Here is a 72,089-nt window from a genome sequence, read left to right as displayed (position 1 = left end):
GGAGGTGGGGGGGGAGGTGCTGGATCTGGGAGGAATGCTCTTGAAGGGTCAGTGTGGACTCGAGGGAATTCTATGACTCTGCAAAGAATGATTTTCGAGTTAAGAAGCTTTGGTTGCTTATATAGCCTTAAAGATCTGCCATATATTCGTCTTTGAGACTGGGGGATGATTAGCTATAGGTACAGAATTTTGATTAAATTTGATGGATTGAATAAATATTGATTAATTCTATAGGTACAACTACTCACTTCTTCTTCGGAAATAGGGTCATGGGATCTCTAATAACCACCTGAGAAGGGAAACAGGACACTGGTTCAAAATCTCATCTCAACCTTAGCTGCTCTGATAGTGCAGCTGCTCCAAAGTGGACATACGTTCATGCTTTGAGAATGATCGTACCGATGGCATAGGAGATTACACCTGCATGTAGCTGCTTGTGAAATCCCACACGTGTAACACTCCCATAAAGTGTTCCCATGCAAAAGTCCCATGCTCAGAAGTGGGGAAAGTCTTTTACATAGGCATGGAAGCAATTGTGTAGTTTCAATCTTTAAAGGTTTCCCAGCCTTTCAGTTCGACAAAACAACTTCTTTCTGCTGTATTCTCACTGTGTTGACCCACATGAGTGCCACGCTGTTTGGGAAGCCTGTGTTCTGTTTGATAAAACAGGTGAGTTAACAGCAGAATTAATTTTCACTTTGTGTGCATGTGTGTTATGGAGTCAACATCCCTTTGAGGAATTCACACATACCTCTGAACGGGCTCCGATAACAGACAAAGGTGAACAGGATCATTTTGAGTTTCTGGCCCACTGGCCTCTTCTGGGCACTTAGCCCACCCCCACCACCCCACCACCCCAACACACACACAGACATACATGTCACCTTAATAGATAAAGGTTTGCCTCTTATTTAGGATGCGGAGGTGCCAGTGTTGGACAAAATTAAATATCACACACCAGGTTATAGTCTAACAGGTTTATTTGGAAGCACTAGCTTTCAAAGCGCTGAGGTAGCTCTGACAGGTAGCTAGTGAGTTAGGATCATAGGATACAGAATTTATAGGAGAAGATCATAGTGTCATACAACTGATGCGAAGTATTGAACAAAGCTAGATTGCTGTTAAGTCTTTCATCATTTAGAATGGGTTGCAGGTTTCGATTCATTAATATATAAATCCCAGAACTTATTTCAAGTTACATTCCAGAGAGAACTTAAGGTTTTATAAAATAAAAGTGATATCTCAGCTCAGACAATGCATTATAGGTGTGAGATTAGAGTCTGTCTGTATCCCAATCTTGAGTCAGACTGGTTCTATTTCCAAAGTAGGAATTCATAAACGTCACATGGATTGACTGCCTACAGATTGTGTGTGTTCTTTTTTTAACAAAATAGAATGTATCTGCAAATACAAATTCTGCAAATTCACCCCGTAGACTTGTATGTGTGTGAGCTTGCGTGTGAGGGAGAGTGTAAGTGTGTGTGCACGTGCTTGACAGATTTAGATTTTATTGTCATGTGTACTCAAGTACAGAAATAGACAAGTACAGCGAAAAGTGTATACTGTTGTCACACACGGTGTAGGTACAAAAAAATGTAGGTACAAAGTAGTAAGAGAAACAGAGTGAAAAAGTTCAAAACTACCTTTATAGAATAATTAGAAAAAGAAAGAAAGAAGGTAAACTTTCATCGGAACAGCAATAGTGTGGTATCTGTAAAGTTATTTCTGATGCAGTGATGGTGCAGTGCATCTCAGAGACCTAATGACAGCATTAAAATTGCATTGTCACTTATCATCTAACTGTAGTCGACGTTGAATCATGACATCAATAAGTTAAATGTGCATTATACTAACTTTCAGCCCCATTTTCAACACAAGCTCATATCCTTGCTCTCCCACATCTGCACTGACAGACAGCACGTGGTAAGGGAAGACCCCAAGGAATCCTCAAAAGAAGGCAGTGCTGGAGGGTGGTTTGCCTCCTCCAAACCACAGGCACTCACCTCCTGTTGTGTTCAGCATCATAGACAGATAAGGCAGCACGTGGTGACATGGGCATCATGCGGATAGTCCTGATTGGAAGGTGGAGAACTCACCAAACTGTGCTCACACAGATCTAGCTACTGAGTCTTAGGGTTATATCCAAAACTGATGCTTGCAGAGCAGCAATAGGAAATGTGTGGGTATGCAGCAGTCAGGATTTCTAAACGCAGCATGCAACTGTATAATAAAATCAGGAAGTGATGGAAATACTCAGCAGGTCTGGCAGCAACAGAGACTCTGAAGAAGACACAGATTAAATTAACTGTTTTTTTCTCTTCACAGATGCTGTCGGACCTATTGTATTTCAGATTTCCAGCGTTTACACTATTTTGCTTTAATGGAACTGTATTAGTCTGGAAAGAGGGATAATGCTGAGGTTTGCATTAACAGAGGAGAAAGTGAGGACTGCAGATGCTGAAGATCAGAGCTGAAAATGTGTTGCTGGAAAAGCGCAGCAGGTCAGGCAGCATCCAAGGAACAGGAGAATCGACGTTTCGGGCATGAGCCCTTCTTCGGGCTCATGCCCGAAACGTCGATTCTCCTGCTCTTTGGATGCTGCCTGACCTGCTGCACTTTTCCAGCAACACATTTTCAGCTTTGCATTAACAGAGCCCAATATCATGACATGGACTTGGGTGAGGCAACAGTTTTGGATCTCAAAGGAGTAAGACCTACCATTGAGACCAACAGTTCTTGAATCAGCAAGATTTAATAGAAAAATCCAGCTTCTGGCAAATCCATACACAATTTTGATAATACCCTAGACAAATTAGTGAGGAAATGTGACCATAGAGTTCTAAAGTAAGAATTCATAAGACAAGTGATGTTCAATTTTCTTTTGCGTCTTGGTTGGATTTATTAGAGTAAAAATATTTTAATGTGAAGAGATCAAACAGATCATAGATGATCCCCAGAATCCATCGCATTTTTGAGTTGCAAAACCCAAAAGATGCACGTCAGAAAGCAATACAGAAAAAAAGTCCGACATTGGCTACTGTCAGTGCTGTGAAACCTCAAAGCACAAGCAGTGTCCTGTAATAGTGATAGAATGCTTTATATGAAACAATGGGTAACTTCCAGTATGCAGAGTAGGACACTGTCAGAGAGTATCAAAAGACAAAATAGCTATTCAGACAAAGAGGTTAATGTGGTGAATGAGTTAAACAGCCTACAGTAGAAGAAAACTTTGAAGTATTCCTGAGGAAATAACTGATCCAGACTCAGCTTTTTGGCAAGAGGATATTTATCTCAATCGACTTATAGGGAATGGAATCGCAATGTTATCAGATAGCATACCATGATTGAAGCAACACTGTTTTCGCAGCATGCATCTGCATGGTCTGGTAAGCATAGCAGTTAAGAGAAAATATATGCTACAATGGACACTGCAACACTGTGGATGTCAGAGTGTGTGTGTGTGTGTGTGTGTGTGTGTGTGTGTGTGTGTGTGTGTGTGTGTGTGTGTGTGTGTGTGTGTGTAAAAGTCGAGAATTCTTACCCTTGAATATGAAAATGTGTTCTGATCCGAATCTTCTTCAAATGACAGTCAAGTTGATTTAAGTCAGGAGACCACTGTTCAAAGCACAGCCAGTTATGTGATAACTGGTGAAGGTACAACCAGTCAGAGAACAACAGGTCAATGAAAATTTGGCAATATACTGTGCCTTGAACATTGTAAAAGCATCTAATTTCCATCTAAACCAGCACACTTGGCTTCCCACCTGACTGAGAAGAGATACCAGTGGATTTTCAAACTACTGCAGGGAATTCTGCAAAAGGCAAGGGTTATGTCCAGATCCCAACTGACGTCTACTTTTCCTGGACTTCCTCACACTGGGAAAACCCTGCCCATTAACCATTTGTTTCTCTGAAGATGCTGCCTGATTTTCTGAGTATTACTAGACTTCTCTGCTTTTGTAATTCATGTGTTAGAAGTGCTCAACATGTCCACCAGATGACGACAGAGACAAAGCAATACAACCCTTGAGGAAGAATTAGTGCAGAATCTAAAACCATAACCCCATGAAGCAACTCTCCGAATCATTGGTCATTATAAACAAAATATAGACACAGTTATATTTGGTGATGATGTATTTATGCCATTTATTATTGGTGACACAATTTGAGTTTCACAAGGAGGAATATTTGCAAGTGAAGAGTTGACTGATCTGTTAGGTACGCTACTTTTTATTTGAACAGATGTCATTTGCATTTTATAAGAGAATGTGATTAATTTTAACATTTTAAAATAGTTTTTGCCATATCTTTTGGGCCTAAATTGAATACATTTTTTCCAGTTTGCAACAATTAATCCTTATACAGATAATTTCCAGATTGCAAGATTTATGTGGAAGTTGGAACACAATGCAGGACAATATGAAATAACTGTTCATAAGTTCAGGAAATATTTGCGTGTTAGGCCTTTTAGAATTATCCCTGAATGGGATCACGTTCTCAAGGATGGAGCCTTCATAAGCCAGATGTTAGTCACCTGGGGACCCCCCTGTACATTGTGCAGCAATACGGTATGTACTTTTGAAACAGGTAAAGCACAAAGCGATTCCTCAATAACACTGTCCTATAAGACTCGTTCTGAGTCTGATTCAATTACGTGACTTAGAATGTTGCTATATGTGAGGAAGCACCTTCCTATTGCCAGTTTCCACTGCCAATTTGGCACTTTATGTTTACAAAATTAAGCTCTAAGTCACATTATCAGATTCCAATATTGAACTCTCATGGAGGTTCCCAAATTCTAACAAACCATTAGTTAAATAGTGCCATGCAAAACTGCATCAGGATCACAGGAGCAGCACTCAATTGCCGTTTTAACTATATACTCACACCACTCCCTTTGAGCAAGCAGAGTTAACCTCACGCCTATAATTTCATTTTTAATAAATATTCTGGAATTTCTACCCATTTTCTCATTCCAAATATATTCATCCAACCTTAACCTTTCTCCCTTTCAGCCTTATTGACCTCTATGTAAATTCTATCATTCTAAGGGGGTTCTGAAGGCTAAAGGAATCAGAGTATGGTAGAGAATGCAGGGCAGCGAACTGAGTTGATAGATCAGCTATGCCACTTGAAGGGCCAATTGGCCTACTCCTTTTGGCTGTTTTCTGTTTGCTATGATTTTCAATGTTTTTCCCTTTAAATTACTCATTAAACTGAACTCTTTGATAAGGCTTTTTTTTGTCACTTGTCCTGCTGTCCCCTATGTGCTAACCTCCGTTTGATAATGCTCCTTATTAGATTACTTACAGTGTGGAAACAGGCCCTTCGGCCCAACAAGTCCACACCGACCCGCCGAAGCGCAACCCACCCATACCCCTACATTTACCCCTTACCTAACATTACGGGCAATTTAGCATGGCCAATTCACCTGACCCGCACATCTTTGGACTGTGGGAAGAAACCGGAGCACCCAGAGGAAACCCACGCAGACACGGGGAGAACGTGCAAACTCCACACAGTCAGTCGCCTGAGTCGGGAATTGAACCCGGGTCTCAGGCGCTGTGAGGCAGCAGTGCTAACCACTGTGCCACCGTGCCGCCCACCACTGTGCCACCGTGCCGCCCATCTGTGAGGTGCCTGGGGATGCTTCAGTGTTCTAACTACAGATCGTTCTGCTATAACCCACTTTTATAGACACAGTTTTGTTGTAACGCAATTTGTGAATTGTGGACCTTTTTATTAAAAGCGAGCTCCCGTTCTCCGTTACACGATTCCCTACCTGGCTTTAGTTGAATGGCAAAACCCAGCCTCTGTCTGCAAAATGTAAATTCATCGTGTTCAGTTAAAACAGGAATGCAATCAGATCTGCAAGCCTTGAAATGTAGTTTGAAGCTGTCAATTGTAGTCTACATTTGGAAGGAACTTTGTTTCAAACTGGGGGAAAATCTTGAGGAGGATTGGAATTCTCTGCTGGCATCACATCGTCAGTCAGCTTGCACACTTTCTGATGAAGAGCTTTGTGAAAAAAGCTTTGTAGTCAGTGATTTTCATGTTAAATTTGCTGCATTATTATTTCATTAAAGTAAATGATTTAAAGATTTACAGTGCTATCATTTGTGTTAGTCTAACTATTATGTTTGTTCTTGATTTTTACTGATATTTTAGGTGGTTTGCTCCAACCCTGTTTTTCCCACAGGTCCCATTATTTATACTGCGTGATTTTCTACAACATGGTGTCGCACAGGAGTGCAACTACTGCGCTATAAGAGGACTAATTGCACACTCTATAAATGTTAGCGCTTGTTACAGAGCATGGCAGAAATCAGCTTCACACCCAAAGAATATTGCTGAAGCTCAAAGACCAATTTCAAGTTAGCCAAGGCCTCCATCTTGAAGGCCCTACATGTTATGTTTGAGGCTGCACAGACGAGTTATCAGGTTTTCCTGTGCTTTGAACTATGGTAGGATTTATTAGCTCAATGTTAAATAACAACACATTATGGATGGCTGATATCACTGCTGTTCATAAATTCAGCACAAGTCACAACATGGCAGCTGAAGCAGGCAGTGCAAACGCTATCATCTCCAAATAAAAAACATCACCAAACAACCACAAAATATGGCCGATAGTTGCTTGATTTAATTCACTGGACTCGGTCATACAGCTATCCTTGAAATATCTCCACAGAAGCCAGTATACCGTTACCCACAGCACCCTTTATTTACACATGAAATCTGACCAGCTATCTCAAAGCCAGTCTCTAGGGTAAAACTCCTGTTTATTTTATTTTATTTTAGAACCTCTGATACTCCTATTTATTAATTTTTCTTTTTTTTATACTTTTTTTGTTTTTTTTTCTTTTTCTTCCCCCACACTACCACCTAACTGCAGTAGTGCTCATTTTTCCCCCAGCACCCATGTTGTGTGTGCGCAGGTGTGAGACACAGTGAAAGACATAAGGTGCACAAATCTTTATTCAGTTTCTACCACCAGGAAGAAAAGAAACACCCAAGTGGCCAGTGACACTCCTGGTTTTATTATTTTTTTATTTTTTTATTTTTTTTATTTTTAACCTCTTGTTTATTTTTTTCTTTTTGTTTTCTTCCCCCACCACTCCACACTCCCGCCTAACTGCGGTAGTGCTTATTTATCCCCAGCACCCACGTTGTGTGTGTGCAGGTGTGAGACACAATGAAAGACACAAGGTGCACAAATCTTTATTCAAATTTCCACCACCAGGAAGAAAACAGATACCCGAGTGGTCAGTGACAAGCAGTGCCCTTCACATCAAAGGGCAATGCTGTGTGATCAAACATTGAAGGGGAGAGCAGGGACTAAATCAAAATAGAATTGGAGGGGGAAATAATACACTCCACTCCCTGCAACGCCCACCTCTCCCTGAACAACTCCAGGGTGTTGGTGGACACCACGTGCTCCTTTTCCAGAGACACTCGGGCTGTAACGTGACCGCGGAGAACTCCTGTTTGTTTTTATAGTACTTTACACTGGTCCAGCTTCCTCAGAGCCAGCTTTCAGAATGAACAGAACATCTGAAAATTCTATTTAGTTATTTTTTCTCTCTCTTTTTTTTTCTTTTAACCCCCCACACTACCACCTAACTGCGGTAGTGCTTATTTTTTCCCCAGCACCCATGTTGTGTGTGTGCAGGTGTGAGACACAGGGAGAGACACAAGGTGTACGAATCTTTATTCAATTTCCACCACCAGGAAGAAAGGAAACACCCAAATGGCCAGTGACAAGCAGTGCCCTTCACAAAAGGCAATACTGTGTGATCAAACAGTGAAGGGGAGGGCAGGGATTAAATCAAAATAGAGTTGAAGGGGGAAATAATACACTCCACTCCCTGCAATGCCCACCTCTCCCTGAACAACTCCAGGGTGTTGGTGGACACCGCGTGCCCCTTTTCTCGAGACACCCGGGCTGTAACGTGACCGCGGAGAACTCCTGTTTATATCTGTCAGCCAGGGCTCCCTGATTGGCCTATGTGAACAGCCCCAATCAGGACACTCATACTCCATGAGATCGATATGACCAACTTCATCCTAATCACTACAATCCCTAAGAATGAACATAATGGGTTTTCCCTGACGTCTCGTCCACAATTGAGAACTTGTTTCATTCACATAATTGATTGCCTTACACTTGCAAAGTTTGTTTTACTTCTTTCCCCAAAATTGGTTCGATTTGACAATTTTTGTACAGTAATTGACAGGAATCTGCCATTCGCACCATTGTTATTTGCTAATTTGCATTTTTGCACAAAATATTATCTACACTGCTTTGTCTCTTGTGGGTCCATTGTTTGCTTATTTGTGGTTTACAGGAAGAAATTAAAAGAAAACTTGGAGGAAATGTTTTTAAAAAATGAAAAAGATGAAATGAATATATTTTAAAATCCAGGGGTTGAGCCTTTTTTTTAGCTAAATGTGAGTTGCATTCAATTTTTTTGGAAGATTCACTCTGCAAGGCCACATCTCGTTAACGACCTGCCCCAAACCTATGTCACCCTTATGTCCAATTCGTTCCTCACCATACCACACACAGCTCCCAGATTGACCTTCCTCTCATCTGATACCTGCTATACTTGTGCCCATGCCATCTTTAAAAGATGGTGTACGCCAGACATGGCAATAAAGTGGCATGTCCACCACAAAGCAATGCTGCCCAGGGCACATAACCAAACGTGACCAATACTCCCTCGTAGATAAAGCCTCAATCTGTCACCTCACTTGCTAATTTGCATTCTTGCAAACCACCGGGCCAAAGAGGTTACCTGTCCTCAGAGAGAGCCTGCCGAAACACCCTCTCTAAGTTAACATCACTTTGTCCCCCAGTGGCCAGTGGACAACTGCATCTTGCCATTGCTCATTAGTGTGGCAGGTTTAGAGGGGACAGAACTCTTAAAATCATTCCAGGAAAGCTTTTTAAGTGAAGATGTAGAAGGCCTTACAAGGAGGGTCACTGGATCCGCAACATTAACTCTGCTTTCTACAACCACACATGTCACCAGACAGGCTGAGTTTCTCTAGCAACTTCTGCTTTTTGTTTCAAATCTTCAATACCTGCAGTTCTTTGTTTTATACTACAAGAGAGGAGGGTTGTCCAGGACTTAAGTTTATTTAATGAAGCCGAGCATTTGTTTAAATATCAGTGGGGACCAAGATTCAAGCTTCTTATGGAAATGGACAATGATGGGACTGAAACCAATGTTTAATAGACTGAAGGCTAATTTTAATAAGATCAGACATGATTTGGCGAGAGTGGACTGGGAGCAGAATGGACTATCAGCGCAGTGAGATACATTCAATAAGGAAATAGTGAGAGTGCAGGGCCAACATGTTCCAATAAAGACAAACAGTAGGACCAACAAATCCCCAACAAATGAAGCCTGTATATCAAGGGATAGGCATGGTCATGTTGGACTGAAGGGTATGTTTCCAGCTTGCACAATTCTATTTCTCGATGATTCTAAGTGAATGTATGACATCCGGATCACTCAAAGACCTTCTGGCAATTAGAGCTTTTATTTCTTTTATTCATTCGTGATAGGTGAGTCTTGCTGGGTCAACATTTATTAACCATCACTAAGGGCATTCGAGAAGGTGTGGTGAACATCTTTGTTGAAACGCTACACTCCTCAGTGTAGTTACACCAACAGTGCTGTTAGAAATAGAGTTGCAGGATATCGACAGTGAAAAAAACAGAAATACAGTTCCAAGTCAGGATGGTGTGTGGTTTGCTTGGGAATTTGTAGGTGGTGGTATTCAATCCTGCAGGTTGTTGTAGAGTAGGATTGGATAAAGAGAAAATGGGAGGCTCATGGCTGATGTTGAGCACTCAAAACAGCAGAAGCCCTAAAGGAGTGCAAAATATACAAGGGAAAACTCAAAAAGGAAATTAGGAGAGTACATAGAGGGCATGGCAGAATAATTTGTGGTAATTTGTGGATTGAACCAGAGGATGTTAGTAGGATTCTCAATGAATATTTTACATCAGTGTTCACACATTCAAGGGATGAATTGAGTACAGAGGAACCTAGATTATCTGAAGGACACAGGCGGGGAGATTTCGTTTGGTTAATCGAATTCTGGATAATCGAATGCCAGATAACATTGTTTAGCCAACCATCGGAACCTTGCAATCTTGTTGGATAATCCAATATTCGGACAATTGAATGCTGGAAAATCAAGGTTCTTCTGTATGGAGAAGGTATATGATATGTAAAGAAATTGGCATAGACAGAGAGGAAGTTCAGAGTGGTCTGACAGGCTCGAAAGTAGATAAATCTCTGCAACCTGACGAAATACATCCCAGGTTCTTGACTGAGGCAAGGGAGGAAATAGTATGGGCACTGGCGATCATGTTTAATTACTCTCAGACCACATAAGAGATGCCAGAGAACTGGAGAACAGACATTTGTAGCATTGGTTTTGAAAAAGGGAGCAAGAGATAAATTAGGAAGCTGCAGGCCAGATGGTCTAATATAATTGGTGAGGAAACTATTGAAAGCAATTCTGAGGGATCAAACTCAGTTGCTTTTGAAGAGGCAACCATTAATATAGAATACTCAGCATGGTTTTATTAAGGGGAAGTCATAATCGAAAAGTGTGGTGCTGGAAAAGCACAGCAGGTCAGATATCTCTTGCATTCAATTTCAGTTTACTGGGTACTAATCGTTTCAATGTTCTGAAGCAATTTGAACCTGGAATTTCCTGCTTTTAAATTTATTGTGTGTTTTTGCTGAGTTTAACGGGCATTCCCAATGAAGGGCTTATGCCCAAAATGTCAACTCTCCTGCTCCTTGGATGCAGCCTGACCTGCTGTGCTTTTCCAGTACTACACGTTTTGACTCTGACTCTCCTATTACCTGCAGTCCTCACTTTCTCCTCCGGAGAATTCCTGTCTAAGCAACTTGATTGACTTTTTCAAAGTGCTAACCAGATGTGTAGATAAGGGCAGTGAGTTCGAAGTGGTCTGCCTGGGATTATGTTAGGCTTTCAATAAGGTCCGCATTGCAGACTGATGGCAAAGGTAAGAGCCCATGGGATCCAAGGAAATTTGGTGATTTGAATCCAGAATAGTCTTTTTTATGTTTTTTTTTAAAGCTTGTGTTTAGATCTAGTATTAAGCAATAAAAATGGCAAATTAAATATCATTTTGCAAAACAACCTTTAGAGATGAATGGCTATCATATAATAGAATTTGGTTAAATTGCATCACCTCACACCTATCCACATTGAATTGTATTTGCCCCTGATCAGCCTGTCTATATCCATCTGTGTCAAGGCTCTTGATGATTGTGGTATAGAGAGACAATTTAAACTTGAATCTGGGGGATTTAACTGCAAGTTCATGGATAATACAAAAATTGACTGAGTATTAAACAATGAAGAGGATGGCCTTCTCTTACAGGTGGATATAGACAGGCTGATCAGTGGCAAATACAATTCAATGTGGGTAGGTGTGAGGTGATGCAATTTAACCAAATTCTATTATATGATAGTTATTCATCTCTAAAGGTTGTTTTGCAAAATGATATTTAATTTGACCTTTTTATTGCATTATACTAGATCTAAAATATCATATTCTGTGGTCAGAGTTTCGACAAACTGATCTAGAAAATCATCCCAAATATATTCCACCAATACAACTACCAAGTATTATTGTTTATTCCGTTTAGACGGTCTATGTGCAGGTATAAGTCGCTCATGATCACTGTATCATCCTCATTTCATGCTTCTCTATTCTCCTGATTCACGTCATACCCACACTTCCACTCATGTTGAGTGGCTTAGAAATAACTCAAACCAATGTCTACCACCTCTTGTGGTTTCTTAGCTCTGACACACCAATTCCACACATTGTTCTTTGGATGAGAGATCCTCTCTTACGAACATAGTGATCCCATCCCTCCTTATCAGTAAAACAGCAGCTCTTTTCCCTTCTTGTGTGTGCTTCCTATATCCTTTGATCATCGGTTCTCAGTTCTTGTAACCTTGCTACCAGGTTTCCGTGATAGCAACGAGACGATTACATTTTTTACTTCAATTTGTGCCTTCAAATGATCTAACTTCCTTTGAATGTTCCATGTGTTCAGGAAGTGTGTCATTAACATTGTCTTTTTGGCATTATTGCATATTCTAAGCTGAGTTTACCCCTTACACTGTAAATGTTTAACAATAAGAAACAAGAATGCATATAAATGAGACTTTTCATGAGCTATTCAGGCTTCAGTCCTGATGCTGTAAGGATATGTGCAAATGAACTGCTTGGTTATGATGCAGCCAAGTTACTGAAGACATGAATTCTGGGTAATCCAAGATGGAGGAAGGGAAAAACTTCTGGCTGTAACAGGCTGCTCCTTCATTGAAGTATTTTAGGTGTTGGGGGTGATTTCCTCGAATTCCAGGAGCAGCAATTACTGTTTCATATGTTGTTGCATTGCTTTGGAACTTTGGAAAAAAAAAGTCAAAATATCAGCAACTTTAAAAGGGAGAAGAACAGACAAGGGAAGCACATGGTGAGGTTAATGCAGGAGAGAGAGAGAAAGAAACTGACACAGCAGTGAACCTGCACAGCTACTGCCTTTGCTGTTTGAATTCATGTATCGCTGGACATCAGAGTGCATCTGGTAAAATTAACAAACAGTGAAATTCACAACCGATCTTGGTGGAACTGTTGGGTGAAGTTCATGGCACAGAAGCAGGTGAGTGTATTGTTTTTAAGTGGGACCTACAGAAAGTCTGCAGTAGTGAGTAGAGTGGGTTCTTTCTTGATTATATGTTTTTTGAGATACATCTCTTGATTAAACTTAAAATATAAGCCATAACTATTAGTGTAACCTGGGGCAGTGTTTTGTAGAGGAATAAGACAGTGTTATTTTCTGGGTCAGTAGATTGTGAACGAACAAAAATGGCCTTTAGTGGAGTGATATGCGCTTCTTTTCAGATGTGGGAGTTTAAAGAGAGTTACTGCAGATTATATCTGCAATAAATTCTGTAGGTTGTGAACCTGATCAGATCGAATGGCTTGGTTGGAGAGACAATTCAAAGCAATGAGGAATGTGCAATAGCAACAGTATGTGGTGGATGGCAGTTATACGAAGGGGGGCAAGTCTCAGATACAGTCACAGAGATGGGTTTGAAAGGTAAGAGAGGTAGGCAGCTAGTGCAGGAGCTTCTGTGGCTCTACTCCTTTCAAACAAGTATGCTGTTTTGGAAAATATAGGGGGTGATGGATTCTCAGGGGAATGTAGCATGAACAGCCAAGTTTCTGGTATTGACACTGGCTCTAATGCAATGAAGGGTACATTGGGTTCCAAGAGATCAATTGTGTTTAGGGATTCTCTAGTCCATGGTACAGACAGATATTTCTGTCGCCAGCAGCGAGAAATCAGAATGGTGTGTTGCTTCCCTGGTGCCAGGATCAAGGATGTCTCAGAGAGGGTGCAGAATGTTCTCAAGGGGGAGAGGGACCAGCAAGAGGTCATTGTCCATATTGGAACCAACAACATAGGAAGGGAAAAGGTTGAGATTCTGAAGGGAGATTACAGAGTGTTGGGCAGGAATTTAAAAAGGAGGTCTTCGAGAGGAGTAATATCGGGAATACTCCTGGTGCTACGAGCTCGTGAGGGCAGGAATAGGAGGACAGAGCAGATGAATGCATGGCTGAGGAGGTGGTGTATGGGTGAAGGATTCACATTTTTGGATCATTGGAATCTCTTTTGGGGTAGAAGTGACCTGTACAAGAAGGACAGATTGCACCTAAATTGGAAGGGGATTAATATACTGGCAGGGAGATTTGCTAGAGCTGCTTCGGAGGATTTAAACTAGTAAGGTGGGTGGGGGTGTGGGACCCAGGGAAATAGTGAGGAAAGAGATCAATCTGAGAGTGGTACAGTTGAGAACAGAAGTGAGTCAAACAGTCAGGGCAGACAGGGACAAGGTAGGACTAAAAAATTAAACTGCATTTATTTCAATGCAAGGGGCGTAACAGGGAAGGCAGATTAATTCAGGGCATGGTTAGGAACATGGGACTGGGATATCATAGCAATTACAGAAACATGGCTCAGGGATGGGCAGGACTGGCAGCTTAATGTTCCAGGATACAAGTGCTACAGGAAGGATAGAAAGGGAGGCAAGAGAGGAGGGGGAGTGGCATTTTTGATAAGGGATAGCATTACAGCTGTGCTGAGGGAGGATATTCCTGGAAATACATCCAGGGAAGTTATTTGAGTGGAACTGAGAAATAAGAAAGGGATGATCACCTTATTGGGATTGTATTATAGACCCCCTAATAGTCAGAGAGAAATTGAGAAGCAAACTCGTAAGGATATCTCAGCTATCTGTAAGAATAACAGGGTAGTTATGGTAGGGGATTTTAACTTTCCAAATATAGACTGGGACCGCCATAGGGTGAAGGGTTTAGATGGAGAGGAATTTGTTAAGTGTACAAGTAAAATTTCTGATTCAATATGTGGATGTCGCTATAAGAGAAGGTGCAAAACTTGACCTACTCTTAGTAAATAAGGCAGGGCAGGTGACTGAGGTTGGGTGACTGCCCAACTCAGCATGGATGAGTTGGACCGAAGGGTCTGTTTCCATGCTGTACATTTCTATGACTCTATTTGTGCACTTCAGAGCTTAAAGGACAATGTCTGCACAACCTGATACACGGCCCATTAACAGCGGGGTTTATGAACACACATTTGCCATTTTTGCCTAACAGGATTATGCGAACGACTGTAATTCCAGCAGTGGGAGAGCATTTTGGGGCCAGTGACCATAATTCTATTAGATTTAAAATAGTGATGGGAAAGGATAGATCAGATCTAAAAGTTGAAGTTCTAAATTGGAGAAAGGCCAACATTGATGGTATCAGGCAAGAACTTTCAAAAGCTGATTGGGGACAGATGTTCGCAGGTAAAGGGATGGTTGGAAAATGGGAAGCCTTCAGAAGTGAGATTACGAGAATCCAGAGAAAATATATTCCTGTCAGGGTGAAAGGAAAGGCTGGTAGGTATAGAGAATTCTGGATGACTAAATAAATTGAGGGTTTGGTTAAGAAATAGAAGGAAGCATATGCAAGGTATAAACAGGATAGATCGAGTGAATCCTTAGAAGAGTATAAAGGAAGTAGGAATATACTTAAGAGGGAAATTAGGAGGGCAAAATAGGACATGAGATAGCTTTGGCAAATAGGGTTAAGGAGAATCCAAAAGGTTTTTACAAATACGTTGAGGACAAAAGGGTAGCTAGGGACAGAATAGAGCCAACGAGTATTTTGCCTCAGTTTTACTGTGGAAAAGGAATGGAAGATGTAGAATGTAGTGAAATAGATGGTGACATCTTGCAAAATGTCCATATTACAGAGGAGGAAGTGCTGGAGGTCTTGAAATAAATCCCCAGGACCTGATCAGGTGTACCCTAGAACTCTGTGGGGAGCTAGAGAAGTGATTGCTGGGCCTCTTGCTGAGATATTTGTATCATCGATAGTCACAGGTGAGGTGCCAGACGACTGGACGTTGGCTCACGTGGTGCCACTCTTTAAGGAAGGTAGTGAGGACAAGCCAGGGAACTATAGACCGGTGAGCCTGACCTCGATGGTGGGCAAATTGTTGGAGGGAATCCTGAGAGACAGGATATACATGTATTTGGAAAGGCAAGGACTGATTAAGGGATAGTCAACATGGCTTTGTGCGTGGGAAATCACATTTTACAAAGTTGATTGAGCTTTTTGAAGAAGTAACAAAGAGGATTGATGAAGACAGAGCAGTAGATGTGATCTTCAGTGAAGTGTTCGACAAGGTTCCCCATGGAAGACTGGTGAGCAAGGTTAGATCTCACAGAATAAAGGGAGAACTAGCCATTTGGATACAGAACTGGCTCAAAGGTAGAAGACAGAGGGTGGTGGTGGATGCTTGATTTTTAGACAGGAGGCCTGTGACCAGTGGAGTGCCACAAGGATCAGTGTAAGGTCCTCTATTTTTAGTCATTTACATAAATGATTTGGACGTGAGCATAAGAGGTACAGTTAGTAAGTTTGCAGATGACAACAACATTGGAGGTGTAGTGGACAGCAAAGAGAGTTACCTCAGATTACAACAGGATCTGGACTAGGTGGGCCAATGGGCTGAGATGTGGCAGATGGAGTTTAATTCATATAAATGTGAAGTGCTGCATTTTGGGAAAGCAAATCTTAGCAGGACTTATACAGTTAATGGTAAGGTCCTTGAGAGTGTTGATGAACAAAGACACCTTGATATGCAGGTTCATAGCTCCTTGAAAGTGGAGTCGCAGGTAGATAGGATAGTGAAGAAGGCGTTTGGTATGCTTTCCTTTATTGGTCAGAATATTGAGTACAGGAGTTGGGAGGTCATGTTGCAGCTGTACAGGACATTGTTTAGGCCACTGTTGGAATATTGCATGCAATTCTAGTCTCCTTCCTATCAGAAGAATGTTGTGAAACTTGAAAGGGTTCAGAAAAGATTTACAAGAATGTTGCCAGGGTTGGAGGATTTGAGCTGTAGGGAGACGCTGAACAGGCTGGGGCTGTTTTCCCTGGAGCGTCAGAGGCTGAGGGGTGACCTTATAGAGGTTTACAAAATTATGAGGGGTATGGATAGGATAAATTGACAAAGTCTTTTTCCTGGGTGGAGGAGTCTAGAACTAGCGGGCATAGGTTTAGGGTGAGAGAGGAAAGATATAAAAGGGACCTAAGCGGCAACTTTTACATGCAGAGGGTGGTATGTGTATGGAATGAGCTGTCAGAGGAAGTGGTGGAGGCTGGTACAATTGCAACATTTAAGAGGCATTTGGATGAGTATATGAATAGGAAGAGTTTGGAGGGATAAGGGCCGGGTGCTGGCAGGTGGGACTAGATTGGGTTGGGATATCTGGTCAGCATGGGCGAGTTGGACCTGTTTCCATGCTGTACATTTCTATGACTCTATTTGTGCACTTCAGAGCTTAAAGGACAATGTCTGCACAACCTGATACACGGCCCATTAACAGCGGGGTTTATGAACACACATTTGCCATTTTTGCCTAACAGGATTGTGCGAACGACTGTAATTCCAGCAGGCTGGGGTGTTAATTAATATTCAGAGCATGTTCAAAAAGATTTCCAATCACCATGGTCAGGAAGGCTAACTGTCTCAGAACGTTCAAAGAACTTAACACCAAAACGTTTAATTTAAATGTCAGGAAGCTGAAATTTTGTCTCCGACTCACATAAGATCCCCCAATCTCCCAATCTAAACGTCTTTGGACAAGCCCAGGAGATTCCATCCAAAGTTACAAAGACAGACTATCTGTCATTATTTCTTTGCTGACCATGCATTTTCTCTGTCCAAATCTTGGCTGCCACATTTCCTATTGTGAAGAAATTGTTACCCTTCTGAATCTTTTAAATGCCTGCACATTCCTTTGAGATAATGGAAACATAAACGTTCCATCAACCTTCCACTGTTTTACCTTAGTTCATCCTTAACTGCAGAATGAAACCTTTTACCTTTGTGAATTGTTTTCAGTTTTAAATACTGGTCATCACATGGGCTCTAATTGTAATTTAAGAGCAACTAGTCTCACCTTATGGACCACTTTGATCTGTTGATCCTTTTCTAATGGGAACGGGATTGACAATTCTCAAAAACATTTGACTGAAAACATTCACACCCAACGGAGAAGACACTAAGTCTATTAATCTAGTTGGGTTTCAACTATAACTCTGAATTTGAGTTTTGCTGCGTATGGTGGATTAATGCTGAGTTATGCAATGATCTTCTGAGTAAATTGACTTCATCTGTTTGTTCCAACTGACCATGTTGAGAGTGACATTATCCAGATACCTCTTGCATTCAACTTCAGTTTACTGGGTACTAATTGTTTCAATGTTCTGAAGCAATTTGAGCCTGGAATTTCCTGCTTTTAAATTTATTGTGTGTTTTTGCTGAGGTTTACAGGCATGTGACAGAAGTGTGAATGTGCCTGCATTGACGAGCTGACTCAGTATCTGTAGTTTACAGGGGGTCAGACAATAAGTTAGTGAAGGACATAGGTGGGACATCATTTTGCCATGGAGAAGATCAGAGGTTAGTAGCAGCTAATGTTGAGAGAGATAAGACAGAAAAGGTTGAACAAAGTCTATTATTTCAATATAGGTGAGACATTGTACTTGCAGTAAGAGACAATCTAACCCCCAGATGGTGACATTTAATGAGGTTACCATCACTGGATCCTCTAATATCAACTTAATTGGGTTACCATTGCTCAGAAACCCAACACCACATAAACACAGTGGCTGCAAGAGCAGATCAGAGGTTAGGAATACTGCAGTAACTCGTGACTTCCCAGAGTATGTCCACCATCTACAAGGCACAAGTCATGAGTGTGATGGAATACTCCCCACTTGTCTGGATGGGTGCAGCTCCAACAAAACTCAAGAAACTTGACACCATCCAGGACAAAGCAGCTTGACCAGCACCACATCCACAAACATCCCCTCCCTCCATCACCAACGCTCAGTAGCAGCAGTGTATTCTATCCACAAGATGCACTACAGGAATTTGCCAAAGATCCTCAGATAGCACCTTCTAAACCCATGGCCACTTCCATCTAGAAGAACAAGGGTAGCAGCTACATGGGAAGACCACCACCTGCAAGTTCCCCTTTAATCCACTCACCATCTTGACTTGGAGATACATTGCTTTTCCTTCACTATCACAGGATCAAAATCCTGGAACTCCCTCCCGAGCACTTTGAGTCAGCCTACAACACACGTACTGCAGCAGTTCAAGAAGGCAACTCGTCATCACCTCACCAAGGGCAACCAGGGAGAGGCAGTAAATGCTGGCCAGCCAGTGATGGTCATGTCCCACCACTGAATAAAATAAAATGGTTGAAGACACTGGATACTGCAAAGGCATTGGCCCTGACAATATTTCAGCAGTAGTACTGGAAACTTAAGCTCCGGAGTTAGCTGTGTCACTAGCCAAGCTGTTCTGGTATAGCTACTACACCAGCATCTACCTGACAATGGGGACAATGTGGACAATTGCACACGTATATCATGTTGACAAAAAGCTGGACAAAACTAGCCCAATCAATTACCGCCCCATCAGTCTCCTCTCGGTCATCAGCTAGAAGGAATTGTTGTCAGTGCTATCACTCACTCAACAACAACCTGCAGGATTGAACACCACCACTTGCAAATTCCCAAGCATACCACACACACCATCCTGACTTGGAACTGTATTTCTGTTTTTTTTCACTGTCGATATCCTGCAACTCTATCCCTAACAGCACTATGGGTGTAACTGCAGTGTTTCAACAAGGATGTTCACCACACTTTCTCAAGTGCCCTAAGTGATGGTTAATAAATGTTGACCCAGCGAGACTCACATACCATGAATGAATAAAAGAAATAAAGACTCTAATTTCCAGAAGGTTCCCTGAGGTAAATGGTCTTTGCTAGAAGTCCTTTGAGTTATAGAGTCATAGATGGAGTCATAGAATGTACAGCATGGAAACAGGACCTTCGGTCCAACCTGTCCATGCCGACCAGATCTCCCAATCCAGTCTAGTCCCACCTGCCAGCACCCGGCATTATCCATCCAAACCCTTCCTATTCATATACACATCCAAATGCCTTTTAAATGTTGTAATTGTACCAGCCTCCTCCACTTCCTCTGGCAGCTCATTCCGTACACATACCACCCTCTGTGTGGAAACGTTGCCCATCAGGTCCCTTTTAAATCTTGCCTGGGTCATCTTAAACATTCACTTAGAATCATCGAGTCACAGAGTTGTGCAACCTGGAAACAAATCCTTAGTACTAACTCATCCATGCCAATCACACACGCTAAATTATTCTTGTTCAATTTGTGGGTATTTGGCCTATATCCCTCTCAACTTTTCCTATTCATATACCTATCCTGATGCCTTTTAAACATGTCTTAATTTTACCAGCCTCCACCACTTCCTCTGGCAGTTTGTTCCATGCACCCTATGCGTGAAAACGTTGCCCCTCAGGTCCCTTTTAAATCTTGCATGTCTCATCTTAAACATATGCCCTCCAGTTCTGGACTCCCCTACCCTTGGAAAAAGACCTTGTCTATTCACCCTATTCATGCCCCTCAAAATTTTACAAACCTATATTTGGTCACCCTTCAGCCTCTGACGCACCAGGGAAAACAGGCCCAGCCAATACAGCTCTTCCTATAGCTCAAACCCTCCAACCCTGGCAACGTCCTTGTTAGTCCTTTCTGAACCCTTTCAAATTTAATAACGCCTTTCCTATGGCAGAAAGACCAGAATTGAAAGCAGTATTCCAAAAGTGGCCTAACCAATCTCCTGTACAACCACAATATGATCATTCAATTCCAATACTCAAAGCACTGATCAAGAAAGGCAAGTGTACTAAATGCCTTCTTCAGTACCCTGTCTACCTGTGACCCCACCTTCAAGGAGCTATAAACCTGCACTTCACTGTCCCTTTTTTCTGCAACACTCCCTAGGACCTTACCATTAAGTCAATAAGTCCTGCCTTGTCCAGCACGTCAAAATCATCTGAATAGCGAAACTAGAATTTGATACTAACAAAATATCTCCCAAGCCTTCCAGCAGGCTATTCAAATTACTTAGGCCATGACCTGCTCCATCTATAGATTGTCCAACGAGTTGTAGTACAAGTTGAAATGAAAACAGTGTGTAAATCAAAAATGTATCGCTTGACCCCAATCACTTTTGGTAATGAGACCCAGACATGTTTCCAGTGGGCGTACGGCTCACAGAATAGAGAAAATCAGAAATGGTTGACTTCCAATGAATTGTTGGCAGCACCTTCTTTTCAATTTCTATTGTAGTACTATTCCATTGATTGCAGTTCTGGTTGCCACACTGTCTGAAGGATGTCAAAAAGTATGGTGCTGGAAAGGACAGCCAGTCAGGCTGATTCATTCCCCGCGAAGAGCTGATGCTTGAAACGTCAACTCTCCTGCTCCTCGGACGCTGCCTGACCAGCACCACACTTTTTGATTCTGATTTCCAGCATCTGTAGTCCTCACTTTCTCCTATCTGAAGGGTGTAGAGTCTTTCGAGAGGGTACAAAAGAGACTTACTCAGATGTTGCCTGGATTGGAGGATATTAGCGATAAGGTCAGGTTGGACAAACTTGATCGGTTTTTGCTAGAGCATCAGAAGCTGAGGGGTGACCTGATAGCTGCAAATAAAATGAAGAGAGGTATGGGGGATGCATCGTCAGCAGCTTTTTCCCACAGTGGAAAGGACAAATTCTGGGGTGGGGTGGGGAGGTGAAGGTGAGAGGGGGCAAGTGTAAACGAGATCTGCAAGGGAGGTTTTATACACAGAGGGTGCGTAGTGTCTGGGGAGGTGGTATGAGCAGATGTGACAGCAACATTAAAGAGGCATTTTGGCTGACACATGAACGGGCAGGATGTGGAGGGAGACAGACTTTGAACAAGCAAATAGGATTAGTTTAGAATGGTATAATGGTCAGTTTATGGCATAATGGTCAGTGCAGATATGATGGGCGGAAGGGCCTGTTCCTGTGCTATGTTCATTCATGCATTAGTGAGACTGCATCTGGAATACGTGTACAGTACTGATACTTACAGAAGGATGTTAATGTGTTGGAAGCAGTTCAGAGAAGATTTACTAGACTAATACCTAGCATCAGCCGATTGCCTTGTGAGGAAAGACTGGACCTCTATCCTCTGGAGCTTTGAAGACTCAGATATGACTTAATTCAAGCATATAAGATCCTGAGGGGATTTGATCAGACCAATGTGGAAAGAATGTTTCCTCTTATGGAGAACTTAGAGCAAGGTGCATGGTTTAAAAATAAGGGGCTACCTATTTAAGACAGAGGTGAGGAAACTTTGTTTTCTCTCAGAAGGTTGAGAGTCTTTGGAATTCCTTCCTCAAAAGCCTGTGGGTGCAGAACCATTAAATATTTTTAAGGCAGAGGTAGATAGATTCTTGATAACTGAGGGGATGAAAGATTATATGCAGGAATGTAGACTCAAAGTTAAAATCAGATCAACCATGATCACATTGATTAGCGGAGCTGGCTTGAATGGCCAAATGGCCTACTCTTGTTACTTGTTTGTACTCATAGGAACATGCAGAGTAGAAGTGAGGTCAGAAGTAGAGGAGGAGGAAAGCAGAAGAGAGAAAATAAAACAGAAAAGAGAGAGAAGCATGAAAGGCACAGTAAACAGGAGGGAGATGTAGCAAAACCAGGCAGCGGAGATTATAAATTTTGTCTTCCGTCAACTGAAGATAGCAGATCGAATGCCCAACAGTCAGTTGAATTTTTCTTTCTGTTGAAGGCATTAGAAAGGAGAACCGAATGGTATTTGTTCTACTACCAACAGTTTACTGATTGCCATTAAAATTTAAAATGTATCTCAAGGTTGCCCCAGTTTGTAGTTAGGAAAGTCATGCAAGATTTACTCATGACTTCCATCAACTCTGATCAGTTAGTTATACGTTAAAAATAAATGAAACTTTTTAGGCTACGGAAGGCACAGAAATCTAAGAATTGTTTTTCATAAACTTTTCTTTATTACCACCTATCGAGAACAATTGACATACAAGATTTTAACATACAAACAGTCAGCGTTTCCATCAATATCAGTATGTGGGTTTCAAGATGGCTGATTTATATATGATGTTGCAGTTTAAATACAAACCGTTCAAAAGTATTTTAAATACAAATACAATAAATCAGTTTCAATGCAATGCAAAATGAAACAGGATTAACAAATATATATTTTTCTGTTTAAGAATGTATATCAGTTTTCCAAATAGTTCACTTTGTTTTGGACCGGACTCAGCTTTGTTAGTTCATTTATGATTATTTTGGGATAACAGATACAGGGATAATTTTAACTTTGATGAGAATGTGAAAGGAGGTATCTGACTGGCTGTCAGGCCCATACCTTGCAAATGTTTTGTCAATTATAAAAAAGTTGCAATGACTCTGATGCACCCGTAATATTCAACACTGACATTATTTTCCTCCTTTAATAGTAAAGTTATCTTGTCTAGAATAGATAAAATGGGGGAAAGGAATTGTAGATAAATGTATTAAGGGCTCACATATCATACAATGTAATTGAAAAGCTAATTTAAGTTTTGTGTAGCTCAAAATGCTGACTATTTTGCATCTGTTTATACTTTTGCATTCAAAAAACTGAATTTTACTTTGATATATATTCCAACGAGATATCCATTTAAATGTGAAAACAAAGCAGCTTCAAATGAAGACCCAGGAACCAGAAATGATCCTGGGAATAAGGAACACAGATTAAAGGAGACCCAAGGGTACCTATGCAATCTGGATGAGTAAAACTACTTCTCACAATCCACACAAATACGGAATGAAAATGTTTAACAAGCCGACAGTATTGGTCCATTGCTGGCCGAGCTCCTGTGGTTATCAGGGCTGTCTCTGCTATCCAGTCTTGGGTTAATGTTACATCATGAGAACCCAATCTGCATTTTAACAAAATAAACTTTTAGCTTTAGGCAGTTACCCTTGGATCTATCGGGATGTGGGCAGGAGCCTTAAGGCTGCTGTTCCATTCTAACTGCCTCAGATAGTGGTCTGACTGAAAGCTTAAAGCCCCCGTTGCTGTAAATCCCATTATGGTATTTGCTATGTATAATGAATGAAACTGTAAACAATAATTGTTCAGTCTGCAACTTGCCAACGAAAATACCTCCAACCGCACCAACCAAAAGCAAAATCTGAGGTGTGAAGTAGCCACATCAAAGAGATGAAGGTTCTTTCAAGTAAACACATGCATTTCCTTCCACTGTCCCTAAATGGTTTTAATGTTTCACAAAATAATTTATTTTTTTATCATGCATAACCTTAAAATATAAAACTGGCAAAATAATTACACCACTCCCCCTTCGAGATCAGATTCCAAACAGTGTGGAAACAGACCCTTCGGCCCAACCAGTCCACACCAACCCTCCGAAGAGTAACCCACCCAGACCCATTTCCCTAACACTATGGACAATTTAGCATGGCCAATTCACCCAACCTGCACATCTTTGTGATTGTGGGAGGAAACCCACACAGACACGGGGAGAATGTGCAAACTCCACACAGAGGCTGGATTTGAACCTGGGACCCTGGTGCTGTGAGATAGCAATGCTAACCACTGAGCCACCATGTCACCCTAGTTATTCTACTTAATGATGCAAGGTATTAATTTGTACTTGCAAATGCTTAAAAAGTTAATTTCAATAGATTCCAATATGTCTCAATCTGTAACTGTGAAATGGCCCTACTTGAATGAATACTGGAAGCTATGGCTATTTTCTTCATTCTTCAGACAGAGAAATGCTTGATATCATGTCCATCAAAATCAAATGTTTGTCGTTGCATTTTGTTATTGAATGTTTCTGTTATAAATTCTCAGTGCAATGGTCACAACTGTATAATGTCTGTTTCATACTGATGTTCCTCATTCGGTGTTATCTTCACTTAGTCTCTACACCCTCTTTCACTGTATACATCAAAAGCAAATTATCGCTGCCAAATGAGCACTTGATTTATGACAATGAAAGAAAATGTAGAAAAATGTCATTTCTATTACCATTTGATTTTTGATTTTTCTCTTCATCAGTTTTATCTATTAGGATCACCTTGTCCCCTGAAAACATTAGTTTTCAATGGAGAACCATTCCATACGTTAATTGATATCTCCTTCTGGTACCAATTAATCACAAATGTAGTTCACTGGTTTTATTAATACATCTGAAAATGGGCTAATTAAATAGAACTAGTACTTTAATCAATGTCTGGTCTAAAACCTATATTGAGCTGATTTTACATAACTGAAGAAGTTTTTTTCACAAGAACCCAACAATGACAGAACCATTTGTTGGGTTATGCTGGCCCATAAGTGTTTCTTTATTAATGAGGGGGACAAAAAGCTTTTAAAATATGGAAGCTAAGGGGCAACATTTTCACACAGAGGGTGGTGTGTGCATGAAATGAGCTGCCGGAGGATGTGGTGGAGGCTGGTATGATTTAAAAGACATCTGGATGGGTACACGAATAGGAAGCGTTCGAAGGAGATGGGCCAAGTGCTGACAAATGGGACTAGATTGAGTTAGGATATCTGGCCAGCATTAATAAGTTGGACCAAAGGATTTGTTTCCATGCTGGACAGCTCAAAGACTCTATATGCCATTCTTAATAATGCATCTAAAATAAATTTGCTCCTTCTGGCTTTTTGAACATCCAGTAATGGTCACAGTTAATGGAAAGTGACAATGGTAATAAATTCAATCTGAAGGTGGTCTTGGTCAGTTTTGCAGTAAAGACTGGATACTGGCAGAATGTTTTGAAACCAACCCAAGTCTGCAGAAACTCAATTTCCACTGAGCATAATTTGCTTAAAGTTCCACAGTGGGTTGGATTTGCCGATTTGGAGTGAATTGCACTGAGGGAACACATGGAAACGAGCCAAAGCTCCCAGTGAATGCATCAAGCATCAAACATTTTTCTTATTTACTCATGGGATGTGGGTGCCACTGTCTGGGCATTTATTGTCCATCCATTGAGATGCCCTTGAGTTGGTGGTTGTGAACTGCAGACATGTATAATTATGTCATTAATCTGCTCAAGCAGTCATTGCCTATGATCAATTTAGCTTAATGTATCAATCATGACTGGGATTTTAAGACAAAAGTGCCTTGGGAAAAGTTAAAGATGCTAGACAAATACTTTCATTATTTCAAAGTGAACAGGCAGGAGGCTGGGGAACACAGCAAGCCAGGCTGCATCAGGAGGTGGAGAAGTCAGGCAGAACCCTTCTTCAGGACTGGGGGTGGGTGTGGGGAAAGCTGCAGATAAAGGGGGAGGTGGGGGCAAGGTGGTGAAGTGGGGATAGGTGAAGGCAAGTAGAGGGTACGACCTGATTGGTCAATGGAGGAATGAATCCTGTTGATGGCTGAGAGGAGTGGAAGGGAGAAGGAGGGGCTGGGAAGGGAGTCGGGGAATGGGGAGGGAGGTTATTTGAAATTGGAGAACTCAACACTATTATTTCAAAACCTGTTGTCGGGAAAAGGCATGAAGTCAAAATTGGGGAAGGATTATCAATGGAATAAGCAATTAAGATCCAGCTAAAATAATGACTTGGGAGCTCAAAGCAGAAAAGTAATCATCTTTGCAGTTGGATACAATGTCAGATGTCAATGAGAATAATCCTTTGTTGCAGAAATGTAATAGATTGTTTATTGGCACAAGAGGCCAGCTCATGTGCTACCTGAACCTACTGATGTGTTGATGTGTTTGAGCTGCCAAAAGCTACAGTTTATAAATTCCCATTGTTACAGGAAAATAGGTAAATGATCAAAATATTGATCAGAGTGATCTGAAGCACCTTCATCATTTTTTTCCATATTTTAAAACCTTAGATAAGTACTTTTAAGTAATGCCTGACACAGAACTGTGTGCCCTCTGAAATAGCAGGTTTTTTAAATAAACTTCTTAGCACCATGAGAAGTTTTACTAGCTAGACTGCCTCAGTTATTCAGGGCAGAGATGATGAAATTATTAATTGTTGTAAATACTGCTTTCTACAAGCACATTCTTTAGCTTATCTAACTGACCCTCAGGTTTTTAACAGTAACCACGGTGCAAACCTATACATACCCATTAGGATCATCCACAAACAGGTTTTCCAACTCAGGAACATTAAACCATATCCATGCACAAAACATGTAGCAAACTGCTTTCTAATCTCACCTGTAAATAAAGCAACATTTTGCAGTATCATGCTGTTTTTTTTTCTCCATAAATACAGTGCCTTGTGTTATTATAATAAATTTTGCATTTCTATAAGAGCTAACTTGGTGGAAGTTAAAAGCAGTACAATGATAATAATAAGTGTTTTGTAAAATGATACCATTAAGACAAAACTTTCAGTGATATTTATGGGTATATTAATTAAGATATGTTCTGCCAAGTTCCTTCAGCTGACTAGTAACTCTGAGGAGGAATCCTAATGTGGTGCTGCGAGCGTATTCTGTAAACCTAACCGATCATTTGAACCAGTACAGGTAGTTTGAGGTTACTCGTGGGAAACACTGATTGTTGCTACAGGCTCCTCCATAACTGGGCGGACAGGCAGAACATGGCACTCCGACTTTGTATGGCGCTTCCCCAATCCAATTTCCCCTAAAGAAAACATCAAAGCAAGTTATGAGGAGGTGAAGATACACTGGCAATGAAGATAAATAGATTTTCCCTGAGAAACTCAAGCAGAACTAGAGGACACAGGTTTAGGGTGAGAGGGCAAACAGACAGTTGCCCAAGGTGGGAATTGAACCGGGGTCTCTGGTGCTGTGAGGTAGCAGTGCTAACCACTGTGCCGCCCAATTCGCCATGCGATATGGGCCAGCTGCTGGCAGGTGGGACTAGGTTGGGTTGGGATATCTGGTCAGCATGGACGAATTGGACCAAAGGGTCTATTTCATGCTGTCTATCTCTATGACTCTATGACTCAATGATTGTTTACTTCTGGGTGAGGTTTTGTCAATTAGAAATATACTTCAGGAAACCACGAGCACCTCTTGGGAATCCCAGCTATAGCTTTTGGAGGCAGAGGAGTCTTTAATTGGACATTGGGGTGCCAAATAGATACTGTCATCTTCCCACCTCAGCACCAATTACATTTGGGATAGGAATCCACACTCCACTCTCGGTTAAGACCCCCCCATGGGCAGCTGATGTTTGCCTAAGGAGCTCAGCCTGCCAATGTGATGTTCAGCCAACACTGGGTGACAGGCGCGTCTCCCAGAGAGTCCTTCATTGTCAGGTACCCACTACCTGACTAAGGACCTGGCTTTGGGAAGGTGGGGTCTGGGACTGCTGAAAGTCATGGCCCTTTCCCCTGCTGCTGCCTCCATCCACCCACTGTACCCCAGTACACCTATGACCCTCGTCCCATCAATGCCCATCTGCCCTCACTCACTTGCAGCCTGGATCCCTCACTGATCCTGGGTCACTGGTGGGTTCACTGCTGGCTATCACAAATATTGGGTTTTCCTATACACTCTTAACACACAGCACAATTATAATATAGTGTCAAACCACCTTCCATAGTTGATCATCTGTCCCCCAGGGCTGTCTCCATTAACGTCAAAAATCACACAACACCAGGTTAGAGTCCAACGGGTTTATTTGGAAGGACAAGCTTTTGGAGCACTGCTCCTTTGTCAGGTAGCTCATTAATGTTGTAAGTAGCGAGCATGAAGACAAAGTGAGGTCAGAATTCAGATTGTTAACACTTTGTCCCCTCTTCCAACCCAAAACTGCCTGTCCTTGAGCTTAAAGTTCCCATTCCCTACAAGGGCTTTGTGCTTTTATATTTAGAAACCTTTCCTTGACAAGCCAAATGAAAGGAGATGCAGGTGTCTACAATGTCTCTGAAACTGGCGATAGACGGCTAAATGATGAATGCTAACATTTTGTATCATACCCTTCACAGTAACTGTACCACACCAGCATCATTTGACCCAGCAAACAAGCAAATTTTGATCAGGGCAAGAAGTGCTAATACAAAATGGTAATGGTCTTTCACTACATGGGGGTAATCTGACAGAGTTAACTTCCCTGCAGTTAAAAGCCTTGCCAGTTTTTATTCCAATGAAACACCCTCCAATGGAGTGGAAGTTGGGTAGCTTTATAGCTGGTATAATCCAAATCATAAAATCTATACAGTGTGGAAACAGACCATTCGGCCCATCGGGTCCACACTGACCCTCCAAACAGCATCCCACAGACCCAGGCCCCACCCTATCCCTGGAACCCGGCACTTCCCATGGATAGTCCACCTACCCTACACACCCCTGGACACTGGCCAATTTAGCAAGGCCAATCCACCTAACCTGCACATCTTTGGACTGTGGGAGGTAACTGGTGCATCCAGAGGAAATCCACACAGTCACGGGGAGAACATGCAAACTCTACACAGATGGTCGCCCTGAGGGTGGAATTGAACTTGGTCCCTGGCGCTGTGAGGCAGCAGTGCTAACCACTGAGCCACTGTGCCAACAAATGATAAAGACCTAAGTATCTACAGGTTTGCGTTACAGGTCAAGTGAGTAAATATTGCAATTATTAAAAACAAATCTGTGTACCTACTTTGGAGAATAGTTGCAAACGAGGTATATCGCACGTCGCCAGGTTGACCCCCAGACATGCATATTGTGACAGGTATGGATTGCACAGCCTATTCGATTGGACGTTGCCCAAACCATCTAAGGAATGACAAGCGTTTTGTTCAGTTCTTGCATAATATGGTTGAATGGAACTTTGTATTAAAAGTAAGTCAGTAGAAATATATTAAGCATTTGTACCTGTGTATAGTGTGTGCACACTGGTCCATAACATTTCAGGGGACACCTGGGATTGCAGTCACGAGGGTAAGGGAAACTATAGCCCTTCACTTCATCGTACCAAGGCTTTACCAGTTGGAGGATATTCCGATAGCTGTACCAAGTAAGAAGTGTGTTAGATACATGCTACAAAGCTAACAAAGCTGTCAACGAAATAAATATTTCCACTGATACAGCATCTTATTTCATCTGTTTGTGCATTTCATTCAGCATAAATTCCTGTGAAGCCCTCTACAACAAAGACGAATGAGCAGTTACATTTGTTTTGATAGCTTTGGTTAACAGATCGAAAAATCTAAAGTAACATCCAGCTCTTTTTCACGTGTTCTCCAGACATCATCATTCACCCAAACCACTGCAACAGAAAAGGCCCTTGTGTAACATTTCAACTTTAAATCTTGTATCTCTGATAATATAGCGTTCACTCAATGCTGCCGTGGGGTTTCAGCTTTCTGACTATCTGTAGTCCAGTCCCCAAAGAATTTCCAGATTTCCCCATATAGGAATTACTGTAATCTTTATTCATTGTATTTCTCATCACATTTTGTCCAGTTAGGATACCATAAATATAAATTTTCGGTGGCCAGTTGATTATTAGGCAATTGATTATTACAAGTCAAGCTGAGGTCTTGGCTTTTACAGTGTTTGCGTATTGAATATACTTGACCTTCAATGATCCAGCAAAGGACTGCTTCCAAGGCTACCAGATTAAAGAAGCATGAGCTGCAATTTCAGTAATGACTTTCTTTTGGCCAATCCAACCATAAGAGACAGATTACACATGAATACTGACAAGTGTTTCTTTTGGACATATTTGTAAGGTGCAACTTCAACAGTACACACAAATCTAATCCCAAATCCCATTTGTTTTGCTCCCTTTCTATAAATCAGAGATGAAGGTGGCCTGGTTTATTTTAGTTTTTGTTCTCCAGTCATGGGATGATGGCATCGCTGGCTGGGCCAGTATTTAATACCCAACTGGAGTCACATGACAGCCAGACCAGGTCAGGGTGGCGGTTTCCTTCCCTACAGGATATAAGTGAACCTGATGGGTTTTCCCGACAATTGGTAATGGAGGCATGGTCATCGTTAGAAGCTTAATTCCAGATTTTTTTTTATTGAATTCAAATTCCACCATCTGCTATGGTGGGATTCAAACCTGGGTCCCCAGAATATTATCTGGGTCTCAGGATTAACAGTCCAGCAACAATACCACTAGGTCGTCACCTGAGGGAGCATAACACTAGCATGCTACGGTACATGGTGGCATGGTAGCACAGTGGCTAGCACTGCTGTTTCACAGCGCCAGAGACCTGGGTTCAATTCCCACCTCAGGCGACTACCTGTGTGGAGTTTGCACATTCTCCCCGTGTCTGTGTGAGTTTCCTCTGGGTGCTCCGGTTTCCTCCCACAGTCCAAAAATGTGCATGTTAGGTGAATTGGCCAGGCTAAATTGCCCATAGTGTTAGGTGAAGGGGTAAATGTAGGGGAATGGGTCAGGGTGGCTTCAACGGGTCGGTGTGGACTTGTTGGGATAAAGGGCCTGTTTCCACACTGTAAGTAATCGAATCTAAAAAAATTTTGAGCCTTCTCCCGTTTTGGTAGATCACAAAGCAAGGCCATATGAGTAAGCAAGGATATGTATGACCTTTTCAGGGATGCTTTGAGGACATCTCTAAAACATTTCCTCTATGTTCCTGGGAATTTCTGCCTGCTACTAATTACCAGGTGAAGGGGTAAATGTAGGGGAATGGGTCTGGGTGGGTTGTGCTTTGACAGATCGGTGTGGACTTGTTGGGCCAAAGGGCCTGTTTCCACACTGTAAGTAATCTAATCTACATGTGATGGGAACCTTCTTGGAGGCAAGCATTAGATTAGATTACTTACAGTGTGGAAACAGGCCCTTCGGCCCAACAAGTCCACACCGACCCGCCGAAGCGCAACCCACCCATACCCCTACATATACCCCTTACCTAACACTACGGGCAATTTAGCATGGCCAATTCACCTGACCCGCACATCTTTGGACTGTGGGAGGAAACCGGAGCACCCGGAGGAAACCCACGCAGACACGGGGAGAACGTGCAAACTCCACACAGTCAGTCGCCTGAGGCGGGAATCGAACCCAGGTCCCTGGCGCTGTGAGGCAGCAGTGCTAACCACTGTGCCACCGTGCCACCCGTCTGTGCCACCGTGCCACCCGTACTGTGCCACCGTGCCACCCGTGGGGCTGGGGCTGTTTTCCTTGGAGGCTGAGAGGTGGCGTTGTAGAGGTTTATAAAATTGTGAGGGTCATGGATAGAGTAAATAGACAAGATCTTTTCCCTTGGGTGGGCATAGGTTTAGGGTGAGGGGGGAAAGTTATAAAAGAGACCTAAGGTGCAACTTTTTCACGCAGAGGGTGGTGCGTGTATGGAATGAGCTGCCAGAGGAAGTGGTGGAGGCTGGTACAATTACAACATTTAAAAGGCATCTGGATGGGTATATGAATAGGAAGGGTTGAGAGGGATTTGGGCCGGGTGCTGGCAGGTGGGACTAGATTGGGATGGGATATCTGGTCGGTATGGACGGGTTGAACGGAAGGGTCGGTTTCCTTACTGTACATCTCCATGACTGTGACTCTATAAATACATGAGCTATAATTTTTAACCTTGTTCCTATTCTGTTGGCACATGAAATGTTGGCATTTTTTCATGCTGGCATTCAGTTTCATGATCATCAACTACCTCCTAACCAATGCCAGCTGTCTGTCTGTCTGTCTGTCTGTCTCTCTCTCTCTCTCTCTCTCTCTGTGATATGACAGCAGCCTTATTGTCCGCTGGTACTCCAGCAACTATCACTTAATGTGAGGTCCAAGTCACTGAGTGTTAGAAAGCTGCTTTGTCATAATTAGCTGCAAGTTCCACTCTGAGCCACTCACCATACTGCCTTAGAAATATATCGCTGGTCCTTCACTGTCATTGGGCCAAAGTTCTGGAATTCCCTCCCTCAGGCTATTGTGGATTTCCCGAGGGAAAATGGACTGCAGCGGTTCAAGAAGGCAGCTCACCACCACCTTCTCAAGGGCAACTAGGGACGGGCCCAGCCTGTGACACCCACATCCCACAAATGAATAAAATAAAATGCACAGTCAAGTCTGAGCCAGTTACCACATGTTTATATATTAGATTATATTAGATTTCCTACAGTATGGGAACAGGCCATTAGGCCCAACAAGTCCACACCAACCCTCCAAAGAGTAACCCACCCAGACCCATTCCCTTACACTTATCCCTGACTAATGCACCCTGACTCTGGACAATTTATGCACTCCAACTCATGAGTGGCTGACATTGGGTAAAGATCAAGGGTAGACCTTTCCTTGAACACTCCATCAGGGTCAAGTAGGGGTCAATAATTCATTCTGTGTGGGATACAGCCACTCATCTTGGCTTTACCCTAAACTGGATAATGAATCGTTCGAGGCTGGGAGACAGTAAGGACTACAGATGCTGGAGGCCGGAGTCAGTAGGTGTGAAGCTGGAAGAGCAGAGCAGGTCAGACAGCATCCGAGGGGAAGGAATGTCAATGTCACAGGCCGAAACTATTCGCCAGGACTGAGGAGGGGGAGGAGAGCCCAGAGGTAAATGGAGGGAGGGAGGCGCTGGGGGAAGGGTAGGTGAAATGGTGATAGATGGATACAGGTAGGGGGTTATTGTGGATGGTCTCTGCATCCATCTATCACCATCCCAAATAACCTTTGCATTTTTTGCCCAGAAAGGTTGACTTTCCTGCATCTCAGATGCTGTCTGGCCCACTGTGCTCTTCCAGCTTCATATCTAATGAATCATCAGAGGACTGTCTCATGCTTTCCACCCCAAAACCCTTCCGTCACCTTAGCCTTGTACTTCTGCACTGATGCTTTCAAGCAACCCTGGGTTGCTGGCTGGCCACTGAGTCCAGCCTCAGGAGGGAAAGAGGGAATAACACTAAACCTGGGATGTGGAAGCACCATCACTTGATCTGACACAGGAGCTTAGGGGCTTGAAGCTGGAAGAGCAGTAGAAGTCCCTCAGCTTGGAAGCAGGAGTAGGACAAGAAGGTAAGTAAAGGATAGTCCATGATGGAGGTACCCTTTCTCCAAGTCCTTCACCACTTAAATAAAGCACTTAGTGACACCATGGAGAAGGAGCCCCTGTTCAGGGTGGGCTGTGACAGGCAGGACAGGATATGAAGAAATGGGAGGCGATCACCAGCAAGGATAAATCTAGCTTGTGGCCAGAAGGCTGCCTGAATGAAGCTGAACTCTCCACAAAAACAAAACCCCAATTAGCCTCCAAGAACAGGCCGTAGCTGGCCGGTAACCGTCTGAATTGGCACCTCATCGCTTCTGAGCAGGGAGCCCTGCTGCTACTCCATCCCATTTCTTGGAAAATGCCCTGGAAGTGGAACAGAGCCAGGGAACTGGCACACCAGTGTGAAATGCAGCGCCCCTCCTGCCTTCACTGGGGCCTTAAAAATTGAGTCCTGGAGCTTTATGGTCCAGGATGTTCCAACTCCACTCTCTGGTCCAAGAGGCCTAACCATGAGGCCTCTACCTCTGAGACTAAGATCAACCAATGCCCTACAAAAAGAGGACATTGTCCTGATCTACACAGCTCAGGCTAGCGCCGACAGTTAAACAAAGCTGCATACAAAAAAAATTCAGTTTACATTTCAACGGGAATAATTTTAAAACTAAATATTCACCGTCCAGAGCGAACTGATAGATTTTGCCCCAGAAATCTCAGTAAATATGATGGTCCATGGTCCCAGATACACGTCGCAGCCCACGATTCAGCATACTTTGCCAGATTGTCATCCCAAACCTGTGTGAACACAGAAGAAAATAATTCACTTCAGTTTACAAGCCTGTCAATGAGTGCTACGTTTTCTTCCACCACGATGACGTGCAACTCACTTCTACTGAAATGATGCTTCTGTTTAATATTTAATATTCCATTCTAATTTTCCATGAAGGATTGGGCTCATTATGTGTAAGAATAGCTTTCCTTATTCCAATGAACATCATTTACATTGTGATAAATTTCCACTGGCTACTGTGCTTCATGTAGGACGGTGATTGTGTAACAACGTGTTCAGGTTCGTTTTCAGACTTGGTGGATCAGCATGTGTAGGTCCAGTTTAAACAGGCAACAACACACCTCACTCTCCATCGTCATCGCAGTTATTTCAGCTTGCAGCCCAGGACATGAAAAGGACGGGAGACACAACTGTTTCCACAGACAGGCAGATGATAAAGCCAAGAAATACAAGGCTATGGGCCAAGTGGTGGAAATGAGACTGGAATAATTAGTTCTTGTTTTTGACCCACACAGACTAAATGGGCCAAAGGGCCTTTTCTATGCACTGTTGATATTCATGGCCTCAAGGCAAAACCTGAGAAGGAAATGGGAAAAGGTCGCAGTCAGGACAAATCCTGCAAACTAGCCTTGAACCTGTGTGCCACATCACAAGAAGTTCATGATCTGAGACAGATGGTTAAGATCAGTGAATATATCTCTGCTAGCAAGCTCTCATTCATCACAAACTCGCACCCGCAACTGCTGGTTATCTAATCTCGGGTCTAACATTCAGGTATCCCCAATCAGCTTTGCATATGTACTAAATCTAACAACCTTACATTTAGCTGTCATTGCCTTTATATACATTCAGTCATTCAGCTTCGGCAGACACTCACTGATGTTCTGTCCTTTCTCTCACAGGACAAGGTGGCATATCGCATGAAGAAGCCAAGCTAGAAGCAAAAAGGGGACAGGTGTACCTGCACCAACCAAGCCTGCACATCATGGGATCAGATGTGGAAGCTGGCTATGTTGCTGAGAACCATGACAATGCCAGTATATTCCTGCTTTATTCTCCATCTCGTTTTTGGTATGATATGAAAACTACAGATGGTGTGATTGTAGATGTTTGCTTTCCACCCCAAAACCCTTAGCCTTATACTTTGGCATTTATGCTTTCAAGTAGCCCAGAGTTGCCAGTTGGCCACTCAGTGCAGCTTCATAAACGAAAGAGGGAGTAACCCTAGATCTGGGATGTGGAAGCACCATCATTTGATCTGACATGGTTGTGAGATATTTGCTACATTGATGAACATGCCAAACAGGAGGGTAAGAACAATGACTGCAGATGCTGGAAACCAGATTCTGGATTAAAGTGGTGCTGGAAAAGCACAGCAGTTCAGGCAACATCCGATGAACAGGAAAATAGACGTTTTGGGCAAGAGCCCTTCATTAGGAATACAGGCAGATTGCCTGAGGGGTGGAGAGATAAATAAGAGGAGGGTGGGGGTGGGGAGAAAGTAGCATAGAGTACAATAGGTGAATGGGGGTGGGGATGGAGGTGATAGGTCAGGGAGGAGGGTGGGGGAAGGTAGAAAAGAGTACAATGGGTGAATGTGGTTGGGATGAAGGTGATAGGTTAGAGAGGAGGGGAAGTGGATAGGTGGAAAGGAAGATAGGCAGGTAGGACAAGTCATGGGGACAGTGCTGAGCTGGAAGTTTAGAACTGCGGTGAGGTGGGGGAAGGGGAAACGAGGAAACTGGTGAAGTCCACACTGATGCCCTGGGGTTGAAGTGTTCCAAGGCAGAAGATGAGGCGTTCTACCTCCAGGCATCGGGTGGTGAGGGAGCGGTGGTGAAGGAGGCCCAGGACCTCCATGTTCTCGGCAGAGTGGGAGGGGGAGTTGAAATGTTGGGCCACAGGGCAGTTGGTCGATTTGTGCGGGTGTCCCAGAGATGCTCCCTAAAGCCCTCTGTGAGGAGGCGTCCAGTCTCCCCAGTGTAGAGGAGACCGCATGGGAGCAACGGATGCAATACGCCAAACAATCTGTTACCACTGTTAAGGAACATGAAGGTGTCTGGATCCCACTTAGTGCCACATGTCCTTGATGCCCATCCTTATCAATTATTGGCCAATGCCACAACTACACTTATGGACCCAGCAGTGCAATACCTGGTGATCAAGGTTCAATCTCCTCTGCAGAAAAGACAGAAACCACTCAATATCCTCAGTAATGGAATGGAGACTGAGCTAAGGAGAGCTATGTTTGATGCTAACCAGACTACTGACTCTATGGCTACAGGCACCAGCATTGAAAGGGAGGGTCTTACTGCAATCTGTCTGACAGCAACTTACTAGGAATAATTTGCAACATCCCAGGGCTCCAAGGTGCGTATACCGACTTCTCTCAGGATTATAGCATATGTGTTCAAAATGTGTAATGCTGGAAATGCACAGCAGGTCAGGCAGCATCCGAGGAGCAGGAGAATTGACGTTTCAAGCATGCGCTCTTCATTCGGAATGAGGGGGCGGTTGGGGATAAGGGGGCTTAGAGATACATGGAGGGGAGTGGGGCTGGGGGGGTGGGGGGCAGGAGTTAGCTGGAAATGCTTCAGGGCAGAGAAGATGACCTGGGGGGTGCAGTGAGAGAGAGAGAGACTCACTGAAATCCTTGTAGACAGTCCAGTCGATTCTCCTGCTCCTCGGATGCTGCCTGACTGGCTGTGTTTTTTCCAACACCACACTCTTCGACTTTGACCTCCAGCATCTGCTGTCGTCACTTTCTCCCAGTTGAGTATAACATTACTGCAGAGCCTCTTCCAAGGATGTGTACTTTGAAGAAGTTCTCCTCCTCCCTCTTCAAGGATCTCTGTGAGTCTCTCTCTCACAGAGTATTCCCAGCTACCTATCCCCAGCCCCACACCCCTCCCAATTATCTCTCAGCCCCCTTGCCCCCACCCCACCTCATTCTTGATGAAGAGCTCATGCTCAAAATGTTGACTCTCCTGCTCCTCGGATGCTGCCTGACTGGCTGTGCTTTTCCAGCGCCACACTTTTCAACTCTGATCTCCAGCTGCTGCAGTCCTCACTTTCTCCGAATATTGTATGCAGATCTATCAGCACCACACCGGCAACAGCCTTGCTGCTGCCTGGCAACTAGACCATCCAAACTGCTACCACCAAGATCAGGTGGAGCAGTACAAAGTCAGTGCCCCTAGGCCCAGAAGCTATTCAAGCTTGTCCTGTAATGTCATCTGGACTCTTCCCCAGTGAAAACCACCAGCTTTTCCACCTGCCACCAGCAGCTAAAGAGGTTGCACTGTTTCAGAGCAAGGACCAAAGGAAGACAGAGTCTAAGAAAATGCAAAGAGTGAGCCAGTAAGTTTTGTGTTTCCTTCTGTAGATGTTGTTGGATGGAGTTCTTATTGAACAGTTCATTGCCGGTGATTTTTATTTCAGAATCTTGTCCAAATGGATGGTGTGATAACATGTCGCAAATGAGTTCAAAGTTCAGACATTGTGATGGACACGGGATGACAGAATGATATCTCAGGGGACCCAGGGACTTGGTGTCTACAGCCAAACAGAATATCCCTGGCCTCCTCTCTGCCTCCTCTTTTGTCTGAACACATCTCTCCCTCTCTATTGTCAGGACCCCATTTTCCAATCACATCAATCAACCTTCTCCAATTTATATAAACGTCTTGGCTGAAGGGATTGAAGGTACGGTAGAAAGGGAAGGTGTGAAGATAACAGAAGGGGACTACAAAAGGAATATGAATAAGGTTGAGGGAATGGACAATGATCTGGCAAAAGGAGTATATTATGGGAAAGTACGGAGTTGTCCATTATGGCAGGAAGAATGAAGGAAAGTGTATTATCCATATGAGGAGAGAATTCTGAGATGCAGAGCGATCTGAGTGTCCTAGTGTAGGAATTGCAGAAGATTAATGGGCCGTTGCAGCAAGTAATTAGGAAAGCTGATGGGATGTTACTATTTCTGGCTTGGGGAGTTGAATATAACAGTAGAGAGATAATGCTTTGTTTGTATGTGGAATTGGTGAGACCACATCTGAAATATTGTAGACAGTCTTCTTATTTAAGGAAGGAAGTGCATTGGAAGCAGTTCAGCCAGGGTTTATTACACTAATAGCTGAAATTGGCAGGTTATTTAATGAGGAAGGGGTGCACAGGGTAGGCTTGCCTCTGCCAACATGTAGAAGATTAAGAAGAAATACATACGATCCTGAGGGCCTTGGTCGGGTGGATGTGGAGAGAAAGTTTTTTCTTGTGAGAAATCCAGAACTAGGGGGTCACTGAAAAAAAATAATAGATTACACATTTAAGACAGGAACAAGGATTTTTTTTTGCTACAGAGTCACGAGTATTTGAAGTTCTCTTCCTCAAAAGGTAGTTGTACCAGAGGCTTTGAACATTTGAAAAGTTGAGGTAGAAACAGCCACGAGGAGGAAGGCAGTGGAAGATTATTGACAATAGGCAATATCTAGAATAGCTGTGGTCTTATTGAATCATAGACTGGCGGGGTCTAGTAGCCTATTCTTGTTCCCAAATTGTACATTTTCATGTATGTTTGTATGTGTGTAACTCAAGCTATAACCCAGAAGAGACTCCAACCATAACTCTTCCAAGTGAAATAGACAGTCTCCTGACAAGCTAAACCCAATTTGATTCCTCTGTTAGATCCAATACCACACCCTTGAAAATCCAAAACATTAGCAAAATTCCTGCAAAACAATATTAACACAGTACTGCCAACAACTTTACACCAGCAAACGGAAATTAAAAGCACCTCACAAGAAGTTGTTCTTTTTAAATAATGCTGAAGGGTGGATTGGGTCTGAACAGCAGGCAGTTTTTAAACAGGACATTAATTGTACCTGCATAATTCAAAGTGGGAAACCATCACCAAATCTTTGCTACTTGTCTTGTGTATCATTCCTATCATGCTAATTGGATACAGACTGAACAGCCAAAGCAGCTCTAAACTGGGCATCTGTGAGGTGCTGCAGGCTACCATCAGTAGCTGGATTACATTCAGCCACAATCTGTGTTCAATTACAAACATCATGGGCCGCCTGAAGCCCACTAAATTTATCATTTATCCTTTAAGTCAAAGATACACGCACTCTGCCACCAACATGCAGTCGCACCAGCGAGTAACATGTACAGAACACAATGCAGCAACTAATCCAGGTCCCTGAACTAGCACCTAGGCTATCCTAAACCTGTGACTTCTTCCAACTGGAAGGATAACAGCATGGACATAGTTTGCTAAATGTGCACAATTTATCATTTTGGAATTTGGACATTTTAATAATGATAAAGGCAAGTAAGTTTTGATTAGTCCTGTGAAGGTTTTGCAAAGTCATTTGTGACTGAAGTACATTACTTCTAGGAATTCATGCAACTTCAGTCAAATGTCTGGCAGAGCTCCTGTAGCATTAATGGGTAAAATGTTTAAACTGTTCAGCTTATATTAGAGAGTAAAAACATTAAGGCAATTAGTTTAGCTTTGACTTCAGAACAGAACGCCTAAATTCTGAGTTCAGAAGAACCCACAGTTAAGTCTCGATTTTGATGAAGGGTTACTGGTCTCATCAGCAGAAGTGCTTTTTAGTTTGTGAAATGTCTAACCCAGGGGAGTTTATATCGAGGTCTTCAAGTTGTAAGAACTGGACAGCAGAATTCTGAAAGGTTTACAGCTGGCATTGGAAAATTATTTCCACAGTTCAAAAAGAGAAACTGGATTAAGATGCAAGGCTTAATTTTAACTTTAAAAACATTTTTAAAAAGCCAAGATAGGGATTGGGTCTCTGTAGCCGATTGGAAAACAGATAGAAACTTTGTGTTCATGTCAGCGTTAAGGTCTTTCTATATATATATAGAGAGAGAGAGAGAGAAAGACCTATACCCATACCCATACCCCACTCCCACACCCCATTCCCACACCCCAATCCCACACTCCCATCCCACACCCACACCCACACTCCACTCCCACACTCCATACCCACACCCCACATCTCACTCCCACACCCCACACTCCAGACCCACACCCCACACCCACACCCCACACTCCAGACCCACACCCCACACCCATATCCCACACCCACACCCCATTCCCACACCCACACTCCCATCCCACACCCACACCCACACTCCACTCCCACACCCCATACCCACATCCCACACCTCACTCCCACACCCCACACTCCAGACCCACACCCCACACCCACACCCCACACTCCAGACCTACACCCCACACCCATATCCCACACCCACACCCCATTCCCACACCCACACTCCACTCCCACACCACACTCCCACATCCCCCACACCCGACACACACACCCCACTCCCACACCCACACTCCACACCCACACCCCATACCCCACTCACACACCCCACACCCCAAACCCCACACCCACACCCCATACCCACTCCCATACCCCACACCCACACCGCACATTCCATGCCCACACCCCACACCCCACTCACACACCTCACACCCCACACTCACATCCCACAGCCCATTCCCACACCCACACTCCACACCCCATACCCACACTCCACAGCCAAACCCGACTCTCAGGCCCCAATCCCATACCCCACAACTATACCTCACACTCCACACCCACAACCACACCTCGCACCCTCACTCCACACCCATACCCCACGCCGATACCCAACATCCACACCCCACATCTACACACCACACCCACACCCCACACTCAAACTCCACAACCTACTCCCTTACTCCACATCCACATCCTACTCTCAAATCCTACATCCACGCCCTACACCTACACCCCATTTTCTGTTGTGAAATGGGCTGCATTCAGCACAGCCTACCCATTCTCACCAGTTCGGGTCCCCATTGTCAACATTCCTTCCTCACTGGCTTACTATCAATCATCCCTTTGTCTGCCTGACTTTCTCCATCTCTCTGGGCTCCATTTCCATCTATCCGCTCACTCCTTTCCCCATCCCCAGCACCTGTCATCAGCATCAATAGCACCTTTTTCCAAGATATTATCAGTTGTGAAGAGGGGCCACTGGACACAAGAAGTTAGTTCTGCTTTCTCTCTACAGGTGCTGCTGGACGTGCTGAGCTTCTCCAGCAATTTCTGTCTTCGTTTCAGATTTTCTTAGCATCCACCGTTCTTTGTTTTCTTTTAGGTTTTTCTTTTCTTCCTGGTCCAGGCCTGAATCCTTTGAGTCTGAGCAAAGGGAACGAGCAAACACCGAGCACCATTCAATGGTAATGGAAAAGTCTGACATCCTGCTAAGCTTCAAATGGACAGTGCCAGAAGTGAGTAGCTAAAGAAAGATGATGGGTGGAATCCAAAAGAGGGTGTGTTCCATCTGTCTGCCAATGTTGATTTGGCCACGGGGTATTCCTATGAGTCAGAAGAAAACCCTGGAAAGTTCACAACCACACCAGTAATTGTACACTTGGCCTCAAAGGCTGTCTGTCAGGCCACGGATTAGGAACACATCAAATTCCTCAAGATCTATTCCTTGTCAGTTGGTCAGGAGAGGCAAGCATTTTCCCCTATAAAAGTCTTCAATTTGGAAAAACTGATACCTTCCCTTCCCACTGAAAATACACCCCATTTGTTGTCATAACCAAAGCAAATGTTTCTTCTGTTACCAACAGGAATACGTGTACCTGACCTTTAATTGCCATACCTCTTACTGGGATTGTGCATTATAAAGGTGCATTCACTATGCGGATTATTTAGCAATTACATTTTGAATTTTCAACACATCGATACTTAATGCTTGTTTAACATTTACCTACACATGACTTGAGGTTCTGGCCTAACTGGGATAGATGCCTACATCCTGACATTCCTTTTCTGGTAGTCGCCTTCCTTGGTCTACTGCATGTGTTATATACTGATATACAAAGACATATTCATAAAGGAAAGCAAGCTGAAGATATACAACTCCCTTTGAAAGCTTGACATCAGGATTCAGCCAAATGTGAGGACCTACAGTAATTTGTTCTCTGCAGTAGAAAACCTCATGAGCAACCTGAATTCACAAACTCTCCCAGGTACAAAAATTATTATGAAACATAACTTTGCTCCTGAAAACATTTAGTAATTGAACAGCGGAAAAGTAAAGAACTCCAGATGCTGGAAATCAGAAACAAAACCAGAAGTAGCTGGGAAAACTCAGCACTTCTGGCAGCATCTGTGGAGAGAAAACAGAGTTAACATTTCAGAACTCCTGCTCTGAAGAAGGGTCACTGGACCTGAAACGTTACCTCTGCTTTCTCTCCATAAAGGCTGCCAGACCTGCTGAGTTTTACCAGCAATTTCTGACTCAGTATTTGAAAATGCGCTTCCACCATCTGCCTGAACTTTGGTGCAAATTGCAGAGGCTGAAGAGGGTGATGGTCCAGTACTATAGCTTCCATTCCAATTTGTACAACTTGTCCACATAAGCAGCATTACAATTACCAGAGCGGAACAGAACCTGATTAAAGTGCTGTGAGTCCTATAGTGTGAAGGTGGGCAGTCCAGACTTTGAGTCCAGTGACTTGAACTCAAATGTCAATGAAGCCTCATTTTCTGACCATCAATATGGTAGGTTTGTAAAACAGCATCGAACTGTTTCTGCGGTATGGTAGTCATCACATTTCCCTAACGTACAAAAGGTTCCCTCTTCAACGGTGGACAGAAACATTAATGAAACTTACTCATCAAAGTAGGAAGAAAATTTGAAAACAGGTAAGGGTGATTTTCTGCACAGATTCTTCTGATTGTATTTTCAGCCTCAACAAAAGCGGAAACCTTTTTCCCACTTCTGGGATAATTTGATCCCTTTCAATCATAGAATGCCTACAGTGCCAAAGGAAGTCATTTTTGCATTAACCCTCTGAAGACTATCTCTCCCAGACACAGGACCTCCACCTTATCCCTGGAATCCCTCATTCCCCATGGCCAATCTATCTCGCCTGCACGTCCCTAGGTATGATGGGCCAATTTAGTACGGCCAATTCGCCTAACCGGTACATCTTTTTACTGTGGGAGGAAACTGGAGCATCCAACAGAAACTCAAACAGACACGGGGAGAGCATGCAAACTCCACAGAGAGTTGCCCAAGGCTCGAATTGAACCCAAGTCCCTAGTGCTATGAGGCAGCAGCGTTAACTACTGTGCCACCCACATTTGCTTCTGTTTCTATTGAAATTCCTGTTTTAGAATCTCTCTTTCTCCCTGTCACTGCTACCTTCAAGTGGTTATTTTACTACATTTCAACTTCCCAGCAAAAGACTTGTTCATTCAACAAGATATCTCTCTCTTTCTTCCTGTCCTTGAACAGGTTCAGTGTCTCTTCATCTCTCCAGTGTTCAGACCCTCATCCCTTTTTCGAGCGGTGAACGGAGCCAATCTTGGTATCTGTCACAGTGTCCAACTGGATTTCTTCTCTCTCTGAAATATATGCACCATTCTTTATCTTTAATTGGTGTAAAAAGGGACAAAAAAGGAATGTTTTCTGCCTCTTACACACAGAGTCTCTCTTGTCTCAACATGATCTCTCCGCCAACAGTCTCTCACATCCAATGAAAACCCAGCTCCTTCATAGAACCCCTATAGTGTGGAAAGAGGCGATGTGGCCCACTGAAGATACAGTGACCCTTTGAAGAGCATCCCACTCAGCCCTCTACCCTATCCCCATAAACCTTCATTCAGCACGAATAACGCACACTAACCTGCACATCACAGACAATGTCGCATGGTTAACCACCCTAACCTGCACATCACAGAAAATGTCGCATGGTTAACCACCCTAACCTGCACATCATAGACAACGTCACATGGCTAACCCACCCTAACCTGCACTTGAAACGTGGTGCCACTGTTTAAGAAGGGTGGTAAAGACAAGCCCAGGAACTATAGACTGGTGAGCCTGGCCTCGGTGGTGGGCAAGTTGTTGGAGGGAATCCTGAGGGACAGGATGTACCTATATTTGGAAAGGCAAGGACTGATTCGGGATAGTCAGCTTTGTGCATGGGAAATCATGTCTCACAAACTTAATTGTGTTTTTTGAAGAAGTAACAAAGAAGATTAATGAGGGCAGAGCAAAAGATGTGATCTACATGGACTTTAGTAAGGCGTTCGACAAGGTTCCCCGTGGGAGACTGATTAGCAAGGTTAGATCTCATGAAATACAGGGAGAATGGGCCATTTGTATACAGAACTGGCTCAAAGGTAGAAGACAGAGGGTAGTGGTGGAGGGTTGTTTTTCAGACTGGAGGCCTGTGACCAGTGGAGTGCCACAAGGATCGATGCTGGGCCCACTACTTTTTGTCATTTACATAAATGTTTTGGATGCGAGCATAAGACGTACAGTTAGCAAGTTTGCAGATGACACCAAAATAGGAGGTGTAGTGGACAGCGAAGAGGGTTACCTCAGATTACAACAGGATCTGGACCAGATGGGAAAATGGGCTGAGAAGTGGCAGATGGAGTTTAATTCAGATAAATGCGACGTGCTGCATTTTGGGAAAGCAAATCTTAGCAGGATTTATATACTTAATGGTAAGGTCCTAGGGAGTATTGCTGAACAAAGAGACCTTGGAGTGCAGGTTCATAGCTCCTTGAAAGTGGAGTCGCAGGTAGATAGGATAGTGAAGAAGGCGTTTGATATACTTTCCTTTATTGGTCGGAGTATTGAGTACAGGGGTTCGGAGATCATTTTGCAGCTATACAGGATATCGGTTAGGCCACTGTTAGAATATTGCGTGCAATTCTGGTCTCCTTCCTATCGGAAAGATGTTGTGAAACTTGAAAGGGTTCAGAAAAGATTTACAAGGATGTTGCCAGGGTTGGAGGATCTGAGCTACAGAGGGAGGCTGAACAGGATGGGGCTGTTTTCCCTGGAGTGTCGGAGGCTTGGGGGTGACCTTATAGAAGTTTACAAAATTATGAGGGGCATGGATAGGATAAATAGACAAAGTCTTTTCCCTGGGGTTGGGGAGTCCAGAACTAGAGGACGTAGGTTTAGGGTGAAAGTGGAAAGATATAAAAGAGACCTAAGGTGCAACTTTTTCACTCGGAGGGTGGTACGTGTATGGAATGAGCTGCCAGAGGATGTAAGTGAGACTGGTACAATTGCAACATTTACGAGGCAGTTGGATGGGTATATGAATAGGAAGGATTTGGAGGAATATGGGCCGGGTGCTGGCAGGTGGGACCAGATTGGGTTGGGATATCTAGTCGGCATAGACAGGTTGGACCGAAGGGTCTGTTTCCATGCTGTACATCTCTATGACTCTATGATAGACAATGTCACATGGCTAACTCACCCGAACCTGCACATGACAGTCAATGTAGCATGGCTAACCCACCCTAACCTGCATATGGCAGCTAATGTCACATGGCTAACCCACCCTAACCTGCACATCACAGACAATGTCACATAGCTAATGCACCCTATCCTGCACATCACAGACAATGTCACATGGCTAACCCACCCTATCCTGCACATGACAGCTAATGTCACTTGGCTAATGCAGCTTAACCTGCACATGACAGACAATGTAGCATGGCTAATGCACGCCAACCTGCACTTAACAGGCAATGTCACATGGCTAACCCACCCTAACCTGCATATGACAGACAATATCACATGGGTAACCCACTCTAACCTGCACATGACAGACAATGTCGTGTGGCTAATGCACCATAACCTGCACATCACAGACAACGTAGCATGTCTAACCCGCACTAAACTGCACATGACAGACAATGTCACATGGCTTACACACACTAAACTGCACATGACAGACAATGTCACATGGCTAACCCACCCTAAACTGCATATCACAGGCAATGTCGCATGGCTAACACACCCTAACCTGCACTTGACAGCTAATGTCACACAGTTAACCCACCATAACCAGCACCTCACAGATAATGTCACATGGCTAACCCACCCTAACCTGCATATCACAAAAAAAATTGCATGACCAACCCACACTAACCTGCACATCATGGACAATGTCACATGGCTAACCCACCCTAACCTGCACATCACAAACAACGTCACATGGCTAACCCACCCGAACCTACACACAACAGACAATGCCGCACGACTAACACACCCTAACCTGCACTTCACATACAATGTCACATGGCTAACCAACCCTGACCTGCACATGACAGACAATGTCGCATGGCTAACTCACCCTAGCCTGCACATCTTTTGACTGTGGGAGGAAAGAAAGATTTGGAGGAAACCCATGCAAACAGACGGAGAATGTGCAAACTCCACACAAACAGTCCGCTGAGGGTGGAATCAAACCTGGGTCCCTGGTGCTGGGTCCCTGCTACAGTGCTAATCACTGAGCCATCGTGTCACCAATAAGAGCAACTGTGCTGACCATTCTTGGTCATCAAAATATCCCTTTTCCTTATCTCAGCCTGCTTTTGTCTTCCCACACCACCTGACACCACCCTCCCCACTTCAAAAAGCCATCTTTCTTTCTATCAAAACAATCTATTCAGCTTTCACTCTCCATATTCCTTCACAGATGCTCTCTGCTTTAACATCTATTTCTCCTTAAATATAATCTGAAGTGCCATTCAGCCCTTACTAAACGTTCAACAACAAAAAAAAACACATGTTCCTTTAAGCTTGAAACTCATATTTTAACTATTAAGTAATTTAAGCCAAAAAGAATTATCGGAGCTCTTTCACCAAATTATTTTATAAAGCATCATTAAAATTTACATTCTGAATCCGGCAGGAAATGTTTGTAGTGGAACTGGTTTCTAAATACACCAATTTAGTTTTTGAAGGCTTCAATTATAATTGAGGGAATAATCCTGAAAATTGACTAAAGTGGAATATTACAATGTTTGTTTTTAAACAAAGCTTTCCTGGATTTCTTTTTTACACACTCTTGTGTTTTTTGATTGCATCAGATTTGGGTATCGGCCACACAGCTGTGCTGCAGACAACAGTTGTGGGGTTGGCACATGTGAGTAGGTCAAATTGGGTCACGCTGGGTTCAGAGGGGTAAATAATTTGAGGCTAGGAAGCAACCGAACACAGAATAATTCCAGTCGGGAAAGTGTTGAGACACAGGTCAGATATCGCCTGGGGCAGAACAGTACAGGATGACAAAAGTGGAAATACAACATACTGGGAGCTCTCTGTGTGGGCTGAGTATACAAGAACATAAAGGGTAGGAGCAGGAGTAGGTCATCTGGCCCCTCAGGCCTGCTCCACCATTCAATATCATCATGGCTAATCTTTTTGTGGCCTCACTCCACTTATCTGTGCTCTCACCAAAACCCTTAATTCTTTTACTGTTCAAAAAGAAATTGTGTCTTATCTTAAAAATATTCAATGAGGAAACCTCAACTACTTCACTGGGCAGGGAATTCTACAGATTCACAACCCTCTGGGTGAAGACATTTGTCCTCAATTCAGTTGTAAATCTGCTCGCCCTAATTCGGAGGCTGTGACCCCCCCTGCCCCCCAGCCCCAGCCTGAATTTCACCCACCAGTGAAAACATCCTCCCTGTTTCTATCTTATCTATTCCCTTCATAATTTTATTGGTTTCTATAAGATCCCCTGTCATTCTTCTAAATTCCAATGAATATAATCTCAGTCTACTCAATCTCTCCTCATATGCCAACCCTCTCAATTCCAGAATCAACCCAGTGAACCCCCCTCTGCACCCCCTCCAGGGCCAGTATATCCTTTCTCAAGTAAGGAGACTAAAACTGCACTTGGTACTCCAGGTGTGGCCTCACCAGCACCCACTACAGCCGGCAACATAACCTCCCTGCTTTTAATCTCAATCCTTTTAGCAACGAAGGACAAAATTTCATTTGCCTTCTTAATTACCTGTTGTACCTGCAGACCAACCTTCAGTGATTCATGCACAAGGTCACCCAGGTCCCTCTGCACAGCATCAGGCTGCATTTTTTTTACCATTTAAATAATAGTCCTTTGTACTGTTATTCCTACCAAAATGGATGACTTCACATTTACTGATATTCTACTCCATGTGCCAGACCTTTGCTCACTCACAAAACTATGTCCCTCTGCAAAGTTTCATAGTCCTCTGCACACTTTGCTCTACCACTCACCCTACTGTCATAGTCAGACTTTGACACATTACACTTGGTCGCCAAGTCCAAATCATATATGTAGATTGTAAATAATTGCAGCCCTAACACTGATCCCTGAGGCACACCACTAGTCACAGATCGCCAACCAGAAAAGCACTCATCTATCCTCACCCTTTGTTTCCTGTTGGTTAACTACTCCCCTATCCATGCTAAAACATTGCCCATAAATCCATGTATCTTCATCTTATGCAACAGCCTTTTGTTGAATGCCTTTTGGAAATCTAGATACATCATACTTACTAGGTCCCCGTTGTCCATGCTGCTTGTAATGGCTTCATAGAATGCCAGTAAATCAGCTAAATATGACCTTCCTTTCATGAATCCATACTATGGATGCCAATGGAACAATTTCTATCTAGATGTCTTGTTATTTCTTCCTTGATGATAGATTCAAGCATTTTCCCAACTCCAGAAGTTAAGCTAACCAGCCTATAAATTCCCCACCTTCTGTCTGGCTCCTTTTTTTAAACAGTGGTGTCACATTTGCTGTTTTCCAATTTGCTGGAACTGTCCCAGAGTTCAGGTAGATAGCTGTAAAATGAAGCTGAAGTTTGTGAATAGGTTGTTGCCAAAGGAGCAAGCCTCCGAACCCATTGGGAGGCCTGCAGATCGATCATTGAAATAATTCGATTTCTTCCTGCAATTTTTCACACCAAAGAAAAGTATAAGAGTGATGTCTCTGAGAGGGGAAAGGAACAGGTATTTCATGGACAATCTTCTAATTTCACATTTCTAATGAAAGTTTTGCTCCCCATTAATGAAACTGAAAACTAAGTGCCACAGAAATATATAACAGTGAAGGAAGCCAGTTGATGCATTGTATCATCTCTCCTTTCACCTGACTAAGCGATGCTCTTCCCCAATCCATTTTTGTTTTTTTTATTACCCTCCTTCATTGACTGTAACTGTGTTGATCCTCTTTTTTGGCTTTCTTATTTTTTTGAAGTCCTTCTCTCAATTTCTCATAGATTTATTTTTCTCTTCTTCTCGTACTTTTTAAATTTCATTCACAAGGTGAGGGACACTGGCAAGGCCAGCATTTATTGCTCATCCCTAAATACCCAGAGGTTAGTTTTGAGTCAACCACATTGGTCTGGAGTCAGGGGAAAATCCCACTGGTCTTTAGTTAAGGATGTCCTTCCTTTAAGGACATTAGCAAACCAGATGGGATTTTCCCCTGACAATTGACAATGGCTTTATCAATAGACTTTTAATCATCAATTATTATTGAATTTAAATTCTACCATCCTGCCCTGGCAGAATTCAAACCTGAATCCCCGAGAGATTACCTGGGTCTCTGGTTAACGGTCCAGTGATAATACCGCTAGGTTATCACCTCCCCTTATTCTACGACTTGATGTATTAACAACTTTCAAAAGCTCTATTTATTGGAATATTGTCAGATTTCATGTTTCGTTTCTCTTATACCTGAGTTCTGAAGAAGAGTCATATTGAACTTGAAATGTTAACAGCTTTTTTCCAGCTCTGTAGTTCTCTCCCTAGTATCTCTCTTATCCTCAACTCTCTCAGCTCCATCATATCAGGTGAAAACCTCCCTCATTGCTCCATTTACTACATCTGCCATTTCTGACAATGCATGCTGTTTCTGTTCAGATGCAGTCATGTAACTTCATATACGGCCCTCACTTTTCCACAATTGGTGCTATGCCCCAGGACAATGAGCACCTGACTCCTATAACAGCCTAGCAGCTTTGCACATGACCAAAAGCAAAATGCTGAGAATGCTGGAAATCTTAAGTTAACGGAGAGACCACTGCGGAAACTCAGCAGGTCTGGCAGCATCTGTGGAGAGAGAAACAGTAAACATTTCAAGTCTGATATGATTCTTCTTCAGAACATGAGTATGAGAGAAATGAGGCAGGACAATATCCGAATGATAGAATTCCCCACTGTGCCATTTTCTTACTTTTGCAGTCTGTATGCCTCACGCTCCTTTAGTTAGTCCATCACTAAAGTGTACTGCTCATAAATGCCATTTTCTGAATCAACCCTTTATTTGTCCAACATTATGGCTTGAATCTTCCAGGCAGCAATAATCGCTGATGGATTGCCATCCACTTTGATTTGTTTCAGCCATGTCTGAGCTCTGAATTCCTGGCAGGGACTTCTGAACTTGGCCTCTTTGGAACTGTAGAGCATAGTTTGTATCAGAGCTATTTTTTATACTACTGGACTGCTAGGGATATCACGCTGCTGCCACCTTGCACGCTACAGCTGCTGTTTTCTGATAAGTTCCTTCAGGAATCTGCTGCAGAGCTTTGGGAGATTTAGCCAGCTTTTCAAAGTGCCAATGAATGAAGCATGCTGGAGTGACAGGATGACACGGTAGGGTAGGGTAGAAAGGTGCTAGGTGGGCGTTATGGGTTGGAATGAAAGTGGGTAGCGTGGCAGGAATGGTAGATGACAGGGTATTAGGGTGGCGAGGTTGGGTCAGGTGGGAAACTGTAGGGGAGTCACATCACGAGATAGGGAGTCAGGGGTCAGGGTGAGTGATGGTGTCAGACTGCAATCAGAAAGGGTCTAGGGGGTGGTCAGAAGATTGAATTGAATTGGACAATCAGGAAGAGGGGTATCGGTAGGTCAGAATGTGAGCCAGAGGGGTGAGGAGAGGGTCAAGGAGGGAGTTCAGGTCATAACGGGGTAGGTCAGATTTTGGATCATTGGCTTGTACAGCTACCCAGGAATTAGATATGTCTTTCTGTCTAACATTTCCTGGGTCACTAGCTATGGAATTACAACAGAACTGTCCCAAAGGTTCTGACTTTAACACAGAGATGGAGACTTTTCCAGAGGATCACAATTGCCCATCAGAAGTTCAAATTTCTTGGGTAATTCCCACAAAGTCTGTACATCAGGAAATCCACGTCCTTCCAGCGCACATTTTTAGTCATACATTCACTGTCTGACAACACGGAGTCAGGACAATCTCAGCCTTTTAGTTAGATTGGGTAACTAGGGGGACCTCTGCACCAGTGACTTCTGTTTTTTTCCACCACCCCTGCAGATGCTTCCGTCCTTCTATGTTCCAATTTTATTTCTCTCTTGCTCTGTCTTATGGGTTGCCTTATGCATCTTAAATAGAGTGCAATAAAAAAAACCCTTTCTGACTGCAGTTGCCAATTGCTATTTAAGACATAAGCCCTCTGTGAAAGGGAAAACTGAAGAAGGGCTCATGCCCGAAACGTCGATTCTCCTGCTCTTTGGATGCTGCCTGACCTGCTGTGCTATTCCATCGACACATTTTCAGCTCTGTGAAAGGGAAGCAACTTTCCTGCACTCAATGCAAATGTACAGCCCCTGAATACAAAAAGCACTGTGCTGAATTTAGATCAACTGCATGGTGCAATATGATTGGTGGTAGGGTGATCGAAATTGGTCTCCCTTCCTTGTTGGCACAGTATTATTGAGCTCAGGGCACCAATCATGGCTCACACAGGCAGCTGAAAATGTGTTGCTGGTTAAAGCACAGCAGGTCAGGCAGCATCCAAGGAATAGGAAATTCGACGTTTCGGGCATAAGCCCTTCATCAGGAGGGCTTTTTTCACACAGGCAGCTGGCTTCCCACAGCTAGGTCATCCAGCTTGGAGATTAGACTCATAGAATCCCTACAGTGTGGAAGAAGGCCATTTGGCCCATCAGCTCCACACAGACCCACCGAACGGTATTCCACCCAGACCTGTCCACCTACCCTATCCCTGTAATCCTGTATTTCCCATGGCTAAGCCATCGGCACATTCCTAGATGTGGGGCAACTCAGCGTGGCCAATCCACCAAACCTGCACAGTCTTTGGATGGTGGGAGGAAACTGGAGCACCCGAGGCTGGAATCAAATCTGGGTTCTTGGTGCTGTGAGGCACCACTGAGCTATCATACTGCCCCAATTAGGAGAAGGAACAGGTATTGACACACAATGGCTAATAACTGGACAATGGAATGAGGAGTAACACGCTTCTACTTTGGGTTCCATAATAAAGAAAAGTTTTTTAAAAAACTTTTAACTTGCCTTTTGTGATATTCTCTTTGAAGACTTCTGTTTCAGCAGCCAAGCACCTGAACCTTAAGGGCCACTGGATGAGATTTTCTGATGCCAATAGCAATGAACATTGAAATGTTTGCCACTGTTTCACATCAGGGCTTTTCAGAGGTCTTGACCCAAGCTCATGCACGCTAATTGCCTGGAAATATTAAACTTCTGATGTGGAGATCTATATTGACCAGAGTTGCACACAATATTCCAAAAGTGGTCTAACCAATGTCCTGTACAGCCACAACATGACCGCCCAACTCCTGTACTCAATGCTCTGACCAATAAAGGAAAGCATACTAAACGCCTTCTTCACTATCCTATCGACCACAGACTCCACTCCCAAGGAGCTATGAACCTGCACTCCAAGGTCTCTTTGTTCAGCAACACTCCCGAGGACCTTACCATTAAGTGGGTGGCACGGTGGCACAGTGGTTAGCACTGCTGCCTCACAGCGCCTGAGACCCGAGTTCAATTCCCGACTCAGGCGACTAACTGTGTGGAGTTTGCACGTTCTCCCCGTGTCTGCGTGGGTTTCCTCCGGGTGCTCCGGTTTCCTCCCACAGTCCAAAGATGTGCGGGTCAGGTGAATTGGCCATGCTAAATTGCCCGTAGTGTTAGGTAAGGGGTAAATGTAGGGGTATGGGTGGGTTGCGCTTCGGCGGGTCGGTGTGGACTTGTTGGGCCGAAGGGCCTGTTTCCACACTGTAAGTAATCTAATCTAATGTATAAGTCCTGTGCTGCAGACGTTAGTCTGTAAATGGGAAATAGAAAGTTGGGAACATGAGAAATAATACTGCGGGAGCAGAAAAAAAGAAGCAATTGTAACTAATACTCTGGCTATGATCTATAGTTCTAAGAACTATCCAAGCGAGAGTAGTCCCAGCCAGCTGGTTAACACTAGACAGGCAGTGGCGAGGCTAGTGTCATCAAGCATGTCAAAGGTTGCAGACAGGTCAAGGAGGATGAGAAGGAATTGTTTACAATAGTCCTAGTCCCTTGGAGTGTAATTTGTGACATAGGAGAAACATAATTGGAGGGCTTCAAGCATCAGATTTTGGGAAGATAGGAACAGATTTTGGAGGTGACTATATGTTCAATTCAAGGATGTTCAATCAAGGATTGCTTTTTTTGACAAAAGTTTGACATGAGTTGAGATTTTTAAGAACATCAGTTCATGTGAGAACTGCGGATGAGGTGTTGAATAGGGATGGCTCTGATTTACGCATGGATTAACCACAATATTGAAATCAGTACATAAATGCCACCCACTGCAAATATGTGCAGTCCCATTGATTGCTAAGCTTGTGTTTGTATTTTTAAAATTTTGGCAAAGGATTCACATATACCAATTTTAATTGGCCAAATCATCCAAATTTCAGTTTCTGCATTAGTGTACAAACCTATGTTAACATTACACAACACTCAGAATGCAACCGATTTATACTGTAGTTATGACAGTAAGTAATCTCCTTTAAACAACAACCTTTATGTCGATGGGCAAACCATTTTGTAACTTGGGTTTCATAAAGACGGTTCAGTAATTATCAACCTGTGTGATGGAGGGGTCAATGTTTATTGATATTACAGAGTGAGCTGGTCAAATCTCTGTAATTCAACTTATTGCCTTCTGTGTAATGAATGTTTTGTCCTTTCAGTTTCTCTCCTGGTTTTTGTGACCTTTTCTACTCGGTGGCTTCTAAAGTCTGTTTTTGCTACCCTGTGTAAACATTCAAATCTCTGCTCGAAATGGTTACAAATGATGCTGATGAAAGGCTGACATCCTTTTTTTACCATCCGTTTGTTGGTGGTCTAATTTTCTAAAGCTGCAAACCAGCTGCTGTTCAATACTGGCAATGTCACAGGGCTTTTAGAAACCTCCAGCTATCCAATCAAAATCAAACAAATGCATTTCAGTTAATGCTCATTCGATGGAACATTTCCAATTGGCCCGCTTTCAACTGACATAAGGAGTTAAAGATTGTTACTCGCAGACTCTACTGATAAATATCATTGATGATATTCGTGTGTGACATTTTAACATGTACATGATTTTAATCTGTTTATTGTAAGTGAGCTAATATTTCATTTAACATAATAGGCCAAGAAATGGCAATAAATATGTATTCACCAGGAGCACCAACATTTTTCTAACTTTATAGCTACTATCTATGGGACAAATTGGTCTATTCTAATTTGTCATCTTTGAAAATCCGGTGCTATATGTAGTTTAATAAAAACAAAAATCAAAGTAGAATATGCATCCTCTTTAAGTATAAATCTGTTCTGGAAATAATTAAGTCGTGTTATTTTCTGAAACTCCAAACATGAAACCAGTAATACAAATATCGAGTTCTGGAAATCAGATTTGACCTGTTGACAACAGAAAATGAGATGCAAATTGTTTTGCTCCCCTTAACATACTTAGAAGTGCGTAAACTATTTTAAAATTAAACACCTACCTGGAATGAGAAATTAACCTGATTCCACGACAACCCCATTTATCCTGTTTTTTCTAAAGAAATATAAGTAAAAATCGACAGTACTAGAATGGAAAAGTAATGCATTGGACTAACTCCAAGGAGCTTGGCTGACCCAAAGATGCTCAAATCGCAATGCTTGTTCCAGAATCTTAAAGAGAAGGCGGGAAAAAGCAAGAAGAGACCGTTAAACAGAAACAAAGAGAGAGCCAAAGAGAGAGAGAGAGAGATCAACCCTGAACTCCCTCCCTATGCTCAACATTTATGCTTTTATTATGATTTTAAAAAAGGGTTGAGGTGCCTCACACCATTTAATGAGCTGTTAACCCACTCAAGTGAAGTTACCATAACCTTTTAGGTTTGGTAACTGTCACAATCTGCCCATACAAACCCCATGGAATTCATGTGCACAGGAGCACCATCCACCTGCTACTCCTCTGACTACTAATCTCTTACTTTTATGCTATTCCTACACTTTGTCACACTGCAACTATAGACTGTGCATTCCCAGCATGTGTTGGTGCGGTGCCCATCTCAATATTGCCGGGGAACTTTCTGCAAAAAGATGGCACAGACCATTGCAAACTCTGCCATACCCTCTTCTCCGAAAAAAAAACTTGAATTTCTTAAATGAAAATGGAAATGCTGAAGTATATTTAGAATCATGCGATTCTGACAGACACTGAGATAACTGTCTCAAGATGTGTTTGGAATGCTTCAAAACACAGCACTCTCTAATCTGACAGAAGACTGGAAGGACTTTTGGCAATATTCGTATTCATTTATGGGTTTCATTGGTTAGGCCAGAACTTATTGCCCATCTCTAATTGCTCTTAAAGCCCGTGATAGGCAGCTCCATAATCTGCTACAGCCCACATGATGCAGGTAAATTCACAATACAGTGAGGAAGTAAATTCCAGGAGTTGGACCACACGCAGTGAAGGAATGGCAAGATAATTCTAAGCCAAGATACTAAGCGGTACTTGCAGGTAGTAGGGGTGTTCCCACGTATCTGCTACCTTTGTCCTTCTAGATGGTAAAGGTGCTGCTGAAGGAAACTGTGTGTGAGTTACTGCTGGGTATCCTTGACTGATCCGGTGCTGTGTCTTCTCTCAACAGTTTGTGATGAGATACTATATTGGGCAATGAACCATTGTGATAAGTGCAGCAAAGGAGCAGCATGGGCTTGCAAGGGCTAACAGGCGAGAATCAGTGAGGGGAAAAGGACAGAGAGGGTTCAGAAAAGGGGTGACAAATAAGGGACCGCAAGCACCAGGTGCTGAGTGCCAACAAACACACAGAAGCAAAACCAGTTCTGGCACTAGCTGGTGGCCACATATCGATGACATCAACAGTGGGAGAAACCATGCCATGACTGACAGGCACTATAACAGCTGAATCCACTTGCATGACTGTTCCTGCACTTGGTCATCAGCAGTGGGAAATAACTGCATTGTTGGAATTTGTTAGTTACCTCAAGTCATTCCTGATGAAGGGCTTATGCCCGAAACGTCGAATTTCCTGTTGCTTGGATGCTGCCTGACCTGCTGCGCTTTTCCAGCAACACATTTTCAGCTCTGATCTCCAGCATCTGCAGACCTCACTTTTTCCTCAAGTCATTTAGTTCCAGTTGAAATGAAGAATTTGACAGGTTCCCAAAGTTTGCTTTCTGACTTTTGATGAGTCATTCAAACACATTGACAGACACACAGACACACATACACACGCGCACACACATACATACACACACACACTCCCCCATACACACACACACACCCCCCCAAACACACACACACACACAGAGGCATCTGTGGGCACACAGAGACATGTACACTCACACAGACACACACAAACATACACACACACAGGCATCTGTGGACACACAGAGACATGTATACCTACACATACACACACACACACACACACAGGCATCTGTGGACACACAGAGACATGTATACACACACACACACACACACACATACACAAAGGCACCTGTGGGCACGCAGAGACATGTCTACACACACACACACACACATAGGCATCTGTGGACACACAGAGACATGTACACACACACACGCACACACACACATACACAAAGACACCTGTGGATATACAGAGACACACAGGCACATGCACATACACACACACACACACAGAGGCATCTGTGGACACACAGAGACATGTATACACACACACACACACACACACACACACATAAAGGCACATGTGGACACACAAAGACACACAGAGACATATACATATACACACACACATACACAGGCTTCTGTGGACACACAAAGACACACAGGCACATGTACATACACATACAAAGACACCTGTAGACACACAGAGACACACAGGCACATGTGTACACGCACACAAAGGCATCTGTGGACACACAGAGACATGTACATACAGGCACACACACATACACAGGCTTCTATGGACACACAAAGACACACAGGCACATATACATACACACACAAAGACACCTGTGGACACAGAGACATGCACAAACAGACACACACACATACACAGGCTTCTATGGACACACAAAGACACAGGCACATGTGCATACACACACACAGGCATTTGTGGACGCACAGAGACATGTACATACACACACACACACAGACTTCTGTGGACACACAAAGACACACAGGCACATATACATACACACACACAAAGACACCTGTGGACACACAGAGACATGTACATACACACACACACACACACATACACAGACTTCTGTGGACACACAAAGGCACAGGCACATGTGCATACACACACACTGGCATTTGTGGACACACAGAGACATTACACAGGCTTCTATGGACACACAAAGACACAGGCACATATGCATACACACACACACAGGCATTTGTGGACACACAGAGACATGTACACACACACACACACACATACACAGACTTCTGTGGACACACTAAGACACACAGGCACATATACATACACACACACAAAGACACCTGTGGGCACACAGAGACACACAGGCACATGTACACATACACACACACAAAGACACCTGCAGACACACAGAGATACACAGGCACATGTGTACACACGCACACACAACTAGGCACCTGTGGATACACACACAAAGAGAACCTGTGAACATAGAAAGACACAGAGAGATATGTATACACACACATCCAAAGAGGATCTGTAGACAGAGAGACACACAGCCACACACAGACAGAGACAGAAAAGCACATACACTGACACTAAGTGAAACAAAATACTGCAGATGCTGGAACTCTGAAACTCGAATGCTGGAGAAACTCAGGAGGGCTGACAGCTCCTGGACAGAACAGTCTCTGTGTTTGTCATACAGGCAAACTTAATCAGCTCCTCCTGCATTGTGGAAGTATTGCATTTTCATTCAAACATCATTTTATTTGCATTCATGGAATTGCCTGCTATTGAATTCATTAAAAGGACATTCAGTCTTAGACCAATCTCTTTCAGCATTCACAGCAATTCATTTCCAGTGCACCAGTAAATCGTTCATATCCCCTTTTAGTTCTGACTTTTTTTTAACCCTGGGAACCCGAAACTAAAGAAGTGGATTTTGGTTTTTAAAATACCCCATTGTATTTGTCGTGCTTTGAAGAGGTTTCCCCGGCAGGGGGTGTGAAGCTACTGAGAACAAGGCAGTAAACTCACGGTGTTAGACGTGTGTCAGTTGTGAAGCCTTTACGATTTACTGATTGATGACAGAACACGCCAGTGGGGCGGGATGATGTTCAAATATGAGACAATGGAGTACTCACCATGTACTCCATATTCGCTGAAGGGGGGTTGACTTGACTTCGAACCTTGTTGTGGTAGTCGAGAATAACCGATTTGTCAGTGGGGGAGATGTACCGTCTCCGCCTGACTTTCGGGATGTCCCCCGGGGCCAGGTATTTCCTCCCGGACCACTCTTTCCCGTTGAAGTTTGAGGAATCCAGCGCGCTGGAGATATTCACTGAAGATACAAATGCACTTGTTCCACACAGGGCACAGAGTAACCTGATCAGACACAGCGTGGAACTCGACCTCATGATGGCCAGTCGAAGGTTGACAACAGTGCCCCTGAAAATCAGATGTTAGACTGAATAAAGAAATCAAAAAATGTGCAAGGTAGTTTAACAGGAAGACGCAGTTGGATGTAATGCAGTGGAAATGGGGTCACATCCTTCATCCATGACATTATTCCTCGAAAGCAAATTAGTGGAAACATTCAGCAACTAATTCAAAAAATAATAAATCCTATATGCCTTGCTGGCCAATGCAAATTTCTATAAAGACGATTTTCCCTCGGATTTCTTACTTTGATGTTATTTAGTGTAAGGATAAATTTAGCTCACCTCTTGCGTGCAGCCAGACACTGGCAAAATGTCCTTCCAAATTTCAAAGTCCGCCTGGAAGGAGTCTTGTGAGGTATTTTGCGATCGGGGTGAGGTAAGGCTGTGGGGATGGGGCGTGATAGGAACCTTGTGAGAGAGGGGGCTTTCTGCTGGAACGTCCCTGGGCTTTTATAATCGGCAGAACGTTTCAGGAAGGCAAACTCCCGCTCTCTGATGATGGTGTCTCTTTAACCCTTCGTGGTCCCCGAATCACCCAGTGCGTTCATCGTCGCCCCTCTCACTCGCCAGAATCCTCATCACTGAGCTTCAGTTTTGCAAACCGCATTGTGTGTGTGTGTGTAATTTGGAAACCCGGTTGGAGAGCAGGGTGAAGTGTGAACCGTGTGTCACTCTGTGCACCGTCATTTTTGTTTTGTTCCTGCAGAGATTGCAGGCAATGTTTTAAATGCAGGCAATTTGAAAACGGTGCAAGCTGTTATTCGCAGTTTTGAACGAGGGAGGTATTGGGTAGAACCGATTGCTTAGAAACAAGGTTACCTAAACCACGTTCGAATGGAAATTTCTAGAAATAAGCAAAGCTTGAGAGTGGTCCTCTGAGGAAGGCTGTGAAATCTGATTTCAAAAGTTTAAAACACTCATCAGTTATAGAAAACAGCTCCATCTGGTTCAGCACCTGCGTTGGGAGGTTTACAAACGTTGGAGGCTGATAGACTGAAGTCGTATATTTTTAACGGTGGGCTGTGCAAGGTTCCTATGCTAAGTCCGAAGCGCGCTACAAATTGGGACAAAGTTAGAATGACAGTTTAAACCATGGGGGAATATTGCATTCGGCATTCACACATGCAAACACCTCCATATGCCTCACCTGCTGTAGGCAGTTTAATACCGGTTTCAGCAACAATACAAGGGATTTTGGGGAATGGGGAAGGGGATGGAAATTTGTTTTTTTTTCGCAAGTGTATGTGTTTACATTTGATTGAAGATTCGGCGGGGGATGAGCAGCCCCTTTGCCCCCAAATGGAACCCAATATTTGACAATGTTTCCCATCCCAGAGAGGGTGTGTTGTCAGCACAATACAGCACCCGGGAAACTGGCAAAGCAGAGAACTCCGGTTTCAGGATCTGGAAATGCCAGTTTCCCGGCACAGTTTACCATTTTTGCCAACGAACTGCTCCAAGCAGCTCATGTTTCACTCTGTGAGTCAGATGGAATTCCAGCCAAACCACACAGGGGAGAAGCTGTGTTCTTTGAGGGTTTTTTTTAATATATATGCGCACAGTAATGTTTCATGTTTTCATATTCACACACTCGAGGCAAACACTGTTAGGTTAGGAAATCAGACTCTGCAACATGGCAAGAGGCCATTCGACCCCCTCAACTCCTCGACAGTGATTCCAATGGTGCTCCATTCTGCCCCTTCCCATACACCGAATGGATCCTGTTGATTGAATTTGTACATAATCCAAATCTCAACCCGATTGCATAATGGGGTCGAAGTAAAATATTGAACTGTGCTCGGTGACATTTTTGGCAGCTTCTCTAGTTCATACCAAAATCACACGGTCCCCCCCACCCCCTCAATAAAATGACGTAAGCAGTAATTTTCGAGATGAGGTCGGGAATCAGAAAATAATCTAATCGGTCAGACGTATTGGGGGAATACTGGTACAACAGCGTCTCGTCTTCTCCTTTCGTGTTTAATGTCCCAGTTCAATATTTTCAGAACGCATTCAAACAACTTCTGAAGAAGCGTCACTGGACCCGAAATTTTCCCCCACTTTCTCAGCCAGAACTGCTGAGTTTCTCCAGCAGTTTCTGGTTTTTTTTATCAATCATTTTAGGAGCTGGTCACCTTCTTCCATTTCATTTACCCACCCCCTCCATGGGCTCTTTTCAGCACAGCCAACCCAGAATCCCTCACCTCTGGTCCCCTTAAATAGCTTTTCCTTCTCTCTGGTTTACCATAATCCATCCCTTTGTCCTTCTCCCCTTCTGGGCCCTGTCTCCACTTGTCACTTAACTCCTTCAGCTGAAAATGTGTTGCTGGTTAAAGCACAGCAGGTTAGGCAGCATCCAAGGAATAGGAAATTCGACGTTTCGTCGAATTTCCTATTCCTTGGATGCTGCCTAACCTGCTGTGCTTTAACCAGCAACACATTTTCAGCTGTGATCTCCAGCATCTGCAGACCTCATTTTTTTCTTAACTCCTTCAGCCCCATAGACTTACCAATTTCCCTTGCTGCTACTCTCTCTCAAGAAGTCACTGGACCTGAAATGTTAACTCTTGTTATTCTCTCCACAGATGCTGCCTGAGTTTCTCCAGCTCTTTCTGTTTTTGCGACTGAACTGAGATTGGGTCAGTTTGAACCAAGCACTGCCATTGCTGTCTAACTGAGGATGGAGAGATTCAGAAGCTTCCAATGCCAGTTCCAGGGCAGCAATAGAGATAGCAAAGATTAGAACCCAACAGCTCTGCACTCATTCCTACCTGAAGAAAGGACTTTGGTGTGCTTGTCTTCATCGGTCAGTGCATTGAGTATAGCAGTTGGGAGGTCATGTGGCGGCTGTACAGGACATTGGTGAGACCATTTTTAGAATATTACATTCAATTCTGGTCTCCGAGAAGGAAAGATTTTGTGAAACTCAGAAAAAATTACAAAGGTGTTGCCAGGGTTATAGGGAGAGACTGACTAGACCGGGGGTATTTTCTCTGGAGCATTAGAGGCTGAGGGGTGACCCTATCAACATTTATAAAATCATGACAGGCATGGATATGGTGAATAGCCCATAGGGGATTCCAAACTAGAGGGCATAGGTTTAAGGTGAGAGGGGAAAGATTTAAAAAGGGCATGAGGGGCAATTTTTTTTACACAGACGGTAGTTTGCCTATAGAATGAACTTCCAGAGTAAGTGATGCATTTGGGTACAATTACAATATTTAAAATTCATTTGAATAAATACATGAACAGGAAAGGGTTTGGAGGGATATGGGCCAGGAGCAGGCAGGTGGGGCTAGTTTTGTTTGGGATTATGGTCGGCATGAACTGGTTGGACCGAAGGGTCTGTTTGCGTGCTGTATGACTCTTGACTCAAAGATAGGACCAAACCACCTTCCAGTGGAAGGAAATGAGCATGCCACAGAACCTCCAAGATGGAATTGTGACTATCTTCAAAAAAGAAAAAAAAAACTGTGATAACTGCACAGGAGTCTCCCTGCTGTCTGCCTGCTTTCAGAGGTAGTCATTGCTAACATCTTCATTGGTACCTTTATGAAGACATGAAAGCAGGCATCTAGAAGACAAAGTCATCTACCAGCTGTTCCCACCACACAATACTAAGATCCTCAGAGAGCCATTAGGTAATGGGGAATTATTCTTTAAGCCTTGGGAACCTCCCCTCACTACAGGCAGACATTGACAATGAAAATCAACATTACTTCCAATGTGCCAGTATCTGCCATCTGAGGATAGTGGGATATTTGATAACAAAGACCTCAAATCCAGCACCAAGCTCATGATCTACAGGATAACAGCATTTCCTACCCTCATGCTTTGGAGTTATAGGCAATCAACAGCAACATGTCAAATCCTTGGACAAATAGAAATGCCTTCAGAAACTCAGGAAAATTCAGGAGCAGGTTAGATGCTCCAATATTAGTCTCTTCTCTCAGGCCAATATCCCCAACACTGTGACACTGATTGTTGGGCAGAAGACATTATCTGCAAGCCACTCACAAGAATCCCAAAACAAGCTCTCTACACTGAACTTCACAGCAAGGGGTTACCGGTAGGGCAGAGGCAATGTTTCAAGGATGGTCTGCAAACTCTTCCTGAAGAAATAAAACAGTCTCACTGATTCGTGGGAATGTCTTCCCCAAGGCTGTCCAAAATGGGGATGAAGCTTCTGGGAAGGTGCAAACTGTTTGAGCTTCTCCAACAGGCACAGGTGGAAGCAAAGTACAAACAGTCAAGGATCAGAGAATCTCTCAGCCAGTCTCTGCACAGCCAGCCACCTCAGTAAACACAACCTGCCCCAGCCATGGCAGCATATGTACATCCAAGACCACATTCCCTTCACCTCCTTATACAGTCGCTTCAAGGTGAGGATGAATTTCTTCAACTCCAGGGTTGTGGGACATAAAAATTAGAATGAGAGGCAGGAAGATTTCATGAAAGATTTGTTGAGGTGTACAGCAGAAAGGGAACTTAACACCAATACAATTAAATCACCCATGACTCCAAGGTGTGTTTAAGTACTATTCCTAACCCTCTTATGAGAACTGCTACAATGTGATATCTAAGCAATTAATTTGGGGCAGGCTCCTGTTCTCTCAGCCCTATTGACTGGGATGATCTTGGCGAGGTAAAAGCAATGACTGCAGATGCTGGAAACCAGATTCTGGATCAGTGGTGCTGGAAGAGCACAGCAGTTCAGGCAGCATCCAAAGTGCAGCGAAATCGACGTTTCGGACAAAAGCCCTTCATCAGGAATAAAGGCAATGAGCTTGAAGCGTGGAGAGATAAGTTAGGGGAGGGATGATCTTGGCAGCTGTTCTCTGACTCTCTGAGACCTGGTGCAGGGGCTGCACTTGTGGTCAGTGCCCTGAGAAGGAGCTCCATAAACTGAAGAACTTTCTGTTCCTGTTCAAGGCTCATTTGTACCTCCCCAATGACCCAATACGGACAAGGAGCGAGCAGAGACTCAAGCCACCTTGCCCCCGTCTCATTGCATTGTACCTGCGTTGAGCTCAAGGCATGGGAATGCACACATTGCCAGCTTCCAATGAGCTGAATCTGGATCGATGTGAGAATCAGCTGTCTGTCCCTGGAGGAAGCCAAGCCTGCACCCATCCTGCCAGCAGTCATGGCCTGGATGGACTCCTCCACTGTCCACACTGATGTCCCATTATCTCCTGCTGCAGCTTTAGTGGTTGACTTGTTGGGGCTGACTTCAGAAACATATCATCAGCATGAGTCTGTCTCCCACAATCCTCCCAAGTGTCAGTGGCCATGGCTGTCACAGCCTCCAGCAGCTACTCTGCTGGGCCCATGATGTACTTCCCCACAGCGTTCCCTCTAATTTCCTTCCTGGCTGCACAGGCCTCCAAGACCCATAGAAGACAGTGACTTTCCGAACCAGACGTCAATGCCACAATCAGTGTGCTGACACTGACCGTGGAACATTTTCTACGCACAGTTTAGAGGGAACATTGCTTACCAGGGTATGATTGCAGATCTAATCAAAATCCCATTCTGGACTATCTGTCCCAGTGGAAGGTGTGAGCAATAGCATGATGGCACAATCATTGGGGAGCCCTCTTCTTTCTCACAGGTAGATGTATGTCCTCTGCTCTCTTGTCCATTCCAGGCCTCATTATGAGCCTGGTGTACAGAACAGAAAAGAAATATTTATGTGTCAGGACTTTTATTTCTTCATCCTGACCATGTTTACCATGAGGTTCCAAATATCCAGCATTGGTCACATGGAGACTATGTGTGCCAGGGACACTCATATACACTCACACATTGTCTCACCCTCTTGGTTTAGCACACCTATACCACAATCAGTAATGGCACAAACATTGAGGTGTCCAGCAAACTCCAAAACCTATCCCTCCTCCTTCTCAACGTAAGTGAATGCTGTTGGGGTCCCGAGGCTTATCACATGGGTGAACCTTGCGTGCAGCTGCTGTGAGAAATTTTGTTGGTGTTGTAAATCACAGACCAATATCTTCCACTGGGCTACAGCCACATGTCCAACAGAGTATGGTACTGTCTGACGTCACTGTGACTAGCTAGCCACCTCCTGTCCTGTTGGCTTGCCCTAGTCACGAGTTGCTATGATGGATAGCCTGAGTGCACCGTTTTGCTGTCTTTATTCAAGGAGTGTGAATATGAAAATGTCAAACATTTTGCACATGGAAAGAACATGATTTCTCAACAACAGTTCATGCGTCATTTTGCTGCACATTATCTGACATTCAGCGTGAAATATGAGCTGCTTGAAGCTATCATGCTTTTGGCAAAAATGAAGATTTGTAAACTGTGCTAGGAACTGTCATTTCCACATTCTGGAATATTCTGAGCTCTGGCTCTTTGCTAGTTTCCTGGGTGCTGTAATGTACTGACTGCATCCTCACTTCCCTCCCGTGTGTGTGAAATATTGTACAGTGCTGCGTCCCTCTAGTATACGGTCTGGTCAACTCCCACTGGAGCTTCAAATGCATGGAAACTGGAGACTTATACTTAGAGATTGGCATTCTTTTGCAATTCTTGTGTTGCTATGTATCTGCTCCTAAAGGAGGAATAGGTACTGAGTTCTCACCTTAGCAGATAGAGTAAGACCATTAACCTGCTTGGCAGCTCTGGTTCCACGTTCTGATGGATATGCCCATAGCCGCTGAACTTCTATGATGTCTGTCAAGGCTTGCTGCTCAGGCAGGCTGGCATCTCACTCCCATCCCTGGGGAAGACAACATTGCCCATCACCCTTGCAGCCTGCAGGAGATCCTGGAGGAGGGTGGCATCACTGAACAGCAGGGTCATTCAGGGCTGTCTTTGGTCATGGGTGGTGCATTCTGAAGGAGCATTAAATGAAGGGAGTGATAATAGGATTGCATAAAATTAAGGCTCAACTGGGATATTTCAGAATGTGCATTCGGTAATCCTGAATCGCCTTATCGCAGCTAGCTGCTCCGGTGATTTATGGGTTGCCTGGTCAGCTGATTGCTCCTCAAGCGCCAAATGGAATGGGGCATGAGAGTCAGCAATGTCCTCATTGTTCACAGAGATTAGTGACAGCATCCCTGGAAACTCCCAGGCTTCACTGTCACTGCTCAGCCATTGGAGAAACTGCAAGCTCAGGCTGTCGAATCTCTCCTGGGGATAACCTCTACTTGCACAAGTGCCATCTGGCATTCCCTATTCACCATTCTGCAACATCCCCACACCAGGACGCGCCCTGCTGGGGTTTGTGAATCAGTGAGAGACCCGCCCTCCATCGCCTGGTGCAGGCTTTTTCTCCCCCATGACCTATCCCTCACTGGGTGAGGGAGGGCAGGGTCACAGGGCGGGTTGAATGGGGCTGAGATATCTCTCACTGGGGGAGGGGGGTTGCATGGTGGGGTGGATGGGGCTGAGATATCCCTCACTGAGGGAGGGGAAAGAGCGCGGGGTGAATGGGACTGAGATATCCCTCACTGAGGGAGGGGTCAGAGCGTGGGGTGAATGGGGCTGAGATATCCCTCACTGAGGAGGGGGGGGGGGGTCAGAGCGTGAGGTGAATGGGGCTGAGATATCCCTCACTGAGGGAGGGGTCAGAGCGTGAGGTGAATGGGGCTGAGATATCCCTCACTGAGGGAGGGGTCAGAGCGTGAGGTGAATGGGGTTGTGATATCCCTCACTGAGGGAGGGGTCAGAGCATGAGGTGAATGGGGCTGTGATATCCCTCACTGAGGGAGGGGTCAGAGCGTGAGGTGAATGGGGTTGTGATATCCCTCACTGAGGGAGGGGTCAGAGCATGAGGTGAATGGGGCTGTGATATCCCTCACTGAGGGAGGGGTCAGAGGGCAGAGTGAATGGGGCTGAAGGAGAATAGCCTCTCTCTGAATTCGCACAGACTGACCCAGACTGACATGTCACAGGTTCCTGTTCTCTGGGTACATGCCATTGCCTCCCATTGCCTGGCTATATACCCCCACAAGGTGACTTCCCTCTACCATCTGTCAATTCTCCCTATGCACCACCTTTGGTGCCAGCTACACTGGCCCTCTCAATGGCCGACTGGGAGAGCAAGTACATATTATTCCTTGCCTCCTTCCCATCTCTGTCTTCTCGCCACCTCGTTTCACCAGACAGAGCTCCAAAGCCCCTCCGTTCTTGTGCACCATTTGGTACCAAATCATTCTGAGTTAACTGGCCTCTTAAATATCTCTGTTAGTGTCTCACTATCTCTATGCCAGACGTGTCTCTCCGTGGTTTTTGCCAATGGTGAAATCTCAAAGTGTAATCGCGGCATTGGGCTCAAACGCGGTCTGCGTTCCCCCCTTGCCACTTGACTCTAACACACACTTTGTGGGTCAGTAGAATTCCTGTCAGTGTTTCAAACAAATGATCATGTTGATAAGTAAGAAAGTCCTTGCATTTATAAAGAGTCAGTGGGATGTTTTTTTAAATATGATATCTGTGATGGTATGGGGAAAGGCAGGTGGCTGTGTTTTGTGCACAATAAAATCACAACATGAGATAAATCATCAGACGTTCTGGCCCAGAAGTTTGATTGTGCTGGGCTGTGAAATGAATGTACACCATGATCAGAACTCTCCCAATGGTGTGTTTGTGACTGAGCGGGTGTCAGAGTCCTGGGAAATTCAGAACTGAAATGGATATGTCAGCCTCCTGACATCTCAATGCCCCCAGGACACCGCCCCGCCCCTCCCCCCACCCCCGGACCCCACACCCCCCACCCCCACCCCCACCCCCACCAGCATTTAGCCAGGTCAGGAAGTTGATGAAAGTTCCTGCACTATTCTCAGTTTCTCATCGATGATCGAGCTGCACTGTACATGGCTCACAGGAGGTGAGCTGAAGCCTGTAGTTGCACCATTCTCTCACAGAACTGGAGGTCCAGGTTTATGGACATCATTCTGGCTCTTTCCACAGACCGCGGCTGAAGAAATTGAATGGAATTGAATTTATTGTCACATGTACTGAGGCACAGTGAAAAGCTTTGTCTTGCAAGCAATACAGGCAGATCACAGAGTTAAGTAGCATAGATAAGTAAATAATAGGTAAATAGCAGCAAAAACAAAAACACAGGTATAAGCGAATGTTAAGAGTTTGTGAGTCCATTCAGTATTCTATCAGTAGAACAACAACATAAATTCCTCCTCATCTCAGTTCTAAAAGATTGTCCCTTCACTCTGAGGCTGTCATATCATAGTCTCTCCTGCCAGTGCAGCATCTTCTCTACCTCCACTCTATCCAGACCTCTCAGCATTCTGTACGTTTCAAAGAGACTCCCCTCATCCTTCTCAGCTCCATTGAGTACAGACCCCGAGTCCTCAACCCGCCCTACATATAACAAAATGTTCATCCCTGGGATCATTCTTGTAAACCTTCCCCACTAAGGCCAGTATGTTCTTATTTGCATATGCGGCCCACAATTGCTCACAATATTCCAAATATGATCTGATCAGAGCCTTAAACGTCCTCAGGAGTGCATCTCTGCTCTTGTATTCTAGCCCTTTTCCAATGAATGCTAACACTGCATTTGCCTTCCTAACTGCCGACTGAACCTGTATGTTAACCTTAACAGAATCCTGAAGTAGGATTCCATCTATTCTTCAGACTTTCAAGGTATTTCTCCATTTAGAAAATAGTCTACTTTCTATTCTTCCTACCAAAATGCATAACCTGGAATAATAGGGTTCAACTCTATTCTTAACCACTAACAACATAAACTGAATCTCAATGAAAGCTTTGCTGTTAAGATATAATTGGCAGACTGCCATTGAGTCATTCACATTGAGTCTTAATTCCTTCACAGCTTCAAAAGCATTCCAAAGTAGAATGAAATTTTTTAATAAAATTTTCAAATATCAGATTCTCCTACTCTCATACCATAACGTTTGCAGAAAAAACAACTGAAACAGTAGGAATTTAACTCATTGAACTACTCTACTAATTCTTCCAGTATTTCTGTGGTGACAGAAGATCAGTGGGAGAGCTCCAACTAATATTCACTCGCCAGCTTTCACTAGGATAACTTATCTGTCTAAAGTGAAACATTTTATCCAGGATGTATGGAACTTAAGGGTGCATTTTTCCATTCTTGATGAAGGGTTTCTGCCCGAAACATTGATTTTCCTGCTCCTCGAATGCTGCCTGACCTGCTGTGCTTTTCCATTCTAATCTAAATACTGCATTTTCGTTAGGAGACTTAACATTGTCAGGCACCCCTTTTATGATTGCCTACCTGTTTGTGGGAAATTTATGAACTACTCTGAGTTGTATTGCATGTGTTTGAAATTGCAACAGCAACATTTTCCATCAGTGACCTGTGTACAAGTGAGGAGTCAGAGCCTCGAGATCTGCTGCACTCACCTGAAGACCTCAGTTTGGCATATTACTTAAAGATCTAGTGTACCTTTTGTCACACTTAAGTTGTTGCACGCTTAACCTCAACTCATATTTTAATGTAATTTTTATTTTTGCACTCAGTTTCTGGAGGCTTGCTTGCTGGGAGTCATTATCACAAATACGAGCATGTGTTGCGCAAAGTAATAGTTAGAACATTTCTGATGTACATGTCTGGCAGTTGCTAGAATCATTAAGCATAACATTACCTCCTTTGTTCCCTTGTTTAAAAAAAGGAGAGAGAGAGAGAAAGAGGAAGCCAGCTAGGCAATTTGCACAGTTGGCTTACCAAATGACAATTGGACTCTGATCGACCTTTCTTGGATAATAGAGAGTGAGTAAGAGAGTGAGACTAATCAGGAATCTCTTTCAAAGGGCTAACACAGAGATGATGGGTTGAATAACTTCTTTGATGCAACATGATCCTATCAGTTGGATGAGCTGCTAGTGACATGCAAAGAAAAATTAGCAACATTCCCATCACCAGTTGTGTCTCCCTGCCCTCAATGCAATAGAAGAGGGGTACTGTCAGGCAGCCCATCTAGCATTGATTCCATTGGGGCCATTGTCCTGGTCCTGGAAGACCATGCCAGTAGGGAAACAAAGCTGCACATTCTGATGTTGTGCATATTTGCCAGTCCCTTGGGACCATTGGAGACATCGACCCTCCAACACCATCATCCTTTCAATCTGTTTGCTGGCCTCTGGAACACAGCCCTCACTCCTCCCATGTGAGTGACATAGAATCATGCACATTGAGACTTTACTCCTTCGGAGCTTCAAAAGCATTCCAAAAGTGCAATGACCACTAGCCCCTATCAAGATAGAACCAGAAAGTGCAGAAGAAACTCAGTGTGTGTGGCAGAATCAGTGGAGAAAGAAACAGTCAATGTTTCAGGCTCAATGCTTAAAGCAAGCTGGAAGAACAGCACCTCATTTTTACTTGGGACCTCTACACCCTTCTGGACTCAATATCAAGTTCAACAATTTCAGGGCACCTTCTCCCATGTTCTTACCCCAGCTTCCACCCACCAGACCTTGCTATCACACGATCTGCCATTACACACCACCCATCGTTAGCTGCTAATTGTCCACTAATAGCTATTCATTCTTCCAGGCTGATCGTTATCAACTCCTTTGTCTGTCCCACTGCCCTTCTCTCCCTCTGTGCTCTGTTTCCACCCATTGTTTACTCCTTATCCCCCCCCCCCCCCCCCCCACTCTATCTTCTGCACAAAAATTTTTTCTAACTACCATCAGTTCTGAGGAAGGGTCACCGGACCCGAAGCATTAACTCTGATTTCTCTTCACGGATGCTGCCAGACCTGCTGAGTTTTTCCAGCAGCTTCTGTTACTGTTTCTGATTTCCAGCATCTGCAGTTCTTTCGGTTTTTATTATTTCAAGTTCAATGACTCTGCTTCAGAGGGATCTCCAGCATCTGCAGTGCTTGGCTTTTATTTGACCCCAGTAAAACCCTGGACCTAAATGTCATTCCCCCATATCCTATCAGCGTGTCGGGACTGTCTGCAGTCCCAACAATGGCCACTCCCTCCTGGTGGCACTGCTGAGACGACAGAGCTGAGTAGCCCACAGCTCCCTGAAGTTAGGCTTCTCACTCAGAGACAATGCTAACAGTATTCCCAGTGTTAAATGGCTACAGAGTAGACATTGGGAATTCAGTTTGTGTACAGCTTCCTTCTGGACATGGGTGGAGGGACAAGATTACAGCACCCGTTTCAATTTCGCTCTGAATCTATAAGGGGTCATAAATATAAAATTAGAGTGAGGCCGGTTGAAAGATGTCAGAAAATATTCTTTCACGTAATAGTAGCCAAAATATGATGCCCTTTCCCACAAAACCTGCTGAGTCTCAGCCACGTGATAGTTTAAAAACTGAGATTGAAGAATTGCTACTAGGTGAGGAATATGAAGGGTTGGAGAATCAAAACAGACATAGTTAAACTCTTGTGACGTGGTGGCAGTATCCCTTCCTCTAAGCCAGTAATGTAGGTTCAAATCCCATCTGCTCCCAAGGTGTGCTATAACATCTCTGGTATAGCTTAATCAGAAAATATCTCAAAACAAATGCATGCTGTTAAGGTACAGATGCAACAGCCCTGATGTAACAGTACAGTGGAGTGGGTTTGGGATGCCCTGTTATAAAGACATGTGGTTCTTTTTTCTTCATAAAAAAAGCAAATATTTTGCACGTGAAAGGATTGAGTTCAATGCTGTAAAAGAAGAATAAATTCTGCATCAGTCATGTTGTGCCTTTGTTAACTGTATCCTCTAGCCTGCACAACCTGTCAGGGGACATTAGAACAGTGGAGGAAGTGAGGACTGCAGATGCTGGAAAGTCAGCGTCGAAAAGTGTGGAGCTGAACAGCAGGTCAGGCAGCTTCTGAGGGACAGCAGAGTCAATGTTTCGGGCAAAGCCCTTCATTTTACTGACTCCTGGATTGGCATGCTAGAAGCAAGAAGTCAAATTGAATCATGGCAGCCTAACGAGCTAAATTCTATTAATTAACAAATCTATTTTGGTCTTATTAAAAATGAACAGGATTGTTGTTAAAAAGCCA

At 43.7% G+C, this 72,089-nt stretch overlaps 1 protein-coding gene across 1 annotated transcript; it reads right to left on the bottom strand.

The window, feature by feature from the left end:
- Positions 1-22,620: 22,620 nt before the first annotated feature.
- LOC132811274 (peptidase inhibitor 15-like) lies at positions 22,621-59,555 on the bottom strand. The gene is made up of 6 exons (XM_060822790.1): positions 59,373-59,555; positions 58,794-59,097; positions 34,201-34,319; positions 29,434-29,566; positions 29,219-29,334; positions 22,621-27,250 (listed from the first exon to the last, which is right to left on the bottom strand). The coding sequence occupies exons 2-6, from the start codon at positions 59,064-59,066 to the stop codon at positions 27,115-27,117; spliced, it is 777 nt and encodes a 258-aa protein (XP_060678773.1). The 5' UTR covers positions 59,067-59,097; positions 59,373-59,555; the 3' UTR covers positions 22,621-27,114.
- Between the last annotated feature and the right edge of the window lie 12,534 nt (positions 59,556-72,089).

The sequence above is a fragment of the Hemiscyllium ocellatum genome, chromosome 4, assembly GCF_020745735.1.
Source record: "Hemiscyllium ocellatum isolate sHemOce1 chromosome 4, sHemOce1.pat.X.cur, whole genome shotgun sequence".
Taxonomy (NCBI): domain Eukaryota; kingdom Metazoa; phylum Chordata; class Chondrichthyes; order Orectolobiformes; family Hemiscylliidae; genus Hemiscyllium; species Hemiscyllium ocellatum.
The sequence above is the reverse complement of the archived record's forward strand: the minus strand, read 5'-3'. Positions and strand labels throughout refer to the sequence as shown.

Bases quoted from the DNA above. Each gene is read 5' to 3' on its own strand.
- LOC132811274 (XM_060822790.1), bottom strand. From the start codon at position 59,066: ATGAGGTCGAGTTCCACGCTGTGTCTGATCAGGTTACTCTGTGCCCTG. The intron at 29,567-34,200 runs GTGAATATTTAG...TACTTGGTACAG, and splicing joins CTATCAGTTCGCTCTGGACG to CTATCGGAATATCCTCCAAC. The intron at 29,335-29,433 runs GTACAAATGCTT...GTCATTCCTTAG, and splicing joins TGTGCACACACTATACACAG to ATGGTTTGGGCAACGTCCAA.